This window comes from Lathyrus oleraceus, chromosome 6, assembly GCF_024323335.1.
Source record: "Lathyrus oleraceus cultivar Zhongwan6 chromosome 6, CAAS_Psat_ZW6_1.0, whole genome shotgun sequence".
In the NCBI taxonomy this organism is placed as follows: Eukaryota; Viridiplantae; Streptophyta; class Magnoliopsida; order Fabales; family Fabaceae; genus Lathyrus; species Lathyrus oleraceus.
In genome coordinates this window covers 142,202,189-142,274,277 of record NC_066584.1, presented here as the reverse complement: position 1 = coordinate 142,274,277, position 72,089 = coordinate 142,202,189, and the positions used below count along the sequence as shown (strand labels likewise).

General features: G+C 38.1%; 1 protein-coding gene and 1 long non-coding RNA gene across 7 annotated transcripts; both read right to left on the bottom strand.

Annotated features, from left to right (window-relative positions):
* Window positions 1–8,495: 8,495 nt before the first annotated feature.
* LOC127094454 (uncharacterized) lies at window positions 8,496–9,935 on the bottom strand. The gene is made up of 2 exons (XM_051033285.1): window positions 8,826–9,935; window positions 8,496–8,711 (listed from the first exon to the last, which is right to left on the bottom strand). Exons 1-2 carry the CDS (start codon window positions 9,933–9,935, stop codon window positions 8,496–8,498), a joined length of 1,326 nt encoding a protein of 441 aa, XP_050889242.1.
* A 25,097-nt stretch (window positions 9,936–35,032) lies between these two features.
* Window positions 35,033–51,471, bottom strand: LOC127097626 (uncharacterized). 6 transcript variants are annotated; one of them, XR_007793116.1, is made up of 8 exons: window positions 51,290–51,471; window positions 51,083–51,181; window positions 50,633–50,815; window positions 50,288–50,510; window positions 49,905–50,190; window positions 49,420–49,757; window positions 48,572–49,311; window positions 35,033–35,369 (listed from the first exon to the last, which is right to left on the bottom strand). It is a non-coding gene; the product is annotated as an uncharacterized LOC127097626 (long non-coding RNA). The 6 variants fall into 6 exon arrangements; XR_007793117.1 differs by lacking the exons at window positions 35,033–35,369; window positions 48,572–49,311; window positions 49,420–49,757; window positions 49,905–50,190; window positions 50,288–50,510 and adding exons at window positions 35,716–35,808; window positions 35,955–36,240; window positions 36,338–36,560; XR_007793115.1 differs by lacking the exons at window positions 35,033–35,369; window positions 48,572–49,311; window positions 49,420–49,757; ... (1 more) ...; window positions 50,288–50,510; window positions 50,633–50,815 and adding exons at window positions 35,716–35,808; window positions 35,955–36,240; window positions 36,338–36,560; window positions 36,683–36,865.
* Between the last annotated feature and the right edge of the window lie 20,618 nt (window positions 51,472–72,089).

Sequence of the window (72,089 nt, the reverse complement as noted above, 5' to 3'; positions counted from 1 at the left end):
GAATACCACTGTAAGGTAATAATATGCCCAAGGGATCTCATCTGATTGGGGCTTTCATATTAACCTAATAAGTATGAGACTTTTCAGGTAAATACTACATAACCACTGGATATAATGGGTTAAAAGGTCCCTAGAGTCATTGATCCAACTTGAGAATACTATCATCGTGACGAAGACTCGTCGGGCAATAATATCTCAAGAGAATCTCCTCTAGGTGGGGTCTTCATTTCTTCCCAACAAGGAAGACTCCTTGTGGGCGTCCACTATGCAACCACCAACTTAATCTTATGGGTTTTCTCAGACTCGGGTAGAGAGTCTATCTCACAAAGTACCACTAACAGAGAGCCCCAAATAAGACACAATCAATAATCCACAACACAATAATTACAACAGAATAGTAACAGAATAAAAATAACAAACAAACGAACAAGATTAACACACAAATACAAAAACTAAACTATATTAGGCTTCACTCTCTTTTGCTTGGAGCTAGTCCCCAGCAGAGTCATCATCTGTCGCATCTCGAAAAATACGATTCCTCGCGATGGTCGCAGAAAAATTAGTTCGAACAGAGTCGCCACCGAACTTTATTTATCCCAATGAAGGAATAGGAAAATATCGATAAAACCTTTAGGAAATGGAATAATGTTCGTCGCAACCATATTTAGGTTCGGGAGTGGATTACGCAAGAGGAAGATATTAGCACCCCTCGCGTCCATTGTACTCAACGGGAGCCTTTTAGTTCTTAATGTGCGTTTCGTGTGTTAATTCATGTTTGTTTGTTATCTTTGGGTTATAAAATATTAGAGATTAAAATGGATGAGAACCTCAAAAAGGGAAAGGGGAGGTTTTTTATTAGTGTGCTCACGAAGATACAGCAATCTCCTGCCTACGTATCCTTATGGTATAATAAGGAAATCAGAGCTCTCGTAGTTCGGGGAACTACGGTTGGTTGGTGTTTTTTAATGAACAATTGTTTAGATCGCATCCTAAAGGGTAAACGTTGGCTTGTCTACTCTCGGCGAAGGCTTAAGCGCTAGTTTGTTGTGCGCATTAGAAAGGATTAGCAATGTTCTTTCTGAAAAGAGTTTTTGGTCACACGGGGGCGACAAGTTGGATTAATATGTTGGATATTTTGTTTGACTGGTTGTGTTGAGATATTTTTGGTTGGATGACGATTACTCGGATATTCGAGTAAGACAACTCGTATCCTAATAGTCGAGGAGAGGAATTGAAGGCTCTAGACCATCTCCCTTTTCATCCTTAGTTGCAGAAAGGATTTGATAATAATTAAGGTGTTTTAAATGGATGACGAATACTCGGATAATCGAGTAAGACAACTCGTATCCTAGTAATCGGGAAAGGGAGTAGAAGACTCTAGACCGCTTTCTTTTTCATCTGAGTGATTACGAAAATAAGTTTGCATATGGTTGATGTATTTTAGCATGAACGACAAATATTCGAATGACTGAGTAAGATAACTCATATCCAAGAATTTGATAAGAGGAATTGAAAGCTCAAAACCATCTCCTTTTTCGTATAGTTTGTTAAGAAAATGATTTAATTAAGTTGTATATTTGGCGGAAAATGACAATTGTTCGACTGACCGAGTAAGAAAACTCGTATTCGTCCAATTGAGGAGTGAAGTTGAAAACTCAAAGTCAACTCCTTTTTCATTCAACTTATTATAGAAAAAGGTTTTGATTTAATCAGGGTATTTCAATTGAGTTTGAGAGAAAATACTCAACGTTGGATCGAGGTTTTAGATTTGTGTTTTGGATGAAGTGAATTTATTTAGTGCATTACTCTTCTACTCGATAAAAATCGAATAGGTCTCATTGTAAGAAAGCCCAAGAGTAAGCTATGTGAGGTTGATGGCGATGCTTTAAAAGCGATCGGCTTACAAGGGTGTTTTGAATTGATTTGGAAAAGGCGCACTCGATATTGACTGAGGTTTGTATTTACATGTGCATATGAATCAAATTATGACAATGGTCTCAAAATGAGATTACTTATAAATTTTAGTTTATGTAACGTGAATGCAAAATAACCAACAAGAAAATAAAGAGTATCATTGTAAGGTAGCCCAAGAGAAAGCCTTTTGTGTGCTAAAGTGACCTAAGCTAAACAAAAGATAATGGTCTTACAAACATGCATGTAAGTTAGAGAATCCAATTGTTTACAAAGTGTCACAAAGAGTAAAGGAAGGTTTCCAAGAAAAGGTCCTAAGATGAGATCCTCTAAGTCCAAGTTGCTTAAGAGTTGAGTGAATATTTTTGGTCTTATCATTTTATCATGTTTTTGTTGTTTTTAATGTTTGATGACAATAAAATAAATAACAAGTAAATAAACATGCATGATGAGTTTGTATAATGATGATGATAATGAGTACTTGAATGTAAATTAACAATAAAATAAATTGCAAGGAAGTAAAGTGCAATAATATAAATGTTAAAAGTTAGTAGTTAATGGTTAGTTGTTAGTGACAATAAAATAAATTGTAAGGAACTAAACTGCAATAATATAAATGTTAGGATTTAGTAGTTAGTAGAATAACAATAAGAAAATGGATTAGCAAGTTAATGTAGAGGATATGGTTTTATCTATGCATCAAATGACTCAAATATGGTTGGAATAGACGCAATCTATCAATGCCTCAAAGTATCATGAATGATCCATTGATCAACCATTAATAGGTTTGAGACATTGAAGATTTAATCAACTCTAAACAACCATGGTCATGATCTAATAGAACTCATCAATCAAAGAAATATAACAACAAGTCAACAATAAATATTAAATGATAACAAGAAACAAGGTTTAGGAAATGGCTTCATCTATGTATCAAATGACCCAAACATGGTTGAAATAGAGGCAACCTATCAATGCCTCAAAGTATCATGAAGGATCTATTGATCAATCATTAATAGGTTTGAAACATTGAAGGTTTTATCGACCCTAAACAACCATAGCCATGATCTAATAGATCTCATCAACCAAATAAACGTGAACAACAAGTCAACAATAAATAGCAAATGAAACAAAATACTAAGTTTGATTAAAGATAGTGGATAAAAGTAGCAAGAGCAAGAAATCCCAAAAAAAAGGGTGTAAACCAAAGTTAATCATTTTTACAATCTTGGGTCTAAAACCTCTCAAAAGATCAACCAAGAATGAACAAACATTTTCAACACAAAAACAGAACCAAAAGTTAACAAAGATTAAGTTAAAATCATTACCCAAAAATGTTGAAAAAGGGTAGGTTGAGCTGGTGTTGAGCTTGGATATAGAGCAAGGAGTTTGGGATGAAAGTGTTTATGGTGGAAGCACAGTGAAGGAGCTGAGTTATGAGTGTTAGAGAGTAAGAAGTTTTGAAGAATATGTGAAAGTGGACAAAAAAGTTGGTAGGGTGACTTTTCTAAGAGAGAAAGATTTTTTGTTTTGGCTTAGGTTTAGAGAGATGAGTAAATGGTACTTGGACAAAACTTTTGGAGGCTAGGAAGCATGAAAAATGAGGGGAAATAGTACCTTTATTTATAGGGAAAGTTGGTGGAAAAATGGGGTGATCCAAAAAGCACATTGTGTAAAAAATAGACCTATTACAGCTGCCTGCGCAGGTGTAATCGGTTACCCAAATTAGGGTAACCGGTTACACAGTAAAAAATGGCCAAAAACTCAATTTTGGGTCTGTGTAACCGGTTACGCTGATTAGGGTAACCGATTACCCAATTTTTTTTATTTTTTATTTAGAAATAATGAATGTATGTATGTGCAGTAGGGTCATGGATCAGATGAAAATTGTATCGGGGTAGGACAAAATTGGGGTATGACAGCTATACCATGAGTACATTTATGAGAAGTGTGAATTAGTGGTTGAAAGGAACATAGGTGTCTGCAAACAGTCCTACACCTCTATGAAAAACGAGAATGAACTTGGAGACTAAATGATTTGTCCATTTACTATTTCAAAAGTAATTTTACCACTTTGTTCAAACATGTGTTTTATTTTCTCCAATAGTTTTAAGAGTGATGTTTATCCAAAATAAAGGTGCTTTGCAAACAAATAGATAAAATATAAAAATGATTTGGACACAACTTTTGTTGAGAAGATTTCTCTTTTATTGATTTGACCCTTAAATGGGTGATTTGTACATAAAGATGCAATTCCTTAATGAGGTAATTGTTGTGCATAGAAATAAAATGGCAATGAAAATTGAGTTCTTATTGAGTTTCCACACTACTATGATCTTTATGTCTTTGATAGTCCAAGCACCTTGCTTTTGAAAAGTAAGGTAGATTGATTCTTTGTCTTCGAGGGATATTCTAGATACCTGAAAGTACAGCTCTTCGCCTTGGAATTAATCCCTAACTTTTGCCTGGACCGCCCTTTCAGGTTTTTGATCCACCGGGATACCCATTTTTGCCTGAATCGCCCTTTCGGGTTTTCAATTCAGCGGGTCAATTCTTTTATTTTTATCCCTAGTTTTTGCCTGGATCGCCCTTTCGGGTTTTCAATCCACCGGGATAGCCATTTTTTCCTAAATCGCCCTTTCAAGTTTTCGATTTAGAGACTTTTATTATTCCACTTTTTTAGGCAAAGTACTTTTTAACAACATCAGTATTGGTGGGAAGCGGCAAATCATCACCGTCCATAGTTGCTAGGATTAGAGCGCCTCCGGAAAATGCTCTAACCACCACAAATGGACCTTCATAATTTGGTGTTCATTTCCCTCTGGAGTCTTTGTGAATGGGCAAGATCTTCTTTAGCACCAAGTCTCCTTCTTGAAACACCCTGGGACGAACTTTCTTGTCGAATGCCTTTTTAAGACGCCTCTGATAGAGTTGACCGTGACCTAACACTTTCAAGCGTTTCTCCTCAATAAGGTTAAGCTTGTCGTACCTTGATTGAACCCATTCTGCCTCGTCTAGCTTAGCCTCCATCAAGACTCTCATCGAGGGGATCTCCACTTCTATAGGGAGAACTGCTTCCATACCGTATACCAAGGAATAAGGGGTTGCCCCTGTTGAAGTTCGTACCGACGTGCGATAGCCATGTAGCGCAAAAGGCAATATCTCATGCCAATCCTTGTACGTGACGACCATCTTTTGGATGATTTTCTTGATATTTTTATTCGCAGCTTCAACAGCCCCATTCATCTTAGGTTGATAGGGTGATGAGTTGTGATGCTCGATCTTGAACGTTGTGCAAAAACTCCTCCATGGTCTTGTTGTTGAGATTGGACCCATTATCGGTGATGATTTTGTTGGGAATCCCATATCGACATATGGTGTTCTTTTTTAAGAAACGGGCGACTACGTGCTTTGTGAGATTCGCATAAGATGCGGCTTCCACCCATTTGGTAAAGTAATCTATGGCCACCAATATAAATCCGGTCCATTAGATGCTTTGGGTTTTATAATTCCAATCATGTCGATGCCCCACATAGAGAAAGGCCAAGGTGATGCTATGACATTCGGTGGGGTAGGTGGTACATGTATTTTGTCAGCATAGATTTGGCATTTAGGATTTTCATCGTCAACCAGTAGTAACCTGCCCTTAGGATTTTCTTTGCCATGGCATGCCCTTTGGCGTGCGTACGGAAAGACCCTTTGTGTATGTCCTTCATAAGTTGATCAGCTTCGTGTTTGACCACACACCTCAACAAAACCATGTCGTAGTTTTGCTTATACAATACCTCTCCATTCAAGAGGAACTTTGCCAACCTCCGGAGGGTCCTTTTCTCAAGGCTAGAAGCCTCTGCCGGATATTCCCGCTTCTCCAGATACTGTTTGATATCAAAGAACCAGGGTTTACCATCTGGCTCTTCTGCTGTCGTCAGGCAATGAGCAGGTTTATCAAAACGCCTAATTTTAATGTGAGGCTGATGGTTGGGCCATATTAATTTGTACATGGAAGCCAAAGTTGCTAAGGCATCTACCATCTGATTCTCTTCTCGAGGAATATGAGAAAAAGTGATTTCGTCGAATTTTGGGAGTAGCTTCAGCACGTAATCCCAGTATGCAATTAGGTTAGTATGTCTTGTTTCCCAATCACCTCTAATCTGATGTATCACTCGAGCGGAATCCCCGAATACTTCTAGTATCTTGATCTTCAACTCAATAGCTTCTTCCAACCCTAGTATACAAGCTTCATACTCGGCCATGTTATTTGTGCAGGTAAAATAGAGCTTTGTGATGAACGGTAGATGGAAATTCTTGGGAGACATCAGCAATGCCTCAATTCCATGGCCTATTGCATTTGAGGCACCATCAAACATGAGCGTCTAGCCTGCTCTTGGCTCAAGACTTTCCTCTAGTTCGGAGTCCTCAACATCCTTAACAGCCATGATGTTCTCATATGGGAAGTCAAATTTCAAAGATTGGTAGTCTTCTAGTGGTTGGTGAGCAAGATGGTCTGCTAGTATGCTTCCTTTGATCGCTTTTTGCGCAACATATTGGATAACGTATTCTGACAACAACATCTGCCATCGGGCAATTCTACCAGTGAGAGTTGGTTTCTCGAATATGTACTTGATGGGATCCATTTTAGATACCAACCAAGTCGTGTGAGTTAGCATGTACTGCCTGAGACGCTTAGCAGCCCATGCGAGTGCACAATAAGTCTTATTAAGTAGTGAATATCTGGTCTCGCATTCATTAAACTTTTTGCTCAGATAATATATGGCATGCTCTTTTCTACCAGTCTCATCTTGTTGCCCCAATACACAACCCATGGATTCATCGAGCACGGTTAAATACATGATGAGAGGTCTCCCTTCTGCAGGGGGCATCAGAATCGGTGGCTCTTGCAAGTATTCTTTGATTTTGTCGAAGGTTATTTGGCAGTCATCGTTCCACTCCACGCCTTGATTCTTCCTCAGAAGCTTAAATATTGGTTTACATGTTGCAGTAAGGTGAGAGATAAACCTGGCGATGTAATTTAGTCTCCCCAAGAAACCACGAACCTCATTTTCAGTCCTCGGTGCAGGCATGTTTTGAATGGCTCGAACCTTGTCAGGATCTACTTCAATTCCTTTTTGGCTTACAATAAAGCCTAAGAGCTTCCTAGATCGAACCCCAAATGTGCATTTTTTAGGATTAAGTCTCAACCTAAACTTCCTCAAACGAGCAAACAGTTTCCCCAGGTTAGTGATATGTCCTTCTTCTGTCTGGGATTTGGCAATCATGTCATTGACATACACCTCAATCTCTTCACGAATCATGTCGTGAAAGAGAGTCACCATGACACGTTGATATGTTGCCCCAATGTTTTTTAATCCAAACGACATTACTTTGTAACAAAAGGTGCCCCAAGGGGTAATGAACGTGGTCTTCTCCATGTCCTCGGGATCCATTTTAATTTGGTTGTATCCATAGAAACTATCCATAAAGGAAAATACGGAGAACTGAGCTGTGTTATCTACCAATACATCAACGTGAGGTAATGGGAAATCGTCTTTGGGACTGGCTCTATTTAAGTCTCGGTAGTCTACACACATGCGGACTTTTCCATCTTTCTTTGGCAACCCATTGTGGGTACTTGGCAACTTTCAGGAAACCAGCGTCAAACTTCTTTTTCACCTCCTCTCTGATCTTGAGAGCCATATCAGGTCGAGTTCTTCTTAGCTTTTGTTTGACAGTAGAGCATTCTTCTTTAAGGGGAAGCTTGTGGGTCACGATATTAGTATCTCATCCGGGCATGTCTTGGTATGACCAAGCAAACAGGTCGTCATATTCGTGGAGGAGCTCTATCAGTCTTGTCTTCACTGCATCTTGAAGCGCGATGCCTACCCTTACTTCTCTCTTATCTTTTTCTGTTTCCAGATTGATAACTTTAACGTCCTCCTGGTGTGGTTGAATGACCTTCTCTTCTTGTCTAAGTAATCTGGCCAACTCTTCAGGGAGTTCGCAATCTTCCCCCACTTCGTCTTCAGCTTGGTAGATTGGACAATCAAAATCATATTAGACCTTAGCAGTGTCGTTATCAATGGTCCCGATGGTGTTTCTGCATGTTATGATTTATGCAGTTTATTTAGAAAGTGTGTGCATACAAATTGATGCCATTTTTGTAAAAATAAAAAACGAAAGGAAAGGAACAAAAATTTGGATGCAAATTGTCATTTCAATGATAAAAACTCTTGAAAAAGATAAAGGAGGCCCTACAACACACCACTGTGCCTTGGGCAGAGCACAGGGTTTTGTCTAAAATAATAAAATTACTTTTGAAATATTTGGGGAACTTCCACAACCTTCCAGTTTGTCAGTTCTTCATTAGGTGCGACTTGTCGCATCCAACTAGACACCCCCTCTTCGCGATCTTCTTCACTGATCATCGCCACCTATTTTCCAAAGATATGGCCAACACTAGTGAACGTTTTCTCTACAGAAGGAATATGTTCTTTGTTATGTTGGTAGCCGACTTTATTTGATGACGGGTCATAACACAGGTCAAACTTGTCTCGTTTCTCTTTCACTTCCACCACTTTGCCCCAGTCTTAAGCATTTTCACTTTCCATAACAGCCTTAGCTCCTTGCCACGAGGCCATGGATAGTCCTGATTTCGGGGTCTCCAATGTCTGTTGGATGACCATCATATTTACCACTTCCAAGGATTGGAATGGTGTTTCAGTTATCTCGCCATCCACCTCGATATATCGCAAAGATGTCAAGTGGCTAACCAAGATATCCTCCTCTCCTCCAATCACAATCATCTTGTCATTTGTAATGAATTTCAACTTTTGATGCAGAGTGGAGGTGACAGCGCCTGCGGAGTGAATCCAGGGTCTCCCGAGTAGGCAACTATAACTGGGATGTATGTCTATGACCTGGAACGTGATATTGAAAATAGTTGGACCTATCTTGATTGGTAAGTCAACCTCTCCTATCATTGCTCGCCTTGAGCCATCAAATGCCTTTACGATTAGGGTGTTGGGTTTCATACTTATCCCTTCTATTAGCAGCTTTATCAAAGTTGTCTTCAGCATGACATTCAGTGAGGAACCTGTGTCCACTAATACCCTTGATAGTATAATGTCTATGCATTTCAAGGAGATATTTAGGGCTTTGTTATGGTTCTTTCCCTCGATCGGCAGTTCATCATCATTAGAACCCCAAAAATTCCCAGTGGTCACACTAGTTATCACATCGTCAAACTGTTCTATCGTTATGTCCTTTGTGATATGTGCAATGCTTAATACTTTCAACAACGAGTTCATGTATGCTTCTGAGTTGAGCAATGGAGATAACATGGAGATCTTTGAAGGTGTTTGATTCAGTTGGTCCACCACCTTATAATTTCTCTTCTTGATTATCCTCAGAAATTCCTCAGCCTCTTCACGAGTGACTGCAGCTTTAGGAGACAAGTGCATGTCTTGCATTTCTTGATTAGGGACGGGGATCTGGACATCAACTTTCTTCCCTTTAGTCTTTGCAGAAGTATCATCAGTTCTTGGCGCGAACACTCGGCCACTACGTGTCATTCCTGCTGGCCCCATAATTGAAGTGACATTTGGTTCGTTGATCATCAAAGGTTGGTCTTCCTTCCCCTGCTTAAAAGCCTTGGGCTGATATATCCACGGGACTGCCTTCTCATATTTATATGCGAACGGTGCTGGAAACTCTATCACCAATGGGCTTATAGGTATTTCCACTTTAACCTCATCATAAGAGATGTCCACCAGGGCTATCTCTTCCTGGCGCTTGCTCTTGACACGACAATTTATCTGTAACTCGCCTCGATCCAACATTTGTTGTATAAAATTCCTCAATTTTTTATTGTTATCTTCAGCAACTAGCTCCTCCGGGATTAGTCCACTCTTCAGCAATTGCGCTCTTATCCTGGTGATAGGGGTTTGAATCTCTTCAACCTTGCGGATCAATTTGCCTTGATCACTCTCCTCAATGGCACTGACGGAAGCATCCTTATACGTTGGCATGGGATTGATGTTCACGTTCGGGCGTCTCGGAGTGAATGAGACGGCCTTTGCTTCGATCAAGTCTTGTACCCGATTTTGAAATGCAAAATAATTCTCCAAGGTATGACCAGGTGCTCCCAAGTGAAAACTGACAATAGACGTTAGCATCGTATCCGGGTGGATATGGAAAAATAGCCGGTTTAAACTCCCTCAATGTCAGAAGGCCCTCCCTCAAGTTTCCTTCTTGGAGGTCTTGGCTTGAATTGTCTTGGTGGTGCAGTATTTTGCTCATGATGATGTTAGTGGTGTTGTGGTTGATATACTTCTTGTTGTTGTATTGGCTATTGATACGGTATGGGTACCATGGCGGCCACTCGGCCATATGAAGCTTGTTGCTTCCCTTTATAGTTTCTAGATATGGCGTTTGTTTCACCTTCTCTTTTCTTTGGGAAACCTCTAGAATACTTTTTCGGTGCACTAGGGGCTGCCACAACTCCTGGAATCTTTCCATCCCTCAACCCCTTCTTTATGCGGTCTCCAATTATGACTAGATGTGCAAAGTCGGACGCTGCACTACTCACTAATCTGTCAAAGAATGGGTCCTTCAAGGTGTCCACAAATATTTCGGTCATTTCCTTTTCAAACAATGATGGCTCTTCCTGAGCAGCCAACTCTCTCCATCGTTGGGCGTATTCTTCAAATGACTCACTTTCTTTCATAGCCATCCCTTGCAACTGCATTTGGTCGGGTGCCATATCTAAGTTATATTTGTACTGACGGAGAAATGCATCAGCCAAATCCTCCCAGCTTTGAATCCGCCCCTACTATAAGCTCATGGACCATCTTAGAGATGTTCCCTTAGACTGTCTTGGAAATAATGTACAAGTAGTTTGTCATTTTCGGTATGAGCAGCCATTTTCCTGAAGTACATTACCAGGTGACTTCTTGGACAATGTTATCCTTTGTATTTCTCCAAATCAGGAGTTTTAAATTTAGCCGGGATGACTAAATTTATTACCAAACGCATGTTCATGGCAGAAGCGCTGAAGATATTATTCCCTTCTATGGCTTTGATCTTCTTTTCCAGGGTACGGAGCCTATCTACAGCAGGATCTGGAAGTATCTTAGGCCTCGGTTGATCAGGCACATAAAAAGCATTATACTGTTCATCTCCCATTTCAGATCCACGATGAGTAGATGTATCAGAAGGCTCTGCCTGATCCCCATCTCCTTTGTGTAAGACCCCAATTTTGTCCCTAAGATCCCTCATGGCATCACATCATATCATTGCATTGCCTCAAGGATCATTGGACACCTTGCTTCCTTCCCTATGGGTTGGTTATCTTTTTTAGAGTGGTTCTTGATCACCAAGCATTCCTTGCATTTGTATATCATTGCTTTTCTTTTAATCACTAACCAAAAGTTCAAAAATATGTCATCTAACCTTTGTCTTGCAGATGAATCAATCAACAGGTCAAGACAATCAAAGGCAGTCATTGAGCAATAGATGGTGGTCATTCTTGAGATTTGGATCCCACAATCATTCACAAGAGTTCATATGAACTATGATGTTATTTTGAAGCAAAATCCCAAGTGGTAGAGGCTTGAATCTCATCAGAATATTCTCAAGTCATTTGAAGACCCAGAAAGTCAACTACAAGGTCAACTGTGGATTTGGAGGTGGGAAGTGATTAGAAATACTTCATTCATGTTCAAACAAGTCTCATTTGACATTTCAAACATTCACATTGAAGAATTTAAAGTCAGGTCAAAACTTTCCAAAAATAGAAAGTGACCTATAATTTGAATTTGCTAAAAATGGAAAGGTTTTAGCTCAACTTCAACTTCATATTACATCATCAAGAAAGCTTCAAATGAAAATTTGTTGAACACGAAAGTTGTAGATCTTTCTCTCCCATTTCCAAAAAGTCCAAGATCATCAATTTCTCACGTGTGGTTAAGAAGATATGATCAAAACATGGCAAACTATGCATGGAACTTCAAATGGACATAACTTCTCAACCAAAGCTCCAAAATGGGTGGCTCTTTTTGAATTATTCTTCTCTTGACCTCTAATTTCCAAATCATGCATCACATTACATAAATTGTCATCACATGATCATTTGGTAATTCATTGGTTTTTGGAGGGAAATTTTAAAATTCAAATTTGGTGCATTATTTGAACATGTTGCTATTGCCATTGGCTCCAAAATTGGATTTTGAGTGAAATTAAAAGGATTTCGTGTACTGTTCATACATGCACTTCATGCATAAGGGTGAAAAACCAATTTGCACATACACCTCATTTTTGGTTAATTACACTTAGCTTTGGCTTAAGCATGATTAGAACATGATTAGCATGGCATATATAAACTAAAACCTAATTGTTTTTAGCATGAACAGGAAAATTCAGATCTAGATCCAAAAATTCTTGAAACATTTCTCTCAAATTTTTTTTTGTAATTTCTTCATACAAAACCATATTCCATTGTTTGATTCTGGATCCTGAGGTGTTGTTAAGCAAGATTGAACGTGGAATCAAGAGAATTGGAGCCACATTGAAGCATGCTCGAAGCTTTGGATATCCATGGTGATTTCAGATTCTGTTGAAAGCAAGCACAATTGAGGTTCAATCTTTCTTCCAATCATCTGTACAAGCATCATAGAGAAGTTTCTGATCATTTCAAGCCTCGAACCAAGCCAATTCCAGTTGTTGCTCTTCAAGAGGTTACAAATCAATCTCTCTAATTCTCAAAATTATTGTGATATTGTTGTAGATCTAGGTTTGCTGGTAACTCTGAGCTTTGAATCATGAAATTCCATGCACTTTTGAGTTAGTTAGGGTTGATTAAAGTTTCATGTATGAATGTTCTTGTGCTCGATTCTCTCTTAACATGTGGAATTAGGTTTAGTTGTTTATTGATTCATGATCTACATTGAATATGCTACATGATGATGGCTTTGATTTTGATTTCTGGAACATTTGTTCTTGATGCATGAAGATGTTGCTACTGTTCGTATGCATGCGCATTGAAGAAGATGAACTTCAATCTTTGGCCACGCTTTTGATCTGTTTGAGAACGTTTTTCTGGTCTGCATGTGTTAGAATAGGGCACGCTCATGTATTGGTCCACGTTTTGCACACACAACATTTCCATTGGTCCTCATTACTCTGACCAAGCCACGCAGGCTTTGACCGTGCCAACTGTATTAATGAAACGCCGCGTTTCATATTGGCGCTTCTTCTCATTTGAATTGTAACCTAGTTCGATCCTCCGTGCCAACCATTATTCAAATGCTTCATTCTATTTTTTCATTTCCCTCCACATTATTCCATGCTATGCTTCACATTTCATTTTAACTTTTCCTCATCTTTAAAAGTTCATATCAATTTGAAAATTCATCCAAAAATTACCAGGTTTTTTGCATTGTGATCCTTATTCTCTCTAGTTTTTTAACATCATGATTTCATAAGTTGTGCTTGGCTGGATATTTTTTGATGCTAGAATGTTTGAACATGTATGCTTATTTGACCTTTCCATGCTTATACCTTTGTGAAATGCTGGTCTTTGATCCAATGATTCTGAAATTTTGCATGATGAAACTAGACACATTGCTTGACATTTTGGTGTTAATTTAGTATTTTTATCAATTTTCATTTCTGTTTTATGATTTTTCTAAGTTGGTGTGACAATTGGTGTCACACCTTTGGATGTTCAACTTATGTGATGTGTTTGCCATGCCAATTGATCTCCAATGGTCCTGATTTTTTGTATGATGCATGTTATGAATGTTGTGATTGCTCATGAATTTTGTTGGAATTATTTGAAGCATTTCTGATTTAATTGAGATTTTTCATTCTGGTTGATCACATTTGAGCTTTTAAATTGCTTTGAACTTCAATTGATCATGAAATGCTTTTGGTTAATGATATTGATGTGATACCTTATAGAATGTTTCAAGATGTGTTTGAAGTTGATTCATGTTAAATTTCAGCTTCTGTTTTGAATTTTTTCTTCATCTTTGACACTAGGCTTTGACCTAGTGGTTTGTTGCTTACCTTTGAGCTTTGATTTCAGGTTTAACATCCAAATTCCATAGTTGTTGATGCTTCATCACTTGAGCATTGATGTTTGCCTTTGATTACTAATCTTTGTGTGTTTTGTAGGTTGAGGTTGACTCATTTGAGTTGGACTTTTGCCTTGCACATTTTTGTACATTGGGATTGTTGGTTGCTTATTGACTGTTGTTTGATTGTCTGAGTATTGTACTGATTTGTTTGATGTTTCCACAGGTACATAAGTTGCTTTATGTTCATTTTGAACTTTGCTTTGCTTGGTTGCTTAACCACTTAGGTATAATCTCTAATCTTCATGTAGTCTGGAAGACCTACTGTTATTGGTAGGCACCTATCTGAAGTCCTCCTTAAGAGGCAATGCTTGTGATTGTATATCTTTTGTACCAAGCAGGAAAAGTCCTCTTATGAGGCAATTGGCAGATAAAAGAGATGTGTAACCCATCTCCTGCTACTCAGTGTGTCATTCACCTTGCTCACACCATGTGTTGATGCATGGTGAATAATAACCCTAGATCTTATAGAGTCTATCATATGTGGAGAAGAGTTCCTACTTTCTGAACTCCCACACTTTCTATTGTTTAAAGCTCTCCCAGGCCAGGGATAAGAGCTATGAGGCATACCCCTCATCTCCATTTCATCTGCTTCACCCTAACTCTCAATGTTAGGGTTAAGAGCACAAACTACCCCATTCCAGTTGGCTGTAAAGCCTAACCTTGCTTGAGCCTAATTGATTGTACATAGTGTGTGCTAACTGATTTGTTTGTTTGCTTACTTGATTCATCTGTGCATATTTGCTTGAGTGTGCCTTTGTGCATTTATCATCATCATTTGTATATCATTTCATAACTTTGCTTTGTAACATTTGGTTTTGTCCATGGAGGAGACAAGCATAAGTCCATTACTTGGCAGTTGTTCCTATGATATGGTAGGAGACTAGTATAAATCCATTGATTGGAATCTGGTATCCATGTTTTGTTTTAGGAGATTGGTATAAGTCCATTGATTGGCATCCGATATCCATTTTGTTTTGCGAGACTAGTATAAGTCCATTGATTGGCATCTGGTATCATTTTTATTTTGTTTTGTGAGACTAGTATAAGTCCATTGATTGGCATCTGGTATCATTGTTCATTTTGTTTTAGGAGATCGGAATAAGTCCATTGATTGGCATCCGGTATCCATTTATGTTGCTTATCTATTATTTGCATTGTTGCCTATTCCAAAGGAATCACTTGGATCATCTACATATGATTTCAAGAGGTGAACATCTAAGAAGTTTTACTTCCTCACCCTCCCACCTTCTGTTTCTCTAAACCTCCATTTGCATATTAACCCAAAACAAGAAAAATATTGTGCAAACATTTTCATCTGTTTTCAAATTAGAAACCTAGGCCTTAAGCCTTTGATTTTCAAACTTCATTTTCATAATACTTCTTTTGAATTGAATTCTAATCATACCTTGACCACTTTTGTGAATAATCCTAATTGGTTAATTTCACTCACTCAATTGTTTTGTGGCTTTGTCCATTCTTGATAAGTTTTCATACATTAGTCATAGGTTTGATTTATCCTAGTTGGTTGATGTTAATCTCACCTTTTGTCCTTAGTGATTGAATTGTAAGACTTCCTTGCTTATTATAGAGTTAACCCCTCACTAGCAAGTTGAAGCTTTTCTCACATGGTGGACTTGTTGTTTGTATAAGGTTGAGTTTTCTCCCGTGGATAACGAAAGACCTTAGGGCTTTTGTTTTAAAATAAATCCACTCATGTTTTGGAAATCTTTTAGCCGAACTACGGCGTTTTGATCCTTACCTTCCATGGAAAGGTACGTAGGCAACGGGTTCATCCGTTCAAACACAAAAATAATAACTTGTATATTCTTTTCTCATCCCTTCAATCCATGTTTGCACAATAAATATTTCATAAACAAATAACATTTCGTACAACAAGTGTGAAAAGGGCTCCCTAGGAGTACCTAGGACGTTTTGGGTGCCTAACACCTTCCCATTGCGTAATTAACCCCTTACCCAGATCTCTGATCTTTTCATTAGTTTTCTATGTGTAAAACTTCTTAGGCTTTTGTTCGCTTTTTAGCCATTCCTTTGGATAAATAAAAGTGCGGTGGCGACTCGATTCTTTGTATGCTTTGCTTTTGATTTAATTAATAAATCATAAAGTGACGAATACACCGCTACACTTTGCCTCCTACCGGTATCTGAACCAGCCTCTTCTTGATGGGGACGTAACTCTTATCTTGGGGGTTCAAACCTGGTGTGCCATCATTCCTTTTTTCCCTAGCTTCTTCCTCCTCAATCCTCTCTCTTTGAGCAATTGCGAGCATTATTTCCAAAAGTTGATCCATTTTCTCTTGGATCGTATTGATGTTTGTCCTCATGGTAATTTGGTTAGCCTCAACTTGCTCTAACGTCATCTTGTAGTTGCTTCGCGTCTCGTATCGGGGTTGATTAGTCAGGGTGGCTGGATAAAGGGTAAAAAGGTTGGGTAAGTTTTTTAAATTTTTGTGAAGCGTGATGCATAATGAAGATGCGAATGTTATGCGTATTTTATTTTCAGGGAATCATTCGAGTTTCATTAGTTGTTAGTAATTCGAAGAAACAAAAAATACTTAGAATAGCAATAATGGAGTAATTTTTAAACGTCATTCATTCAAGTACATAACATAGGGGTCCAAAAAGGCCATAGTTTAAATATACATTTGTTAATGGAACAAAATATAAGACATAAGAAAATTAAACTGCTGGCTTTCTGGCTTGAAGCTCTTCTAGTTCCTCCTTGAATCTCTTTAGCAACCCTTTACAGAGCAGAATGAAACTGATTATGGTTGGAGGAGTGCTATCTTCCTTCAATTCTTCGATTGCCTCTCTTAACTTCCATGGTAATTCTTTAGCCGCCCAATTACAAAACCTTACTAGCCCATCGAGCTTTGCACGAAACTTATCCGTATCTCCTTGCAAGAAGTCTATGGTCTTCTTAAAGGTTTCATAATCTTCAATCACATAGTCTCGCTGCTTCAACCATATAGAGTTGTCTTGGTGTAATGACTCTAGCTGGTTCTTCCAATAGCTGACAGACTCTTTTGCATCTCTTACTTCTCGACACTTCTCCTCCCATATCATGGGTGAAACCCTAGAAGCTTTGGTGGCTATGTTCTTGAGTCGGCATTCCTGATCTACTTCAGCCTTTGCATGACGAATAAAATTAGTGAGTTCTTTAATCTGAGCCCCAAGTGTATCTCTTATCGTCTTGTTTTCCTTCGTGGCTAGATGCCACCAACGCTCATTGTCTTGACATTCTTTCTGAGCTCGTCGTAGTTGACCCTTAAGAGTATCTAGACAATGGTCAACTTGTTCTAATCCCACTTTAATCTTTTTCCTCTTATGCTCCTCCTTGTTGAACTTTTCCATATGTGCTTAAAGTTGTGCATCCTTTCTCTCAAGCTCCCACTTCATGGTGTTTTTCTCATTGATGGTTTGTTGGAGTTTTATTTGCAACTCTTTATTCTCTTTTTCTAGCTTTGCCATAGTGGTCTTGAGTTCCTCCACTTCTTCAATAGGGACATGGGTGAGATTAGCTTCAGGAAGAGGTACAGGTACCCGAATGACGAATGGCATTTTGATCATCTCCACCCTTTCCTTTACCCACTGAAAATATGGTTCTTTTGTAATTCCATTTGCTCACCCTAAATCAACTTTCCCTTTTTGATTGACATTCTTCCAAGCCTCTTTGATTCGTTGGAACAAGCTAGGATTTCAACCCCAAAATCAAGTAATAAGAAAGCTTCCAAAGACCTCGCCTATGGAGGGCCTTCCATTGGGTAGCCAAGTTGTCTGAGTGATAGAACCGGATTAGCATTCACACATCCTTGAGTTCCAATAAGTGGTAAAATAGGGAACTCCCCACAGCTGAATATGATGTCCATGTTGATGTATTCTTTGAAATACCAAGAAAGATCTTCAGATCGGAGTGATCCCAATCTCTGAGGCCAACTAACATCTGTCTGTTCAACCCAAGCACCTGTCTTTGGAAGATGTTCTAGAAACCACTGATATAATAAAGGAGCACAACAAGCGATCATTCCTTTCTTCTTAGTGTACCTATGACTTATGTAATAGTAAACATCAGCTAACAAAGTGGGTACTGGGTTCCCAGTAAGGAAAACACAAATGGCAGCCATGTCTACGAAACCATCCATATTCGGGAACAAGACGACGCTATAGATGGCCAATGCAATAGCAGAGTAACAAGCATCTCAACTTTATGATTTTAGTAGGGTATGCACTCTCTCCAAGAGAAAACCTAGCTAAAATCCTTTGGTATTCCCTTTGGTCTCTAGGTTAGCCTTTGCTTCCTTTTCATCCATGTGAAGCATGCTAACAATGATTTCAAGGGACAAAGATTCATCTATCCCTTCAAATAGTGGCTTGTTCTTCATAGGAATCCTAACAAGACGCTCGAATTCTTCCAACGTTGGTGCTAGCTGGAAGTCTTGGAATGTGAAGCATCTTGAAGGTAGGCCATAGAATTGGGCCAAAGTGATTAAAGCTGTTTAGTCTACTTGTTGGTTGAGGATGCTGAGCAGATTGCCATAATTCTTCCCAAAGTTGATGTTGTATTTCGGGTGCATCTGAGAGACCAAGTCACGTAAGCTCCTTAGGTCGGGATCTTTGAACTTGAAAGAGTAAATGTTTCTTTTGCTTGATTCCATGTTTCTTGAATTCCCGCAACTCATGATACTCAGATTCCTTGGAAATAAAATAATATGAATGTTATGTTATGAATGATGTTATGCATGCCATAGGTAAGTCAACATATAGACCGTGAGAGTGGGTATTCTTGGTTACTAAACAAAACCCTTTTAGGAGGATGCTAAAGTTAAAAGGTTCCCAAAGTCTTCAATCACTATTTAGGCAAATTATTGTCATGACGAAAACTCATCTGCCAATAACATCTCCAAACAGAGTCTCGTTTGGGTGAGGCATTCGTATGGTCCCAAAGAGGAAAACTCCTAGTGGGTCCATACTACACAACTCTTGAGTCCAAGGTTCTAATAAGGTTCTCAGAGTCATAGATCGAGGTTGGGAATATTACTGTAAGGTAGTAATACGCCCAAGGGATCTCATCTGATTGGGGCTTTCGTATTAACCCAATAAGTCTGGGACTTTTCAGGTAGATACTACATAACCATAGGATATAATGGGTTAAAAGGTCCCTAGAGTCATTGATCCAACTTGAGAATACCATCGTTGTGATGAAAACTCGTCGGGCAATAATATCTCAAGAGAATCTCCTCTAGGTGGGGTCTTCGTATCTTCCCAACAAGGAAGACTCCTTGTGGGCTCCCACTACGTAACCACCAACTTAAACTTATGGTTTTTCTCAGACTCGGGTGGAGAGCCTATCTCACAAAGTACCACCAACCAGAGAACCCCAATAATACATAGCCACTAAAATATCATACAATAATTATGACAACATAATAATAACATAATAAATAATAAACAGATAAACAAAATTAACACACAATACATCAATTGAACTAAATTAGGCTTCACTCTCTTTTACTTGGAGCTAGTCCCTAACAGAGTCGCCATCTGTCGCATCTCGAACATACGATTCCTCGCGATGGTCGCGGAAAAATTTAGTTCGAACAGAGTCGCCACCGAACTTTATTTATCCCAATGAAAGAATATGGAAATATCGATAAAACCTTTAGGAAATAGAATAATGGTCGTCGCAACCACATTCGGGTTCAGGAGTGGATTACGTAAGGGGAAGGTATTACCCCTTACGTCCGTTGTACTCAACGGGATCCTTTTAGTTCTAATGTGTGTTTCGAGTGTTAATTTATGTTTGTTTGTTATCTTTGGGTTATAAAATTATTTTTAAAAATTAGAAATGGATGAGGATCTCAAAAGGGAAAGGGGAGTTTTTTTATTAGTGTGCTCGCGAAGATACAACAATTTCCTGCCTACGTATCCTTAAATAAGAAAATCAGAGCATTCGTAGTTCGGGGAACTACGGTTGGTTGGTGACTTTTAGTGAACAACTGTTTAGATCGCGTTCCAAAGGCTAAACGTTGACTTGTCTACTCTCGACGGAGGCTTAAGCGTTGGTTTGTTATGCGCATTAGAAAGGGTTAAAGAGTGTTCTTTCTGAAAATAGTTTAGGTCACATGGGGGTGACAAGTTGGATTAATATGTGGGATATTTTGATTGGTTGAGATGTTTTTGGTTAGATGACGATTACTCGGATAGTCGAGTAAGACAACTCGTATCCTAGCAGTCGGGAAAGGGAGTGGAAGACTCCAGACCATTTTATTTTTCATCCTTAATTATAGAAAGGATTTGATAATAGTTAAGGTGTTTTGAATGGATGACGAATACTCGGATAATCGAGTAAGACAACTCATATCCTAATAATCGGGAAAAGGAATAGAAGACTCTAAACCATTTTCTGTTTCATCTGAATATTTATGAAAATAAGGTTGTATATGGTTGACGTATTTTAGAATGAACGACAAGTACTTGAATGACTGAGTAAGACAACTCATATCCAAGCATTTGAGAAGAGGAGTTGAAAGCTCAAAACCATCTCCTTTTTCGTATAGTTTGTTAAGAAAATGATTTGATTAAGTTGTATGTTTGCGGAAAAATGACAATTATTCGACTGACCGAGTAACAGAACTCGTATTCGACCAATTGAGGAGTGAAGTTGAAAACTCAAAGTCAACTCCCTTTTCACTTAGCTTACTGTGAAAATATTTTGATTTAATCGGGTTTGGAAGTTTGTAGAGAAATGACAATTATTTGACTAACCAAGTAAGAGAACTTGTATTCAAATAGTCGTGGAGAAAAAATTGAAGACTCAAAGTTATCTCCCTTTTGGTTACTTATTGTAAAAGAATTTGATGTATTTGTGCTTAGGTGGATTGGAAATGACGATTGTTCGATTAATCGAGTAGAAGAGTTCGTGTTTAAATAATCGAGGAGAGGAGTCTAAAACTCAAAACCATCTCCTTTTTATTCCTAAATGAAATAGTATTTAATTGTGATTAGGTATTTTAATTTAACTTTTATAAAGAATATTCGATGTCGGATCGAGGTTTAAAATTTGTATTTTGTGAATGAATTGAATTTATTTAGTGAATAATTCATCTAATCGATTAATTAAAACCGAATAGGTCTCATTGTAAGAAGGCCCAAGAGTAAGCCATGTGAGGTTGATGGCGATGCTTTTACAAGCGATCGACTTACAAAGGTGTTTTGAAAACGGACTCAACTTTGAATCGAGAAATATGTGATTTACTTTTGAAATTAGTTCGAATGATTTTAAATTGGTGAAAACGACATAATCTTGTCACAATTGTAACACACCATACATATGCATTCAAGACTTGGCACAAATAAGTGGGTACAAAATCATAATCCACATACATTCCACAAAAATGAGTTATTATTTATATTACAAATGATAGTAACAATATTATTATTAATTAATTAAATAATTAATGGATTATTTGGTTAAATAATATAAGTAATTAAATAGTAATGATATAACTAATTAAATAACTATCATTAAGGATTAATAACAATAATATATATATATATATAATATATATATATATATATATATATATATATATATATATATATATATATATATATATATATATATATATATATATATATATATATATATATATATATATATATATATATATATATATATAATTTTGAAGAAAGTAAATAAAATAAATGAAATGAAAGTAAATAAAATATTTAAATATTGTAAAATAATTAAATAATTATCACTAGGAATTAATAACTATCTAATATATATATTTATAAGTTTATATGAAAAATATAACAAAAAAAAAGAACAAGTCAAAAAATATAGAAAATGGGCTGCATCAAGTTAGGGCCCAAATGTGGGCGCTGTTGGATAATAAAAGGGGGTTTTAAATAGCAAAAAAAGGTTTTAAGCCCAATCTAAGGGCCCAAAACGCAGGGAGAGAAGGCTGAGCCTGGTCAACCTGTTGACTTCCATTGGAATTCATGACCGTCAGATCCACTGATATGACTTGGTCAAACTAAAGGGTGGCACTTGATTGCAACGCACGGTAAAGAGACATGGGGGTGCTCACACTGGATCACCTGGTTGACCAAAGTCAACCCAGACGTGGCCTCTCCACACGGTGCCACTTGGCACCCATGCATCTACCCTCAACACCATTTAAAAACCAAAAAGAGAGAGAAATCCTCATTCTCTTATTTTCTTTCGCTCTTTTCACCCACGCTCTGAACCCCTCTCTCTTCTTTCTGTCACACTCACGGCCAACCGTGGCGGCGCCGCCTTCTTCTCCGGCGACCCTCAACCCTAAACCTAAAAGTCCAAACACATACCCCACCCCTTTTTTGCTTCTGAATCCAAATTCGGCCTTGTTTTTTTAAAAATCTTTCTTAAATGGCCGGATCGAGCCCCCCCCCCCCCCCCCAAACGGAGATTTCAAATTTCCGTCTGTTTCTCAACGTTAAGCAAGCGTAGCAACCACTAATGAGTTCGACACGGCGCGGTAAGAAAGCTTTCAAGAAAAACCCTAACCCTAATTTTATTTTAAAACCAACAGTTACTTATAATTTTGAGAAATTAAAAGAAAGGTTTTGTATTTTATTTACAGTAAGATGTGAATTTCAAGCGAAGAAAGGAAAGAAGAGGCTACTTGGTTTGCGTTGCCGGCGATGATAAGCTCTTCCACCGTGCTTCAGATAAGTCTATTTCTTCCTCTTAATGCTCTTCGTCTCCCTCTATTTCTTTGCCTTTGGATGTTGTTGTTGTTCTTTTGAGTGTTGTGTTTAAATGTTAAAAATATCTTTTTGATTTCTTTTCTTTTGATTCCAAAAAAAACCGTCCTCTGTTAATGTGTTCTGGGTCCTTATATGATGAATTTTAGATCTTAAGATAACTTGTTAAGTTATCTCTTCCAGATTTTATGGGAAGATTGTTCTGTGGATTTAAGGTTGTTTGGATTAATCTTCATTATAGGCTCTCGTGCAAAGCTTTAATCTTGAATTTTATTAATTATCTTTCAGCTTTCCATAAGCGCTTATTTGATAAGCCTTTTTGATCTCTGAGTTGGTTTTGCAGGTTTGTAAAAAGGTGAAGAGATGTTGATTGAAAGGGAAGTTATGCGCCTGCTTTGGAGGTTGGAATTGGGGGCGCTGTGAGTTTCAAAAGGGGTTTTTGGCAATGTCTTTGAAGAGTTTGTACTCAACATGCTGGATTTACAGCAGTTTCTACTTTTTCAAATTTCTTCTGATGTACTTAGAATTATTTGGATAATGTATAAGTGGATTATGTATTGGTTGTTTGTAACATGTGTACAATTTTAATTTAAAACCCTTTTTGGATAATTATGTAACTATTTTGGATTATTATGTGAACTTAGAATTATTTGTAACATTTTGGATTAAAAATTCCATTATGCCATTAATCTCTTTTTTAACATTTTAAGATATCTCCATATTTTATTTGTGTTAATCACTTAAAATGTTTAAACTATATCTCAAACTGAAAATGGATTGGGCCATAATGCAATTTAATTGGACTTTCAACTTGGTCAACTTTAGCACATTAATATTAACCAAAATAAAATGTGACAAAAGGTCTAAAATAAAAACATGCCACAAACATTACAAAATTTAACCTTAATCACAAAAAACTAACACATACACATACATGTGGTGACTTGATTTAAACCAACACATGCATACTTAAAAAATGCAATTTTAGTTTAAGGATTTATGAACGGTTTAGAAATTTGGCACATATATTTGAGATGTGAAAATGCGCTTAATAACAAGTGATCATAAAAATAATCATGTCTCTTAATACTTATTGATAATCAAATGGACTTTGGATTAATGATGTAAAAAGATTTGAACCACACTTTGCAATATTAATTATGGACATGTTTATGTGAATGGGCCTTTTGAAACAAAGAGGTCTCATGGATAAAGCAAAATGGGCCTTGTTAACCAAAAATGCACATATCATCCCATGCTTCAGTAATAGTAGTAAGAGACAAAAGCAGCAGATGTCTTCTTAAGGATCTCAACAGATGAAAATGTCATTGAAGATTTGATGTCACCAAGGGATGAGAAACCCTAAGATAGAACTTATGCCTTAAGATAGAGTTCATGCCTTATGACATCTGGTAGTGAATGCCGGTGAAAGATTTTTCCTTACCCGGACAAAATTGGGGTATGACAATAGTGAATGAATCACTAGTTGTAATACCATATCAGTATCAATACAAATGATAAGCAAATCTTTAGGAGTCATCTTTGACGCGATCTTACCATTGTACGCTTTCGGAATAAACCTTTCTTCAATTAGGTCTTTTGAGGGTTGTAATGTGTCCTGGTTCACAGTTTCAGAAAGAAAAGACATAAGCATTAAAGCCTATTCTAACCCACTCGTTCTACGTGATGTTCTTCAGTCCTACATTCAGTTAGCTTGAAATGTTCTTCTTTTAGAAAAGGATTTTGAATAGTCACAATGATGGTTATGGAACCCAATGAGAGTCTGGAGTGACAGTCACTCATCTTCTTCTTTTGTTTGCAGTCACACATAGTTGCTCTTGCTGAGGAGTTTGTTATTGATCCTCTTGTTATTTTATTTTACTTTGGCTTTCCCTTATTTTTTCCTGGACTGATCCTTTGGGTATGCAGTCCACTAGGATGCCCTAATTTTTGCCTAAGTCACTCTTGTTTTCAAGCTTTAGACTTAACGGGATTTTGATTTGCTTTTGATTTTTCATTTCTCATCTCTTTTTATTTTTGTATTGGAACAAATCAAGTGACATTTGCTTGCTTGATTTGTTACTAGGGTCGTGACTGTCTCACTCCTTTTGTTGGTAAGGGATAACTATTGTGAATTTATGATTCAATCCTCTTGAGATGGATATAATATGATTGATCATCTGATGGGACATTCTCCTTCTGAATTTTGAACGCAAGGTCAAACTAACTGAAGACTACCCTGCCCCTAGTTAAAATAGAGGGTTTTGTATGTAAAGAAATAAAATCCTACTTCAAGGATCAAAGGGTTTGACTAGGGATTATCTTCCTTATATCTCTGGTGTTTAGGGATTTAAAACAATGCCTTACATCATCAGCACAGTTTTATTCAAAAGCATATAGATAGTGATCTTGCGCATTTTGATTGCATCATTCTCTTTTGATTTTCCTTGAGAAAAAGTATGATACTGATAAATAAAATATGAGTGAACACGAATGGATTTAATCAAAACATGCAAGTTTATTTCATTATCATTATCATCTAAAAACTAGACAAGTTTTACAAATGAACAAACACTTAACAAACAATAGAAAGATTACAAATGAGACATGATTGAACAATATGATATTACTGACATGACTAAACTTGACATTCATCCATGGAGGTAACCGAATATGAGAAATCTCCACCAATAACTACATCTACCACTTGTCCATTATGATCTGGAAACGGGTTAGTTCTGACATTAGGCCCTACCTCAGAGAAGGACAAGATCTTCTGATCGATCAACTCTTGTACCATGGCTTTGAAAACATAACAATCCTCTATAGAATGTCCTATGTATTCGGCGTGGATCATGCAAAACACATTAGGGTTATGCCTTTGATGGTAAGGAGAAGCAGTAGGCGGAATCTCTTTTGGCACAATTGGCCCTTGCTGAACAAGTTATGGTAGCAACTGAGCATAAGATACAGCGATCGAGTCATGTTGAGGACGCTTTTTATCATTACGCTTTCTCTACCTCTGATTCTGGTTTCTGTTGTCTTGCGGAGGTCGCTAATTCTGAGGAACCCGGGTATGTGGAGGCTGTTGATACTGAGGTTGGTACGCAGGTTGCTGATATTGGGCAGCGACAATATACGGATAAGGGTAGTATGGCAAGAAGCCATAGGAGCTTGAACTTAAGGGTAGACATTTTCTATCATAGCACTTGCCTCATCCTCCTTCTTCTTAGCAAAACCCTGAGATTCTTTGGCCACTGTTTGATTATCAATGCTAACAATCCTCCCTATTTTCAGCCCGTTCTCAATGCGTTTTCCAATGGTTACTATGTCAGCAAAGTTGGACGACGAGCTACCGACTATCTTCTCGTAGTACATACCTTGGATATTGCTCATGAAAACATCAACCAGTTTGGCGTCAGTCAGTGCAGGTCTAACTCGGGAAGCCATTACACGCAACCTCTGAGCATATTCTTTGATTGTTTCGCTGCTCTTGCAGGCTTGATTTTACAGCTGTAACCTGGTGGGAGCCATATCCAGGTTATACTTAATTTGCTTCAGAAAGGCTTTAGACAAGTCCTTCCATGATCGGATTTTACTGCGCTCCAAGCTCATGTACCAATATAAGGATGCCCCATATAGGTTGTCCTGAAAGCAATGGATAAGAAGCTCATCATTGTCAATGTAGGATGTCATCTTCCTATAGTATATAATAACATGGCTTCTGGGACAGCTTAAACCATTGCACTTCGGTAAGTCTGGAATTTTTCACTTCTAGGGAAGCACCACATTAGGAACTAAGCATAAATCCTTAGCATCCATACTGAAAGCGGAGAAACCTTCAATGACTTTTATCCTTTCATCTAATAACCAATAGTCTACATGTCTGTTATGATATGTACCAAAATTAATCTGATTGGCATTCTGAAGGCTAGTTTGATGATTGGGGAGTTGAACACCCTGAGAAGTTTCCTGAGCAAGGATTTGAGGATAAGCAAACTAGGGATACCCCTTAGGATACATCACTCCCGGATTAACTATCTAACCAACAATTTGACCATATTGACCCTAATATGGAGCATATGGTACCCCGAGATAAACAAGTGGAGGTGGAACAGGAAAGATGCCCCAGGATAAGGAGGAGGTATCTAAACACCTTGATTTAAATTCTGGACAGTAGGTTGAGTATCCTGAGGAGGAACGTGAAAATGAAGGCAATGACCTTTGTATTCATCTTCGTTACCATTTGGAGTTTCAATAGTAACTGGCTTAGAAGTCGGAAGATCCTGTTCTGGGTTGATCTCATGGTTGTCAGCACCAACCATATGAGGAGAGTGAATGGTCATGCCCTAAGGATAGGCAACAACGTTCCCATTGGTTGGATGTACCACAAAAGGTTGATATGGCATATAAGCATTCCCATTAGCAACTTAGGGAGTAAAGTTTGGAGGCAGCCCCCAAGGATGGGCAACAACATGCCTATTAGGACCCGGCTGACAGATGGGATGGCTTCCTATGGGTTGGATCATAGTATTAACAACAGTATCAGCGGTAGCAGTGACAACAACAATAACATCAGTAACCACAACAGTAGCAGGATTGGCAGAAGTGGTAGAGGTAGTAGCCTTCTGAGCTTGAAGGTACTCCATTATAGTGTTCATATTACCTTGGAAGATATCCATCTTTCCTTGGAACTGAGCCAAGATTTCCCTATATGTAGCATTCTCTTGTTCCATATCTTCTATAATTCTTAATTTTTTAGCTCTCGTGAAGTACTGGTGTCTAAGAGTCTTCGTCTTTTTGGCTGAGAAAAGGACAAGGTGGGCTCTTTCTGGTTGATATGCATGAGATACAAATGGATGAATGCATATGTTAGGGATGCAATGAAAATAATTATGCAACATCCACAGATTCAAATCATTGATGGTATAACAACTCAGGTTTAAAATTCCAGCATATATACAACAATGCAAAAAAATGATATGCAATAATATATGTTAACATCACAACATAATCCGAATAATCTGCGTATACTTCCTGATGCAGGACCAAAGGTCCGACATATCCATGAGAATAAAGGTATTTAGAGTATATGGTTTCCTGAAAAAAACCCATATCCCCCTCACAGTTAGGTTCTAGTATTCAAAAGGTAGTCCCTAGAAGGTCTCCTAGATTCATTGATCCAAAATGAAAATACCCTATCGTAGCGAATTCTCGCAGGACAAAAGTATTTCCAAGTGAATATAGTCTGGGTGTGGTTCTCGTACCAACCTAACGTGTGAAACGCAGGTTAACACGACTATCCACAAGTATATCATGTGGATGTACTCAGCTCGGGTATAGAGCTTCTCTCATGTAGCATCATCCCAACCCGGCAACAACAAATATCGATATCCATAATAATAGAGCGTGCAAATGCAAAACAGTAAAGAAAATGATAAATAAAGTGAGTAACGCAAAAGGATAAACACCTAAATCGATCTAAGAAAGTAATCAAAACTAGGCTCGACTCCTACCTTCCAAAGCAAGGACTCCCCATCAGAGTCGCCAGCTGAAGCTAGCCTTCTGAAGCCAGCCTGCTGGGAGTCTCAACAAGCTAACCAGCAAGTTATCCCTGCTGTAAGTTATCCCGAGCAAAGTCACCAACTGAAGCTATCAGAAATATACCCGAATGTATCGCACACTCGAACATACAACAGATTCATCATTGAAATTTATGTATTCCCGAAGGAAACGGAAATGGGTAAGGAAGTTGGTTATTCAAGGGGGGGGTATTAATACCCCTCACATCTGTAGTAGTCAACGAGAACCATTTTTATTGTTCTTGCTCGAATGGGTGTTATATCTAAAGGTTACTCGCAAAAGAATAAACGGAAAAATAATGGAATAGATAAAGTGATCGATGAGGATTATGGCTCTCATGTCTACGTATCGATATAGTGCAATAAGGAATTCAGAGCTCCGTAGTTCATAGAACCAATGGTGGGAGATCAAGGAAGAGTGATAAAAAAATATGGTTTGAACCAAATGATAATGTTATTTGACTCTAACAAGGGATGAAATCTGAGCCAAAGAGGAAAAGTAGCATGAACCAATATATGGGGAGCCTAAGGCATGTAACCACTATATATGGTATGGCTAAAAATAAGGAATTAAGTGTTTCGCATCAAGGAAAACATCTCTTGGTACAAAAGTGGACAATTGTCCTAAAACGGTATATATGGAATTCCAAAGAAATATGTTATTTGATTCCAAAGAAAGGCAGTGTATCACTGGGATAAATGGTTATGATTGAAGATAGCTGATGAATCATGAAAGATATGGATGGTGATCTAAGGCAGAAAAAAGAATAATTATGAGCATGCTCCCCAAGGGTTCTAAGCCTTGTACCTATGTATTCTCATCGTGCAATGAGAAAGTAAGAGCTCCACAGTTCGTGGAACTACGAAAACAAAGAAACGAAGATATTTGAGTATGAAGAGTATACCTTGCACCAAAAGGCAATGGTAACATGAGGACCCCTAAAGGTAAATGAACTTTGTACCAAAGATTAAAAGTGGCGTGAACCGATATGTGGTATGGCCGAAGCATGAACCACTATATGAATTAAGTGTTTGGCATCAAGACAAACATCTCTTGATTCACAAGGTGGGTACTGATAAATTACCCTAAAAGAATATGTATGGGACCCAAAGGAAAATGATGTTTGGTACAAGGAAATATTATATCACTGTAGGGAACCAGCACTCTAAAACCAAAAGAGAATAGTATATTCAATCCATGGAGGAATAAACTCTGAACCAGAGAGTAAACAGGCATAAACCAATAAGTTGGGGGCCTAAGGCATGGTACCACTGTATTGGAATGGCAAAAAGCAAAGAGAATTAAGTGTTCGTCGATGAGACAAACAACTTTTGGTTAAAAGGTAGGCATTGGTTATTGGCCCAAAGGTATACATGGAATCCAAAGGGATAAGGTATTTGGTTCCAAAGAGAAGGCAACTTTATACTACTGACGCATGGTAATGATCAATGAATAGGAAAGAATAAATAAATGTGCTCGCCAAGTGTTCGATGCCTTGTGCCTACGTATTCTCATCGCACAATGAGAAAGTCAGAGCTCTGTAGTTCAACCTATGACGGAACAAAGACCAGATATTTGATTGGATTTCCAAGAGGCAAAGAAAATTTCTTAAAAAGCAAGAGTGTGGCATTAACCAATGATGGTAATCGACCATAGTGACAAATGAACAAGTGTTGTTGGATTTGTGAAGGCATGGTCTGAACCAAAGATTTTACCAAATTTTGTGACTTTACAAGGTAGGAAAAGACGTTTTCTAGGGTTTCCAACCCCACAAGGAAGAATGAGAGATAGCCAGAGTCTGTAACTCCATAGGGCGAAATAGATGAATGCCAGAGTCCGTAACTCCATAGGGCACAGGAAAAGTAGCCAGAGCCTGTAACTCCACAAGGAAAAAGCGCAAAGATGTGCCATAGTTTGTAACTATATAAGAGCAAGAAATAGATTTCCAAAGTTTGTAACTCTAAATGGAAATATACATATGTGCGCCATAGTCTGTAACTATGCAAGGCAAAAGGAACTGAATTCCAGAGTTTATAACTCTATAAGGGGAAAAAGCAGGGTTGTCAGAGTCTGTAATTCCATAGGGAAAAAGCGAGCTTGCCACAGTTTGTAACTCTGTAGGGAAAGAATGCCATAGTTTGTAACTTACATTGAAATGCCTGTTTGTCAAAGTCTGTAACTGGGTAGGCAAAATGCAATGATACGTGCCATAGTCTATAACTATATAAGGCAGACAAAAGTGATTTCCAGAGTTTATGACTCTATAAGGATAAAGATAAATGATTTCAAAGTCTGTAACTATATAGACACTAAAAGAGATAGCCAGAGTATGTAACCCTATGGGCATAAAGAATGAATGCTAAAGTCTGTAACTTTATATGCAGAAAGAAATTGAGATTTTCCAAAGTTTGTAACTGTATAGGCAAAAATCAAGGTTTCCATAGTCCGTAACTCCATCTGGAAAAAGATAGCTTGCTATAGTCTGTAACTCTGTAGGGAAGGAATGCCAAAGTCTGTAACTGTATAGGCAAGGAATAAAGGATGCCAAAGTCTGTAACTCTATAGGCAATAAAAGAGGCAACCAGAGTTTGTAACCCTATGGGCATAAAGAATGAATGCTTAAGTATGTAACTTTATAGGAAGAAAGAAATGGAGATTTGCCAAAGTCTATAACTGTATAGAAAAAAAGTAAGGTTTCCAGAGTCTGTAACTCCATAGGGAAAAATATAGCTTTCCACAGTCTATAACTCTGTAGGGCAGGAATGTCAAAGTTTATAACTGTATAGGCAATAAAAGAGGTAGCCAGAGTATGTAACTTGTCATACCCTCAAATTTTACCTACCCATAACATCTTCTTAATCATTATACCATAAGCATACATCCCATACATATCATCTCATATGAATATTTATTTAATTTCCACAATAATCTACAAGCTCAAGGCATGGGATTCATCTACAAAGGCATAAGATCCTTTGATCATGTTGAGGTGTGCCCAAGCCACCTTAACCCTAATCTAATACTCAAACATCCCGCAAAGCTTGAAGGATCATCCAAGACATCTCACTAATTACCCAATTCCAATTTGGATGGTGAGTCCCCTTTGAGAAGCTTCAAGATTCATCTGATCACCCAAGGACCAAACCCTAGCTTATGACCCTCCTCTTGGCTTGTGCAAGTATTGATGCACCATGGATCTTGAACATGCCATTAAGGACCCCTCAAATCCAAAGTTTATTCATGCCACATACCCTTTAAACATCTCAATTTGGCCCTTACATCTCAAACCCTAATTCATCTGACCATGGTTCTTGATGAAAATTGTGGCTCAAGAAACCCTAATTTGGGGACCTTTTGACCTTTGAGCTGGATCATTTTTGGCCATCCAATCACACTAACACTCTTTCAACGTCATTTAATATCCATTTCAATCAAAATCAACCATTTAAACATCCATTTAATCCATGTTACAAGTAGTTGGTTCACACTTGATTTTTCAACTTTCCATGCCTTGACCCACCTACCAATTTAACCTAAAATCATTCCACAAAGGTCCAAACTTCATTTCCCATAATGATATGATCATTTTAGGTCAAAACATCCATCATTATGCCTTGGAAAGCAAGAAATCACAAAATCACCAAATTAGGTCATGTTGGTTGGTCACATTTTTGCAAGAATGGCCTACAGGACGTTCCAAAGGCCATAACTCTCTCATTTTTCAAGATTTTTAAATTCCACTTATAGAAAATGACTTAAATAACCTCCTATCCAACTTTGTTTCAAGGTCCAAGACCTAATTAATTTAGGAAGGGGCTAAATTTTGTTATTGGCCAAGGTGGTCCAATATGCCTATCATGCCCTAAAATCAACTTATGACCACTACTTTGACATTTTGCCATTTCCAAACCACAAACCCTTTTGATATGGTTCTTTTTATATTCAATCAAGTTCATATCAAGGAACAAATGGCCCAAAATTGAGACAAAATTAACAAGCCAAATTCTTTTGGCCTTGGTCCAAACATGAGTGTTCATCCTGATCAGCACACCAGACCAAGTAAAGACAGATTTTGCAATTGGGCATACCAAGTCTCCAAACTCATTAATTCTGATCCCAATGCTCCACCAACACATTACAAATGATATTGTGATGGGATTAGAATTCAACTTGCACATGGAAATCCCCTCAAACAGCAAACCTGACCCCATGTGCAAAATTCAGCTTTTGCCCAAAATGGTAAAAAGCATATTTTACTGCAGGGCATCTCATTACTTTTGGTTGCTCCAAAACCATGCTAGGGACCAAAAAAAACTTGCATGCAGTGAAAACGGCCACATAAGCTAGCTATTTCAGTGTTCCCCGAGTCAACACCAAACCATGTTTCAACTCCCATGTCAATTCTGCTCAAACCCTTTCAAGTTCCCCCCAAAACCATCCAGACATCTTCCCTATAAATAGGTGAAGGATTCCCATTGCAAATCCACGCTGAAAAAGGCCCCAAACACCATTTGCACATTTGTATTGAACCACCATTAACATAGCTTCGAGTTTTCAGTTCCAAAGTTTTTCAACCTCAAACCACCATCCAGAAACACTCACCACACATTACTCAAGCTTCCAAAACACTTAACCACCCTTCCCTAACCCTAATTTGACCTAAGACCAACCGTCAGAAAACTCCCATGAGCAACTTCTAATCATGTAGTTTTACTCACCCTCATCTCTGAAACAAGTTATCACTTGATTCGAAATTCATTTCTGATCATTAACCCTAACATTGTAGTTTTGATTATTCCATTTCCACCATTTAATTTTTAAATTAGGTCAAGTTCATTATTTTAATTTTTGAGAAAAAACTCCACACTCAGAGGCAATCAATGGCTCATGAGTGTGGAGGATGTTTTGTTTTTGATTATGTAATAAGGTTCCTTGGAAAACTCTGGTTGAAAACATGTATTTCCAAGTTTTGATTTCTGAGTCTGGCTCGAGGAAGAAGATGATTGTTGTGTGCGTTTGATTTCAAAAATATTTGTTGTCTTCTTTTGATTGGTTAAAACGCGCGCGCATTCCATTTATTAATTGTGTTTATTATTTATTCACTTCGGTTCGTTTCATATCACAACCGGGCCTTTGGCCTAGTGTAGCACCTCAAATTTGCCCCCTCATTCATGCATTCATTTTAGGTCATTTAACATTTCATATTGCATTTCATCATGCCAATCAGAATTAGCTCCAAGAGTTTGTCTTCCAAGAAGCTTGGATATCATCCAAGTCACTTGGTTTCATTTTCAGAGGTTTTCTTCAAAAGATCAAGCTTAACAGGCTCAGTACAGTTCAAAATTCAACTGTGAAATCGAAAGTTAACTATTGGTCAACAGAAGGTCAAATGGCCAGGGAATGACTTGAGTTACTTCCAACATGTTCAAATGGGGTCTATCCATCATTCAAAACGTTAATCTTGAAGGAGCAAAAGTTTGTTCATGAGCTGTCATGCTCGCTAGGCGAGCAGAATGGTTCGCCTAGCGAGTCCCAAGAAAGGCCACCAAAAGTCACCTGCGCCCAGAAGAACTTCCTGAGTTGTCTTGCTCGCTAGGCGAGAAAATTCTTTGCTAGGCGAAGCCCACGCGTTTTGAAAATAAAAAATATAACAGAAAAATCATGGGCTTGAATTGCCTTCATTCTGAGCCCACCAAGCCACGAAAATCAGGATATAAATTCTAAAATTCATTTGAGAAAAACGCTAGAACTAATTCATACACACTGAAAAACACTTTCACTCTCACACCTTTCACTCTGACTCACACACTTTTCACTTCCATCTCACACAAACCCTAACATTGCTTTGCAAACCCAACCGTGCAATTCAATTTCAATCGATCTCACCAATCAGGTTTTCCCTATTTCCACTACTTTATGCTTTCAATTTTAAATTTCTGAATGTATGAGGTATTATGGTTGAATTTGGAAGAGTGGGTATCGTTAGGTTTTGCATGTGGGTTTAGATGTGCATGAATGTTGTCATACCCCGATTTTGCTCCTGAATTTTTTATGTTTGTTTGGCATGCTTGGCCTAACCTAACTTTGATTTTACATGAGGATTGGTTTTGATCCAAAGTCATGGTGTTGTGATTGTGGATACCTCTATGGTCTGGGTCATCTGAACAACCAAGTTTCTTGTGTTTCTAGCCACTTGCCAGTCATGTTGTTGGTTCATGGATACTATGTCAAAACCCTAACCTTATGGTCTTATTTCATGGTTTTGTTCATACACATTATCAGTCAAGTTATTTTCTTTTCAAGAGTCAAACATTCAAGTTATGATTAAACCAATTGTGAAAACCAACTTCAAACCATTTTATTAATCCATTTCAATTTTATTTCATTACATTTGATTCCATACAAAAAAATACACAAAAATTGACACTTTGACCGATTGTTGACTTTGGTCAACAGTTGACTTTTTGGTCAACTTTGACCAAAGTCAACCCAAAATCCACAAACCCAAAAGTTCACCCTAACCAATAATTCATTTTTCATTTACAAAGAAAATACAAAAAAAATGCATTTTTGACCATTTGTTGACTTTAGTCAACGGTTGACTTTTTGGTCAACTTTGGCCAAAGTCAACCCTCACTTGCTCTTGACTATCCAAACTTGGCCTGGCCCTTTGTTTCATTGTGTCATCCAATCTTCATGTTTGTTGATGATTTTTCTTGTTTACTTCATTTGCAAGTAAGTCCCATTGAACAAACCAATTCAAAACTCCAAAACCATGAATTTTCAATGGTCATTCCTAACCTGTACCATTTTACAACAAAAAATCTGTTACCACATGATCCTAACACCAGTTGCTACTCCACATAGCCACCAAATAATAAACTGCAGCAGCACCACAGGAATGTGCTCATGGAAAGTGCAACCAAGTTCCCTACTCACAGTACACCACATCACCTAGCCAAAGCCTCCAACCTGCCATCAAACAACAAACTGCATCAAGCAATGCAACCAATACATATCTAGCAAGGCATCAAAACAGCTCATGCCACACATAGAAATCTAAGTCAGAAATCAACATAGAACCTGCAGCAACAACATGCCAAGTTAAATCGATATCCCCGCTGTTCCAACCCAAAGTCACTGCAAGCAAATACCGGCGGTGTGTATGGAAAGTGAAAGTTTCGACCAAAATCAAGAGGGAAACAAGACAAGGTTCACCTGGGAAGCTTAACCAGAAGTATGAAACAAAAGCACGAGAACAGTTCCATAGCAGTTTGATCATAAGTGAAAACAGTTGTTCCTAGCAACTCACAAAACAGTTCACACACCGGCAAAGCATCCCAAGCAAAAATCCAAAGCATCTCATGTAGCACATATAGATGATGCACGCCGTCAAAACCAACAGTTGTTCCTACAGTAATGCACACAAAAAAAGGGCAGGTTAAGTGCAAATGAAATAAAACACATTGTCATCGAATTCAGGTTGCAATCTACACCAGCATCAGGAAAATGGCAGTGTAAGGTTTTGGCGCTCAAGCGGAATACTTTGGTCATTACCTATCAAAACAGAAGCGGAATGGTGAAGTAAAAGTTGAAGTTAGCCGCCAACTTGTGTTAACATAACAACACCCTGCAAAATACCAAAGACATTCAATAAATTTCCCAAACTTGGACCTAATCCCATGCTACTTTGCCTTAATTCATCATCCAACAACCATGTTGGTTGTGTTTTCCCTTGTTTCTTCATTTCCAAGTAACTTAGCTCATTTTCATATTCATGACCATTATACCATGACTTGGATCCTTTGCCTTGACAACCAATCTTTACCTTGCTGAACTGGTCCTGCATTCATCAATAACCAAATACCCTAATCACATGATCAAATACGGTACATACATGATTGATTTGGCAAATCAATGCACATGGATTCTGAACTCACCTTGACACACCTTGTACTAGCATCCTGTCATCATGGTCCCGCAGCTGCCAAATCAAAACTTGAATTCCATAAGGTCATGGCGTGATGACTGAACTTAGAGCAAATGATTTGAAGCAATTCCATTTGAACAAACTTGTACCACCAAAGCAATGCAACAACCATGAACCGCGATACCCATAAAGCAAAGAAATGGACATTGGAACTAGCCGGTAGAAATTTGATCCTGCAGATGGGAATGGAAACCAATTCATGCGACTAAGAGTTTTTAGTACATGTTATCCAAAGATGCATCAGTCCTTACACAGGAGAAAACTCAACATTAAATAGAAGAAGGCCAATGTAAACCTGGAGCAAGTATCATGTTGCAAAATCAAGTTGCAGAGGCAAGTTGAGCAGGGTCGAACCTACTGAACAAAAACATCAGCAGACCCTGTTTCCACTACTATATTACAATGGTCTTATTTTGAATCCTTATTGCCATGCATCATGAAGAAATACTGCAAGTATACCTAGTCCAAATCCACTAGCCTGCAGCATGAAACATCAATAATGTCAAAGATCAAACCACCACAAAACTCAAACCTTCAACCATGTCCACAACCCACCAAACATGAATAAGATTGCAGCAAACCAAGCTCACCATTTTTTTTTACTGCGGTAAAAAAGGGACACATCAATCAGTCAAATTGCAAAATCCAAAGTGCAAAATCATTAACCAACAGTCAGAGGGCAAAATCCAAAGATATCCCAAATTGGTATAAGGTCAAAGCAGAGAAGAAAGTTTGTGAAGGATACCTTTTCTTGAATCTAACATGGAAAAGGTCAATCCAATTTCTGAGCATCCAAAGTGCTTTGCAGAGTTACTTTTGAACACAAGGGCACCAATTTGTAACCCTAATTCACAGAATATAAAGAGGAGAGGCAAATCAGTGAAAAGGGGAGACAACGAAAATCAGAGGCGGAACAATTGACAAACCCTAATCACCAAATCAAAGACAAACCTGTGAGCTTCATCGTTGCCGTTGTCACCGCCGAAGGTTAGTTTTTGTTCAGCCATTGCTTTATTACTTGATTGAGTTCGAGATTTTGAGAGAGATTCATCGAGGGTGACGAGGGTTAAGATTGACGAGGTCGTGAGAGGTGAGTGAATGAGAGGTTGTGAGAGGTGAGAAAAGGTTGAGGACGATGAGGGTTGAGAGAGAGAGATTTTCTGAGTTTGACAGAGAACTCGTAAGATGCGAGAGAGAGGGGGGAAGACGAACTCCTCTGTGTTCTCTTCCCCGTTCCCATTTCTTTTTCTGTTTTCTTTTTTTAATTAATTTCTTTTTTTATTATTTATTTTTTTAATTTAATTTGTTTTTTTTCCAGAGATAATACAAAACCATAAAAATGTTTGTTTTGTTTTTTTTATTTTAAATCTTTAGCCCGGTTCATATATTTAGGGTAGTATCTCAATAGCAGATAGTATTGAGTGGCCTAGTGGAGAGAGTTTAGTTGCATAATATTAGGGGGAGAGGGTTCGATACTCATGTGAGGTACTTTTTGCTTATTATTTGATTTTATCTTCCTTTAGCATTTTTTATCCTCTTAGTATTTTGTTAATATCTTCTTTTTACGTTTATTATACTTATAATTTCATTTGTTAATAATGCATAGTTATTGTATTTGAATTTAGTTCAAAAACCATTTTTTCAAACTATAAAAATCATACTTTTCTCGGTTTAATATCGAGCCCATTTTTTACACCCTTGTAAGTCGATTGCTTTTTAAGCATCGCCATCAACCTCACATAGCTTACTCTTGGGCTTTCTTACAATGAGCCGGTTCCCTTACACTTACACTCATACATTGTTTATTGTTTCATTATTTCATTCTTTGATTATTTGATTTGATTATATACTTGTTTATATCTTACTTGTTTGATTAACTGTTGCCTACTTGTGTGATGTATGAGGCATATATTTATATTGTTTGATTGCCATGTCAACCCCCATTCATAACAAATGTATCCCTCTCCCATGAAATGTATAATATTTATTCTTTCATTCTTTATTCATCTGTTAATACAAGAATTAAAATGAACATTCGATAACCATTTCAAAGCAAGATCAAAACCTCGATCCAACGTCGAGTAATCGTTTTTCAAAACCTAACAGAACCAGCACGTATTCATCCACCCTTTTGTAAGTCGATTGCTTTATGCATCGCCATCAACCTTGTAAGTCGATTGCTTTATGCATCGCCATCAACCTTGTAAGTCAATTGCTTCGTGCATCGCCATCTACCTTTATCCCTAACACTTCTCCTTGCTCCATTCGTCGATTCTTGTTCCGATTAGGTAGCACCCATTAGATAGAACCCTTTGTATGATAACATAGGTAGGATTCCCATATTCTTTGCATGCTAACATTAGGTAGATATTCCCATTTGTAAATCCTAAACACTTAAGTACACATTGCATGACAACTTTAGGGCAGAGCTTCCCCCACTTCTAGACCTTTCCGAGCGTCTCCGATCCTGTGGCATGTAGTCCGTCCTATTGCAAAGAGGTAACTGCCTAAGACTCGATTCAGCGAGCTGTGACACCTACTGCTAGGGCGTGAACAGATTGCCCACTCTCTTTTGACACAACTGGTGTCCTCCTTTTCTAAGTCCATATTCAGATGGCACCCCCCTATGAAGGGGAACTACATCGCCCTGATCCTTGTTCCAGACGAGGTATGTAGGCAGGTGGTCGTGCGAGACCACTCCGGGCACCTTTCTTTTTCTTTTTGTGTGTGTTTTGGTTCGGATGCTGATGTAAGTCCAGTGATTGGCAGTCGGGCTCCATGTTTGCCACCTTTTTGTGTGTAGGTGTCTTGTTTTGTTTGGCGTGCGTGAGCCGAACTACGACAACTCTGATTCTCATGTTCAGATGAGATACGTAGGCACAAGATGCGAGGTCTTGCCGAGTTTGACTAACAACTAACAACTAATCCTTGTTTGCTTTCGCCCTCGTTGCGATCCTTTCTCTCGCCCTCGTTGCGATCGAGACATTCCCTTCCTCTTTCCCTAGTTGCAATCGAGACCCTTATTCCCGTAGTTAGTTTGAACTACGTTTTGCTCTGATTCTCATTCCCGATGAGATACGTAGGCATAAGACGCGATGTCTTAGCGAGCACACATCTCTTTCACCCATAGGTAGCCGAGCTACGAAGACTCTGATTCTCATTTCAGATGAGATACGTATGCAGTGGATGCGACATCCGTGCGAGTCATTTTCTTTGACCCTTTTCTTTTAGTAAATAGTACATTAGATAAACACACACCCTTTAGACAAGAAACAACAAGAGTGGATCCCGTAGAGTACTACGGATGCGTAGGGGTGCTAATACCTTCCCTTCGCATAATCGACTCCCGAACCCGAGATTTGGTTGCGAGACCTTGTCTTTTCCTTTCCTCTCTTCAGGTTTACTTCGAGCGTTTCCTTTCCCTCCTTTGGGATAAATAACGCACGGTGGCGACTCTTCTGTCATTTCTTTCTTCGCCGGTTGTTTTTTCGCATACTGTATTTTTCGGGTTGCGACAGCTGGCGACTCTGCTGGGGAAGTGGTTTCCCTAAACGAGTCCCTCCTAGCTTTTGTAGGTTTCTTGTTTATTGGGTGTTTATTCTTTTGTACAGTTATTTATTTTCAGCATTTACCTGCTTTACCTTATTGCATTCATGTACATATGTTTGCTGTATCTGCTGCCGTTTATCTGTTTGTTGGGGTGGGGTGTTCTATGAGAGGTAAGTCCATTACCCAGGCTTGAGTGTACACACAGATTTTAGAGTGGATGTTCATGAGGCTTGCGTGGCATGTTGCTACGTTAAGTCGTTCGTGAAGAACCACACCCAGACGAGGTTTCTCTTGGATATATTATGTCCTACGGATGTTCCGTAACGACATGATGTTCCTCTAGAAATTGTCGACTCTGGTGACCATTTTCCGAGAACTCAGTCGAGGCCTCTCCTCCGAGACGTGATTATGTTAGCTCTGGTGGGCGCATTCTCGCTGCTCAATCCGAGGACCCCGAGACTGGGAACTTGCTTTAGGATATCCTGTTGAGGGGAGTCAGCAGAGGTCTTTTATCCCGTAATAATGCTAAACCTTCAGTGGTAAACGTATTATTCTCGACTGAAGGGCTGAAGCTGACAAACTTCTGTTCTTAGAACCTACCAGTGAGGGGAGGGTTTGATCTCTACAGATACGGTTTCTGCCAGTGGTGCTGTGATGGTGACTTTGGTTCAGCCAAATTTATGGACGTTTATTTCTGGGACGCCGGAGTTATGTCCGTGGTTTATCAGCGGGTTCCGTTTATTTCGGATCCCTGGGATGAATCTGTGGGTGCTCACTCAGATGGTGACTCAGTTCTCCAGACATGGGTTCAGATGCCAGTTGATCAGATTGACTTTGGGTTTCAGATGGTTGTGATCAGAGTTCAAGCCGAAGCTTCGGATCCTGTGTGCCGAGATGCACAGCCTGCCAGTCTTGGCTCCATCATTTGCATCATAGCATGTTTATTTTCCAAAAAAATAATAATGCATGAAAAAAGTTAACTCGCATGTGCATATCCTTTTCAGGATCATTCATGATAAAATAGCATCTGCATCATATGCATATCATGCACATATCATCCTTGCATTGCAGACATGCTTGGGAGAGACTTCTCACTCTGGGATTTGACTGAGACTGGATTGTTGATCATCGTCCGCACCGCAACCAGATTGAATCATCAGAGGAGTATGGATCAAGTCCAAGCTGAGTTGGCTGAGATGAGGGCAAACATGGCCCAGTTCATGACCATGATGCAAGGAGTTGTTCATGGGAAAGAGGAGCTGCGTGCCTTAGCCCAGAGACAGGAAGCTGTGATTCTGCCGCCCAGTCGTGCTTCACCAGAGGGGGTCCTTGTCAATGATCAAATTACTGCTGTCACTATTCCCGTCAACAACTATGTTGTGGGTGAAGATTTGAGGGGTATTATAATCAGTGAACAGCCTCTTGCTGCAGAGATTGTTAATGTCAGAGCAACCCGCGCTCCGGTTCGCCATCCTGGCTCTTCAAGTTCTTCCGATTCTAAGAAGCCATCCTCTAGGGCACCCAAAAGGGGAGAAAGTGAAACAAATGCTGTGCACCGTCGAAGGAGTGCAAACAGAGGACCACATCGTCAGGCTGCTGCTGTGACTATTCCAGCAACTCAACCTTAACAACAGCAGAGAAGGCCAACTCAGCAGTATCAACATCAGCAACATCGTCCGCAACGGCAGGCTTACCAGCCTCCCAATGATAATCAAGCTAGTATGAGTAATGAGAGGAAGAGGATCATTTTTGACCCGATCCCTACGTCGTACTCAGAGTTGTATCCCTCTTTGATAGAGCGGAACTTGATTACTCCCAGAGACCCGCCGGCCGTACCCGTCAACCCTCGGTGGTGGTATAGGCCTGAGCAGCATTGTGTGTATCATTCGGGTGCTCCTGGGCACGATGTGGAAAGCTGCTTTCAGTTGAAGAGTAAGGTGCAGGACCTTGTCAGATCAGGTATTCTGAGCTTTGAGGATTTGGGTCCCAATGTTAATCGAGCTTGAAGATAGCAAGTCCCGAGCTGGCGTCGACTTGTCTTCTGAGATCTTCAGCAAAGAGGGTTGTTCAAAAGCAGAAGCTGCTGATGCAAAGGATACTGACAGTTGTCATCCCCGGTGGGATCTATCACAATTGGGTCACTGTCGGCTTTCCTACAGCGTTCATAAGTCAGAGTAATAATCACTTTGTTTAAAAACCCTTCTCCCATGCCAAAAGGAGAAGTGATGACATTGTTGGCAACATTTTGTGCAATGATATTTTCATTCAAATAAATCCATGTTAAACATTTGTTTTTCCATTTGTTTTCCCTTTTCGCTTTTTGCATGAAATTGGTGATCACAAAAAACCCTAAAAAACAAAAATAAAAGCAATCTTTTCATCTGCATAACGATTGTCTTGTTTGTTTTTCAAAAAGCTTTTCATCTCTAAATCATTATGCAGGTTGTTTCTTAAACCCATTAAACATAATGATCGGACGTCATCTCCCAATTTTGAATTCCCTGTATTCGAAGCGGACGAAGATGATGTTGAAGGGATTCCTGACGGTATTTCCCGACTTCTTGAGCAAGAAAAGAAGATCACTCAGCTGCATCTCGAGAATCAGCAGAACAGCCAACTGGGGCATCAAAAAAAAAAGAAAAAAAAAGAAAGAAAAAGAAAGAAAGAAACAAAAGAAAAATTAGCACCCTCAAAGTCCCAAGTTGACTGATGCTGAATTCGATCGAAAAGAAGAGATCAACTGCCATGTGTCATGGTCAGTCATATCAGCAGAGAGTGAAGAAAGCATTCGACAAGAAGGTCAAGCCTCGTGTGTTCCGAGAAGGTGACCCTGTGCTCAAGAAAGTCTTGTCTTTCGTGCCCGATTCCAGGGGCAAGTGAACCCCCAAGCTATGAATGTCCATATGTGGTCAAGAAAGCCTTTTCAGGCGGTGCTCTGACACTTACAACAATGGATGGAGAAGTTCACTCGTCTTGGGAACTCCGATGCAGTCAAGAAATACTTCGCCTAAAAGAAAAAAGCAAAACAGCTCGCTAAGTCGAACACCCCAAAGGGCGACTTAGGCAAAAAGGAGCGTCTCGGTGGATTGAAAACCCGAAAGGGCGATCCAGGCAAAAGTTAGAGACATTGAAAAAAGAATTTGCATCCCGCTAGATTGAACACCTCACACTAGGGCAATCTAGGCAAAAATTAGGGATTTGGCAAGTAACTGCATCTTGACAAGACTGTGCTCTATATCTGTCATCCGTCAGGGATTCTCGATTCGTCGTCGACTGAAGCTCCGAATACATCGAAAATTCGGAATGGTAGAGGAAAGGTCATTATGTTCAATGTAGCCCTCTCCAATATATATCACCGATTTCAAACTTGTACAGATCTATGGAGTCTCGCCCTTTGCAGACTACCATTCCATCACATCAATTTGAGCTTTTATCCAATTATTTGCACTCTTATTTGTTTTAACTCAACAAATGTTTTGCATGTTTTAAGTGATAAAGTATCATCGTTTTCAAAATAAACAAATTTTTCACAAAAAAATTGTTCTTAAACAAAGTGAACATTCACGATGATGGAAGGATACTTAGGAGATCCGCAGTGCTCTCCTGAGGGTGGTATGATTACCAACAGGTAAGACATTTGTTCGTATCTCGAGCATAACTGTATCTTTCTCCTGTCGAACCTCTTTTGGTTTCTCCTCAGCAAGGTTGCTCAGTGCAGTGTTGGTTGAAGTTGTTTATCTTCATGTTCCCAGCAGAGCAGTCTTCCTCCCTCCCCCAGCATGGGTGCTCTTCTTGGAAGATTCAGTATTTGGTGGATTGACATCCAGTACTCCATCATGTCCTCAGATAGATCCCCAGCGGAGTTGTTAGCATGAGGAGCTTTATTAATGCCTATCTATCTTCATCAGAGATCTGGTTGCTTCTGAGTATCTCTGATTTCCAGCACGAGTTGTTGTGGCGCGTCCGCCAGTATGTTGAACTCTTTTCTCCGGTTATGACTGACGATCCCTCCGGAAACCTCTGGTGGCCTTCCTCCCCAGCAGGATGGTGTTGCTCCCTGATATCCCAGTCTCTAGTGGATTTTCTTGGCTCTCTGGTGACTTTGGTTTTCCCTCCGGAAGAGTGGTACCGGATGGTTGATTTCCGGACCTGTGTGTTGAGCACGCCTGTTTGTCAGCATTCATCATACATTTTTAGGTATCATGCATACATGCATAATCATAGCATTCGGATACTCATGTTGCAGCTGTTGCCGTGTATCTGTTGATGGTTGCCTCCTGCTATTTGGTGATACAGATCTCTCCAGTAGATTTCCCTAGCAGAGTTGGGTGTGTCTGATCTCTCCATGTAGAGCTAACCCCTTAAGCAGAAAGTGTATATCCTTTCTTGCCATTTCCCCACTGAGATACATCCTCGTGGATGACGGTTGTTTCCGTTCCCTCCCTACACGGGATGGGTTTTCCCTATTGAGTTCTTTCCTCATTAGGATGAGTCCTGATTCAGTCTGCCTTTTTGGATCGATCCTAAACTGGCTTCCTGTTGGCTGTCTCCCGTGCTTCCCTGGGGCATAAATGAATAGTCGCTCACTAATCGGCACTCATTCATCTCATCCTCAGCAGAATTTGTGGCTTCTACCTACAAACCGGTAGTTGTAAGTCCTATCTTTGTGGTTTTCTACCTATTAACTGGTAGCTGTAAAATCCCACTTTCATCCCCTAGTAGAGTTAACCCTTTGTGCTCATCCTGGTCGATGACTGGTTACTTTTCTGTGGTTTTCTGCCTACAAACCGGTAGATGTAATCCCCTCTTTGTGGTATGGATAGTCTTGTCCCCTTTGGATACTTGCCTTGATCAAGTAGTATTGTCCCCAGTGGGTCTTCCCCTTTCTTTTGGGTATTTGCTCCGAGTTAGCAACTTTATCCTCTTTTGATTGGTCATCTTTTGCATGCCTAGTCCTGGTACCCTGATGCCTTTCTTTTCGGTCGATTATTCATTTAACAACCTACAACCCGGTTATGGATAATCTTCCATGCGAGTGTATTATCTACATTTTGACGGCTACAGATAATATATCTCATGCACTCTTTGGTCAATCTTTCGATTGTTATCCCCAGCATGGGTCTTTGGCATGCGTGTCGGCTCACGTATCACTGTTTTGTTATCTTCGCTGATGCTGATAGACATGAAGTTTTTTCCGGTATTCAGACCGAAGTGGCATTCAGGCCAGTTTCCGGTATCCAGACCGAAGTGGCATTCAGGCCAGTTTCCGGTATTCAGACCGAAGTGGCGTTCAGGCCAATTTCCGATTTTCAGATCGAAGAAGTTTCCGACGATCAGGTCGATGTACTTATGGCATTCAGGCCAATTTTCCGGTGTTCAGACCGAGGCGGTATTCAGATCGAAGTGGCGTTCAGGCCAATTTCCGATTTTCAGATCGAAGAATTTTCCGACGATCAGGTCGATGTACTTATGGCATTCAGGCCAATTTTCCGGTATCCAGACCGAAGTGGCATTCAGGCCAGTTTCCGATTTCCAGATCGAAGAAGTTCTCAACAATCAGGACGAAGAACTTATGGTATTCAGACCAGTTTTCCGGTATTCAGACCGAGGTGGTATTCAGACCAGTATTCCGGTGTTCAGACCGAGGCGGTATTCAGACCGAAGTGGCATTCAGGCCAATTTTCCGGTATCCAGACCGAAGTGGCATTCAGGCCAGTTTCCGATTTCCAGATCGAAGAAGTTCTCAACAATCAGAACAAAGAACTTATGGTATTCAGACCAGTTTTCCGGTATTCAGACCGAGGTGGTATTCAGACCAGTATTCCGGTATTCAGACCGAGGTGGTGTTCAGACCGAGGCGGTAGTCAGACCAATGCGGCATTCCGGCCAGTTTCTGATTTTCAGATCGAAGAAGTTTCCGACGATCAGGTCGAGGTACTTATGGCATTCAGGCCAATTTTCCGGTGTTCAGACCGAGGCGGTATTCAGACCGAAGTGGCGTTCAGGCCAATTTCCGATTTTCAGATCGAAGAATTTTCCGACGATCAGGTCGATGTACTTATGGCATTCAGGCCAATTTTCCGGTATCCAGACCGAAGTGGCATTCAGGCCAGTTTCCGATTTCCAGATCGAAGAAGTTCTCAACAATCAGGACGAAGAACTTATGGTATTCAGACCAGTTTTCCGGTATTCAGACCGAGGTGGTATTCAGACCAGTATTCCGGTGTTCAGACCGAGGCGGTATTCAGACCGAAGTGGCATTCAGGCCAATTTTCCGGTATCCAGACCGAACTGGCATTCAGGCCAGTTTCCGATTTCCAGATCGAAGAAGTTCTCAACAATCAGGACGAAGAACTTATGGTATTCAGACCAGTTTTCTGGTATTCAGACCGAGGTGGTATTCAGACCAGTATTCCGGTATTCAGACCGAGGTGGTGTTCAGACCGAGGCGGTAGTCAGACCAATGCGGCATTCCGGCCAGTTTCCGATTTTCAGATCGAAGAAGTTTCCGACAATCAGGTTGAAGAACTTATGGCATTCAGGCCAATTTTCCGATGTTCAGACCGAGACGGTATTCAGACCAAAGTGGCATTCAGGCCAGTTTTCCCGGTATCCAGACCGAAGTGGCATTCAGGCCAGTCTTTCCCGATTTTCAGATCGAAGAAGTTTCCGGTATCCAGACCGAAGTGGCATTCAGGCCAGTTTTCCCGGTATCCATACCGAAGTGGCGTTCAGGCCAGTTCCCGGTATCCAGACCGAAGTGGCATTCAGGCCAGTTTTCCCGGTATCCAAACCGAAGTGGCATTCAGGCCAGTTTTCCTGGTATCCAGACCGAAGTGACATTCAGGCCAGTTTTCCCGGTATCCAGACCGAAGTGGCATTCAGGCCAGTCTTTCCCGATTTTCAGATCGAAGAAGTTTCCGGTATCCAGACCGAAGTGGCATTCAGGCCAGTTTTCCCGGTATCCAGACCGAAGTGGCATTCAAGCCAGTCTTCCCCGATTTTCAGATCGAAGAAGTTCCCGGTATCCAGACCGAAGTGACGTTCAGGCCAGTTTTCCCGGTATCCAGACCGATGTGGCGTTCAGGCCAGTTTTCCCGGTATTCAGACCGAAGTGGCATTCAGGCCAGTTCCCGGTATCCAGACCGAAGTGGCATTCAGGCCAGTTTTCCGGGTATTCAGACCGAAGTGGCATTCAGGCCAGTTTTCCCGGTATCCAGACCGAAGTGGCTTTCAAGCCAGTCTTTCCCGATTTTCAGATCGAAGAAGTTTCCGACGATCAAGTCGAAGTACTTGTGGCATTCAGGCCAGTTTTCCGATTTCCAGATCGAAGTGGTGTTCAGACCAGATTTCCGGGGATCAGACCAACATTGATACTCTCATATTCCAATGCTTAGTGTTCGGACTAATGTGTGGCGTTCAGGTCATGGGTATTCTTGTGTTACCATTTATTTTGGTATCCAGGTCAACTTTCTGTTTCGACACTCAGGCCGATTTTTCACCGTACCAGACAGACTCTTCTTTCGAGATTGCTTCTTTGCCGATTCTGACAGACATTGTTAATTATTTTCATACGGATTCAGGATCAAAATCCGGGTCTTCTTTGCTTCTTTGCTTCTTTGATCATATGAAGAATACCCCGCTTCATATTCTCTAGTTGAAGACGCTTAAATAGGGGCAGCTGTCATACCCCGATTTTGCTCCTGAATTTTTTATGTTTGTTTGGCATGCTTGGCCTAACCTAACTTTGATTTTACATGAGGATTGGTTTTGATCCAAAGTCATGGTGTTGTGATTATGGATACCTCTATGGTCTGGGTCATCTGAACAACCAAGTTTCTTGTGTTTCTAGCCACTTGCCAGTCATGTTGTTGGTTCATGGATACTATGTCAAAACCCTAACCTTATGGTCTTATTTCATGGTTTTGTTCATACACATTATCAGTCAAGTTATTTTCTTTTCAAGAGTCAAACATTCAAGTTATGATTAAACCAATTGTGAAAACCAACTTCAAACCATTTTATTAATCCATTTCAATTTTATTTCATTACATTTGATTCCATACAAAAAAATACACAAAAATTGACACTTTGACCGATTGTTGACTTTGGTCAACAGTTGACTTTTTGGTCAACTTTGACCAAAGTCAACCCAAAATCCACAAACCCAAAAGTTCACCCTAACCAATAATTCATTTTTCATTTACAAAGAAAATACAAAAAAAATGCATTTTTGACCATTTGTTGACTTTGGTCAACGGTTGACTTTTTGGTCAACTTTGACCAAAGTCAACCCTCACTTGCTCTTGACTATCCAAACTTGGCCTGGCCCTTTGTTTCATTGTGTCATCCAATCTTCATGTTTGTTGATGATTTTTCTTGTTTACTTCATTTGCAAGTAAGTCCCATTGAACAAACCAATTCAAAACTCCAAAACCATGAATTTTCAATGGTCATTCCTAACCTGTACCATTTTACAACAAAAAATCTGTTACCACATGATCCTAACACTAGTTGCTACTCCACATAGCCACCAAATAATAAACTGCAGCAGCACCACAGGAATGTGCTCATGGAAAGTGCAACCAAGTTCCCTACTCACAGTACACCACATCACCTAGCCAAAGCCTTCAACCTGCCATCAAACAACAAACTGCAGCAAGCAATGCAACCAATACATATCTAGCAAGGCATCAAAACAGCTCATGCCACACATAGAAATCTAAGTCAGAAATCAACATAGAACCTGCAGCAACAACATGCCAAGTTAAATCGATATCCCCGCTGTTCCAACCCAAAGTCACTGCAAGCAAATACCGGCGGTGTGTATGGAAAGTGAAAGTTTCGACCAAAATCAAGAGGGAAACAAGACAAGGTTCACCTGGGAAGCTTAACCAGAACGATGAAACAAAAGCACGAGAACAGTTCCATAGCAGTTTGATCATAAGTGAAACAATGAATAAATAAAAGCAAGGTTATAATGTGAAGCATATTTTACAGGATGCTATGCAGTCTCAAGTTCACAATCAAGGGCAGCAGCATCCTATTCCTTTGCCCAATCAGCCGCAGCCACGCCAACAGCTTCTATCTCAAAACATTCAAAATAATATTGCATCTCAGCCCAACCTTCCACCTGTATCTGGTCTAGCCCAGGCTCCCATCCCGAATGTTGGCCAGAATTCAAACATTCAAATTTCCAACATTCAAAATATGTTTAATGCTTCCCAGAGACAAATGCAAGGGAGGCAGCAAGTTGTTCCTCAACAACAGCAGCAACAGTCACAGAATCCACAACAGTATCTGTACAACCAACAGCTTTTGAGACATAAGCTTCAGATGCAATCTCAACAACAGCAACAAAAGCAACACGGAAACCTGCATTTTCACAACAGAAGCAAAAGTCAACGGCAGATCGTGGCATCTAAACCAATGCATCATCATAGCTACTAACATATCTGTTGCATAGAGGAAATAAAGCAAAACCTGCAGTGAAACCCACAAGGTAACCTATGCGGTTCCTGGAAAACCCAAATCAAAAGCTATACAACACAATGAGGTAGCCCAAAGGCAGCGGTACTTGCGATACTAATTCAGTAGCCGTAATGGCGCTTGACTAACCAATCTACAATAGATTGGCAATGTGAAACGAATAGTGTAATTGCCAAAATGCTGTAAAAAAATACCCCTGCCATACTAAACCTAAACCGCTGCTAGCAGCTCACAAAACAGTTCACACACCGGCAAAGCATCCCAAGCAAAAATCCAAAGCATCTCATGTAGCACATATAGATGATGCACACCGTCAAAACCAACAGTTGTTCCTACAGTAATGCACACAAAAAAAAGGGCAGGTTAAGTGCAAATGAAATAAAACACATTGTCATCGAATTCAGGCTGCAATCTACACCAGCATCAGGAAAATGGCAGTGTAAGGTTTTGGCGCTCAAGCGGAATACTTTGGTCATTACCTATCAAAACAGAAGCGGAATGGTGAAGTAAAAGTTGAAGTTAGCCGCCAACTTGTGTTAACATAACAACACCCTGCAAAATACCAAAGACATTCAATAAATTTCCCAAACTTGGACCTAATCCCATGCTACTTTGCCTTAATTCATCATCCAACAACCATGTTGGTTGTGTTTTCCCTTGTTTCTTCATTTCCAAGTAACTTAGCTCATTTTCATATTCATGACCATTATACCATGACTTGGATCCTTTGCCTTGACAACCAATCTTTACCTTGCTGAACTGGTCCTGCATTCATCAATAACCAAATACCCTAATCACATGATCAAATACGGTACATACATGATTGATTTGGCAAATCAATGCACATGGATTCTGAACTCACCTTGACATACCTTGTACTAGCATCCTGTCATCATGGTCCCGCAGCTGCCAAATCAAAACTTGAATTCCATAAGGTCATGGCGTGATGACTGAACTTAGAGCAAATGATTTGAAGCAATTCCATTTGAACAAACTTGTACCACCAAAGCAATGCAACAACCATGAACCGCGATACCCATAAAGCAAAGAAATGGACATTGGAACTAGCCGGTAGAAATTTGATCCTGCAGATGGGAATGGAAACCAATTCATGCGACTAAGAGTTTTTAGTACATGTTATCCAAAGATGCATCAGTCCTTACACAGGAGAAAACTCAACATTAAATAGAAGAAGGCCAATGTAAACCTGGAGCAAGTATCATGTTGCAAAATCAAGTTGCAGAGGCAAGTTGAGCAGGGTCGAACCTACTGAACAAAAACATCAGCAGACCCTGTTTCCACTACTATATTACAATGGTCTTATTTTGAATCCTTATTGCCATGCATCATGAAGAAATACTGCAAGTATACCTAGTCCAAATCCACTAGCCTGCAGCATGAAACATCAATAATGTCAAAGATCAAACCACCACAAAACTCAAACCTTCAACCATGTCCACAACCCACCAAACATGAATAAGATTGCAGCAAACCAAGCTCACCATTTTTTTTTACTGCGGTAAAAAAGGGACACATCAATCAGTCAAATTGCAAAATCCAAAGTGCAAAATCATTAACCAACAGTCAGAGGGCAAAATCCAAAGATATCCCAAATTGGTATAAGGTCAAAGCAGAGAAGAAAGTTTGTGAAGGATACCTTTTCTTGAATCTAACATGGAAAAGGTAAATCCAATTTCTGAGCATCCAAAGTGCTTTGCAGAGTTACTTTTGAACACAAGGGCACCAATTTGTAACCCTAATTCACAGAATATAAAGAGGAGAGGCAAATCAGTGAAAAGGGGGAGACAACGAAAATCAGAGGCGGAACAATTGACAAACCCTAATCACCAAATCAAAGACAAACCTGTGAGCTTCATCGTTGCCGTTGTCACCGCCGAAGGTTAGTTTTTGTTCAGCCATTGCTTTATTACTTGATTGAGTTCGAGATTTTGAGAGACATTCATCGAGGGTGACGAGGGTTAAGATTGACGAGGTCGTGAGAGGTGAGTGAATGAGAGGTTGTGAGAGGTGAGAAAAGGTTGAGGACGATGAGGGTCGAGAGAGAGAGATTTTCTGAGTTTGACAGAGAACTCGTAAGATGCGAGAGAGAGGGGGGAAGACGAACTCCTCTGTGTTCTCTTCCCCGTTCCCATTTCTTTTTCTGTTTTCTTTTTTTAATTAATTTCTTTTTTTATTATTTATTTTTTTAATTTAATTTGTTTTTTTCCAGAGATAATACAAAACCATAAAAATGTTTGTTTTGTTTTTTTTATTTTAAATCTTTAGCCCGGTTCATATATTTAGGGTAGTATCTCAATAGCAGATAGTATTGAGTGGCCTAGTGGAGAGAGTTTAGTTGCATAATATTAGGGGGAGAGGGTTCGATACTCATGTGAGGTACTTTTTGCTTATTATTTGATTTTATCTTCCTTTAGCATTTTTTATCCTCTTAGTATTTTGTTAATATCTTCTTTTTACGTTTATTATACTTATAATTTCATTTGTTAATAATGCATAGTTATTGTATTTGAATTTAGTTCAAAAACCATTTTTTCAAACTATAAAAATCATACTTTTCTCGGTTTAATATCGAGCCCATTTTTTACACCCTTGTAAGTCGATTGCTTTTTAAGCATCGCCATCAACCTCACATAGCTTACTCTTGGGCTTTCTTACAATGAGCCGGTTCCCTTACACTTACACTCATACATTGTTTATTGTTTCATTATTTCATTCTTTGATTATTTGATTTGATTATATACTTGTTTATATCTTACTTGTTTGATTAACTGTTGCCTACTTGTGTGATGTATGAGGCATATATTTATATTGTTTGATTGCCATGTCAACCCCCATTCATAACAAATGTATCCCTCTCCCATGAAATGTATAATATTTATTCTTTCATTCTTTATTCATCTGTTAATACAAGAATTAAAATGAACATTCGATAACCATTTCAAAGCAAGATCAAAACCTCGATCCAACGTCGAGTAATCGTTTTTCAAAACCTAACAGAACCAGCACGTATTCATCCACCCTTTTGTAAGTCGATTGCTTTATGCATCGCCATCAACCTTGTAAGTCGATTGCTTTATGCATCGCCATCAACCTTGTAAGTCGATTGCTTCGTGCATCGCCATCTACCTTTATCCCTAACACTTCCCCTTGCTCCATTCGTCGATTCTTGTTCCGATTAGGTAGCACCCATTAGATAGAACCCTTTGTATGATAACATAGGTAGGATTCCCATATTCTTTGCATGCTAACATTAGGTAGATATTCCCATTTGTAAATCCTAAACACTTAAGTACACATTGCATGACAACTTTAGGGCAGAGCTTCCCCCACTTCTAGACCTTTCCGAGCGTCTCCGATCCTGTGGCATGTAGTCCGTCCTATTGCAAAGAGGTAACTGCCTAAGACTCGATTCAGCGAGCTGCGACACCTACTGCTAGGGCGTGAACACATTGCCCACTCTCTTTTGACACAACTGGTGTCCTCCTTTTCTAAGTCCATATTCAGATGGCACCCCCCTATGAAGGGGAACTACATCGCCCTGATCCTTGTTCCAGACGAGGTATGTAGGCAGGTGGTCGTGCGAGACCACTCCGGGCACCTTTCTTTTTCTTTTTGTGTGTGTTTTGGTTCGGATGCTGATGTAAGTCCAGTGATTGGCAGTCGGGCTCCATGTTTGCCACCTTTTTGTGTGTAGGTGTCTTGTTTTGTTTGGCGTGCGTGAGCCGAACTACGACAACTCTGATTCTCATGTTCAGATGAGATACGTAGGCACAAGATGCGAGGTCTTGCCGAGTTTGACTAACAACTAACAACTAATCCTTGTTTGCTTTCGCCCTCGTTGCGATCCTTTCTCTCGCCCTCGTTGCGATCGAGACATTCCCTTCCTCTTGCCCTAGTTGCAATCGAGACCCTTATTCCCGTAGTTAGTTTGAACTACGTTTTGCTCTGATTCTCATTCCCGATGAGATACGTAGGCATAAGACGCGATGTCTTAGCGAGCACACATCTCTTTCACCCATAGGTAGCCGAGCTACGAAGACTCTGATTCTCATTTCAGATGAGATACGTATGCAGTGGATGCGACATCCGTGCGAGTCATTTTCTTTGACCCTTTTCTTTTAGTAAATAGTACATTAGATAAACACACACCCTTTAGACAAGAAACAACAAGAGTGGATCCCGTAGAGTACTACGGATGCGTAGGGGTGCTAATACCTTCCCTTCGCATAATCGACTCCCGAACCCGAGATTTGATTGCGAGACCTTGTCTTTTCCTTTCCTCTCTTCAGGTTTACTTCGAGCGTTTCCTTTCCCTCCTTTGGGATAAATAACGCACGGTGGCGACTCTTCTGTCATTTCTTTCTTCGCCGGTTGTTTTTTCGCATACTGTATTTTTCGGGTTGCGACAAATGTGTAGAATAATACCTTGAATGTTTGATCACTTAGTTTCCGAAATAGGTACCATAGGATTTAGGGGTTTCAGAAATCATAATGTTATTAAAGAAGAACCCAGAACCCGCAAGCATTCGCTAGCACCTCGCTAGGCGAGCCTGCAGCGAAGCTTCGCTAAGCCTTCGCTAAGCGAAGCAGTAGCGATCATGACAGTAGTTGATTTTTTTGTTCGCTCTCTAATCTGTTTCTTGTTTGTTATGACATGTTTTCTATTGCATCCGTGCACTATTTACCTGACACTGTTGTTGCTATGATTCTTCTGTTTGGTGCAACTCTTGATTACACCCCATCTTGTCATTCTAACATGTTTGTTGAGTTTTTGTGAGGGCTCACATGACTCTTGAAGAGATAGCTTGCTTGGTATTCCACTTTATTTGTGGGATACAATTTGGAGATTTATTCTAATTGCTTTGCTGACTTGTTTTCTTTGATGGTGCTAGCCTGAGAGATCTCCGGGTTTCTTAATTCTTTAGTTGCTGTTACATCGGATCTTTATCCGTGTGGTAGATCTCTTGATCCCTTTTACATCTTTCCCGCATTTTACCGCTTTCTTAGCTGGAAGACCTCGATAGGAGGCAATGTTTTCGTGTGTTTACTTTTGTGCCCAAAGACCTCCAAGAAGAGGCACCAGTGCTAAAGACCTCCATGAAGAGGCAATTGACGGATAAAAGGGATCAGTAGTCAATCCCCCGTTATTCAGTGTGTCGTTCTTTATGCTCGCACTACGCGTCGATGCTTCAGAACAAAAGCCCAAGATCTTTCGTCCGGTCAGTCAGTGGAGAGGGTTCCATCTTTCAGAATCCCCACGCTTTTTCATGAGCTCACCCTGTCCAGGGTTAAGAGCTATGAGGTCTTATCCTCATTACCCTTTTGATCTGCTCACCCTGACGTTCAATGTCAATGGTTAAGAGCCCATTTGATTACCTTTCCATGGCTTGTTTGTCGAGGTTGATATGACCCCTCTTGACTAAAGCCTTACCCATGTATGTTTGAGCCCCCTTGTTGGTGTGTTTACTTTATGCTATATGTTTTTGTGTGGTGTGATCGTCTCCCCCATAGGATTGCTAGGCTTTGTATAGTCTCTCGTTTGCATGTCAATTAAGGTAGCACGGTTCCTTCGTCTAGGACTTCCTTTTTGCATGAGCATTCCTAAAACACAAACAAACTCATTGATTTTTCTTCTCCTAAGAACACGCTAACTCCTTCTACTACAGGCGAGTAAGTCTCCAAAGGTCGAGCATCCGGTAGATTGCGTAGTAACGTCGTTCATCTAAAAAACACAAAACAAACAAAAATAGGTTAGCCGAGCTATGGTGCTCTGATTCTCAATCCTTCTTGAGATACGTATGCAGCAGGGTAGGGCCTGTGCGAGCAATAATTCTTTCTTTTCCCTACTTTGATTTTCTCCCTTTCGCATCGCATATAGGACTTTTTATACACACACTTTAGACATAAATAGCAAGCGTGGATCCTGTGGAGTACCACAGACGTGAAGGGGTGCGATAACCTTCCCTTCACGTAACCGCCCCCCTTACTCAGTTTTCTTTGGTTCGAGACTTTGTTTTATCCGTTACCTCTTGGTTATGCAGTACTACCTTTCCCTCCTCTTGGGATAAAAGTACATAGCTGGCGACTCTATTCCTTTTTTCTTCGCCAGCTCTTTTCGCGTTTGTACTTGGATTCGGGAAATCCGAGGAGCGACACCTAGTAGGTGAGGGGGTCAATCCCCTCACAACCCCAAGGTTTGGGGTTCGACTCCTAGCATGTTCACCTTGACCATTTATTTTCCATTTGTGTCATTTTTATTTCTTTATTTTTCCATTTTATTTTCCAGTTTGATTTATTTTTTAACCCTTCCATTTTTATTATTTCGCAATTTTGTTGAACACAAACTCCTATTATGTTTTCCTCTAAAATTTAATGGTGACTTGTTTTATTTCATTTGGATTATTTTTATGGACTTTTGGGGTCTTGAAGTTAAGGACTAATGAAAACCATTTAAGTCATGATATGTTTGGATTAAGGTTGGTTAAAACCTTCCATGCTCTAAACCTACTATTGGATGATTATGTGTTCATCCATGGTACTTTGAGATATGGATAGGTTTCCCCTATTTCAAATAGCTTGGTCATTCTACTTGTGGATTAAGTTCCATTTTGTTAACTTGGATTCATTTGATACATTTACATTTATTTTGTTTATATTAACCCACTAACACCTTATACTCTTTTGTTTATACACTAACCCCTTTACTAACTTATTACTATTATATCTTGTTCATATATTTGGTTAAAATTATGCCTTTGTTCATATAACTTGTTCAATATAACTTGTTAAACAACTAAAATCAATCTTTCAATTTTGAGTTGTATAGTCTTCTTTTTGTCAATCTATTGATTGATGGACTTGAGGTTGAACAACTTTTATTGTTGCAAATCTAGGGTTAGTTGATCCATTGATCACCTTCCTTACTTTGCATTAGTGATAAGTTATCCCTCGATGCGCCATATTTTGAATCTATTTACCTAAAGATAGATAATCCTCAAAAGTTGTCTACTTGTTCATAACCATAACTTTAACTTTGCTAACTTTGATTATTACTAACCTTTTGTTATTGTTATTATTCATTATTATTTATTTATTATGTCATTTACATTTAAGTATCCATTATCATCACCATTGTGCAAACTCATCATACACACTTTACTATTGTCATCATAAAATCAACCAAAACATGATAAAATAATAAGACCGAAAACAATCCATTGAACTTAATCAACTTGGACTGAGAGGATTCCATTTAGGACCTTTGCTTTGAGCCTTTTCCATTTCCCTTGTGACACTCTATAAGCCTTTGATTTTCATCTATAACTTGCATACATGTTGTAAGAATGACATCATGACACCACCTTAGGGGGACATGTTTGTAAGACCATTATCCTTTGTTTAGCTTAGGTCACACTTTTGCTCAAAATATTTACCCTCGCCTCTCCGATGGAGGCTCACAAATAAAATCCGGTGGCGACTTTTCTGATTTAGTTCAAAATATGGAGCATTAGAAGGCCATCATAAGGATTTTCGGCTATCTTCTAAAAACCATAAATCTTGGCCTTCATTATGGCCTTCATTAGGGATCATAAATCCACAACTGATTGGATGCTTACACTAACTGGAAGTGCAATTTCTTGGAAAATCAAAAAACGAACATGAATTACTCTTTCAACTATGAACTCATGGTTCATGCCTCTTCGTTCTGTTGGTTAAGAAGTTGAATGGTTAAGGGACCTTTTATTGGAAGGTCCATTGGCAAAAGGCAATGTTTCAAAGTTGTTAATACATTATAATAGTCAAGCCAATTTTGATAGAGTATTTTGCGAAGTGTATAATGGAAAGTATAAACACATAGGACATAGACATTCTTTCGTGAGAAAATTGATTAAGGATAAAATCATCTCACTCACATATGTATGATCGAGCTATAACTTGGTTGATCCATTTACTAAGCCATTGACCAAAGATTTAGTAAAGACTGCCTAGAACGGTATGGGATTGAAACTCCTTGAATAAGAGTTCAAAAAGCAGTGGCATCCCAATTTAACGTTAACAGAACATTAACCTTCAAATTTTCAATGGGTAATAACAAGTTATTGATTTGGATGTTTGTGCGATATTTTATAATAATATTGACTATTGCATAGTGAGGGTTAAGTTTTCAAAACTCTTAATGAAGTTCAATATTAGGAATATGTATCTCAAGAAAATAGATACAATATGAACTTTACCTAAGTGAATTTCGAGATGGTGTCATATCAAAGTGAGAAATGGAGTTTCTCTCACAAAAATTCACGAAACAGGAAAATCACACGATCATAAATGGTGTTGAGCGAGAGATGTAGGTAAAGAACCATTAAAGAGCGTGTATAAGATAACGTCGGTATAATCACAAGGATTAATAGATTCAAAGTATTGCTACGTAAAACTCCGATTATATTTTGTGTTGTCCTTACTAAGGTTAAGTTCAAATCGAAAGATACTTAACTGTATTAACATTCTCTGTTTCCCTCTTTCTGGAATTGGTCTTGTCATTGTTAGAACAAGTGGAGGATTATTGTAATTATTGAATAATAAATATCCATTGGTGTGTTCCAAAAATAACAAGGAAAATTTGCAAGTGAGTAAATAACAACAAATGCATGGGAAGTAGTCCTGCATAGAAAGTGGTACTCACATAGAAATCCTTTATAATGAGTTATATTTATTAACTCAACAAAAGATGTAAAAAGGATAAAGTGTCACATGGAAAAATATGGTGGTCCAAAGCCTTATGCCACTAGTCTCCTCCATACACCCCTCGTTGGTATCGTCGCTCTGAGATCGGGTCTGAGGGCATGGGCGTAAAGGCCCTAATGACATCTTGTAGGCGGAACTTGAGCACTTAGGCACGATGCGTCAGAGCAATTCGACTACTCGTAGTGCCGGTGACGCTCTGGCGGCAGACCATCGCCCGACATGTGACGGCAAGCCTGTCACACATGGCGATGGACATTGCTCTTATTTTTTATGGCCATTGTTTAAGTTTGAATTTTGAATTCGGGAAAAGACAACATTTCGTGAAGTGTTGCAGAATGCAAATAGCCAACGATTGAAAAATGATGTTGTATGCAAAACAGTACAACATTTGAAAAGTGTTGTTGTAGGTGAAACAATGCAATATTTAAAAATGTTACTGAAAGTGTGTGTTTAATAAAGTGTCACAACCTTTTGAAACAACGTCACTTTGATCTATAATTGAGCATTCCAAGTTCAAAAAAACACATTACTAAACTACATTCTCTTCATACAAAATTCTAGATTTTTTCTTCTATACATTCGAGTTTTCGTCAATCTTGTGCAAACTCGAGTATAGATTGAATTATCCTAAATATTTCTGGGTGTAGACTCTAAGACATTTTTAGAGTATTTGAAATACTATTAAAAAGGTGATTTTGTTCATGATTTAAGACTGAATCCATTCGATTTTTAAAATTTATCTAGTAGAGAAATTTTATTTTAGCTTTGTGAGTTGGTAATGTTTGGGTAGAGAACACTAACAAGGAGCGTGATAAGATTCTTAGGTATTTTAGCAATAAGTTTTTCTTTTGATAGGATGGTGAGAAATTCCATTTTGGCTCTGCGAGTTGGTAGTGCTGTAAATATTGATGATATTTTTTTCTTTTATCTCGTTCAATTGTTTTGGATCGTTCCGTGTTTCTTTTTTAAACCGGATAACTCTATTTTGGTCCACAAAGAAAGTTAAAACTACATTAGAAAAACAAATCGAAAATCACCCATAATTTAAAGTAAAAACAAAACAAACCTATGGTGGTGGCTTCAACCTTTTTCACATAGAGTAAAAAATGAAAAAAGTAACAAGAGAGAAACGCATTACGAAATTAAACCCTACTTTGTCCACCACAGATTATATTAATTCATCTTTCTAAAAGCCATATAAGCGACAAATTCTATACTTATGCTTAAGGGTTTCAAATAAAGTAGAGAAGATAATGATCTTTTAGTGATTCTAAAGTTCTAACAACTTTAAGGTTTTAAAGATGAGATGCTTATCTATCTTTTTTCTAATTATTCATATAATCTCTAAATATTTTTATATATTTTAAACCCATAAACCGCAACCTTTTCTTGCTTTCCAAAGATGAGAGAATGTTGGGTAATACGAAAATCAAAGGAGGAAAAGTTATTCTTTTGCAAAATGCATAACACAAAGCATAAAAAGTTGTGCTCTTTTGATATATCTTAGTGAAGATCTCACTTTTAGATTTCCAAATTAAAAAAAGTTGCTTCTACTTTGCACAACTCTTATGCTACGGATGGTTCTGTCAATTACATGTCTATCTGAATCCAAATATTGATAAATCGTTATATATAATATGTTGCATTGAGAGATTAGTTTTAACCATTATTCATACCAAATTTGGATAAATTTCATAAATAACAAAGTGCACTTACCAACAATAATAGATTAATCCAAATGATAGAAATTGTGTTAGCCATATGGCTTCATGCATAGTATATTTGAGAAAAAAATTGAGTTTGAAATTTTTGTGTGATCATTATCATAGTTTTAAAATATTTGAAAAAAACTTTATATAATTAAGCAGCAAGAATTTAAATTGCAGAAGATAAAGAGTTAAGGGATAAAGAAATAACACCAAAGTTTATAAAGATTCGGTCAAAAAGAAAAAGGCATAATCTTCTCCACAAAATTTATTTTTGAGAGTATCTACTCGACTTAGAAGTTTTTAGTAGGTTGAACTCTTGAACCCCCTTATACAAGGAAAATGAAGTTTTTGACTAACTTTCAACCAAATAGCAAACAAGAAGTGAAGCAGTCACTACTACGGAAAACTCATTTCACAGCGATTCGAAAAGAGATACCATCACGGTTGACCAACCATTGTGAGGTTGGGTGTGGTTGTAAATATGATGTTTTCCACCACGGACGTGTGACCATTAAGATAAACTAGGTAGCGCATGATATATCACAACAGTTAGAATAAACAACTATATATATATATATATATATATATATATATATATATATATATATATATATATATATATATATATATATATATATAAAGGTCATGGGTTTGACACCTAGTGATCATATATTTAGAAACATCAAATACAAAGTCAAACATTAACACTCTTTTCCTTTACAAGTAGCGCATTGAAAATAAAAATCCAACGTTTATGGATGTCGTGTAAGTCATCGATGGAGAAAGGTGTTCTGTCGTTAAACGTCTATAAAAAAGTACGAAGAAAACTTAATATCACATGATTTAAAATATAATAGCAAACTTAAGGTAAAAGCATGTTATTGTAAATATTTCATGATGTAATATATATATATATATATATATATATATATATATATATATATATATATATATATATATATATATATATATATATATATATATATATATATATATATATATCTGTGTGTGTGTGTGTGTGCGCGCGTCTGTGCGTGGGTGTGTGTGCGCGTGGGTGTGTGTGCGTGCGTGTGTGTGTGTGTGTGTGTGCGCGTGCGTGCGTGCGTAAAGTCGACAGACAGGGTGTTTAACATGTCTTTCATTACATAATATTCACGCTCGTATCCCTCTACTTATCTCATCGTCTATAAATTTACATTTTTCATGATATATAACCACACATGCATATATATATATATATATATATATATATATATATATATATATATATATATATATATATATATATATATATATGAATTTCACAAGTAATCAACTTACCTTGGCCTACAAAATGTGATTTTTCTAGAATTGTTCATAATAAAGTGTCGCTCCACAACCCTACATATTGAAAATGATTTAAAAAATTTACACGCTAAACTAATTACAAAATCAAAGAAAATATTACTAAAAGTATCATAAACATAAAGTTATCTAGAAACTAATTACAAATTCAAATAAAATATTACTAAAAGTATCATAAACATAAAGTTATCACGGACACAACCATGATGCTCATTTGTTCCTATTGCTTCTACTAATATGTCATATTGTTGTTCAGGAACAAAGGAGCCTTCATGGGCCGACACAACCAAAGAATCCTACACAACATGATAAGATATATATTATTAATTACCAAAGTAATTTAATAACACATAACACATGCACATCAAATCCAACTTATAATATTCTCAACGACTGCTCTTGAGGAATCTAAGTGTACTCTCCATTTGGTCTTTGTCGAGCCATCTTCTACTTATCATATCGTGATGGTGAAGATGGGATCCGATCACGACTCTTGGAGTCCTCATCTCCTAGTTGTTGTATTTTTTCAGCAATCATTATTTTTCTCAAGTTTTTTGTATCCCCTACGAGACAATGTATGAGGGTATTTATTTATTTTTTTGTTCAGCTGTGCTTCTTCACTTTTAACCTATTTTAAACATAGTAAAAATATTAACTTACATGGTTCTATATATAAAGCATGAGCATAAAATTACCATAAAATACAATTTGTATTAACTATGAACTCGTCATAACTACGAGACTTGACAAATATTTTCCACGCCTTCTTGTCAAGAAAATTATATCTCAGAGAAGCTCAAGATTAAGTTAAGGTTTCCTAATACAGGCGCTTGTGAGTCCTGACTTGAAGCCCCTCCGAGACGTACCAACATAAGAAATCCATTTTTTTTTAAACTTAGGATCATCGGAAAACTCAAACGTCAACTACATAATTACATCAATAAGTATGTATTAGTGATTATATAAAGTAATATCGAATCGATGAAAATTAAAATTAATACCTCAACGTCTGTCCATATGCTATCTTTCACCTTTTCTAGTACTGTTTTCCAATCATTTATCAATATGCTGACTTTGCTACGTCTAAAGAACGCAACATAACTCTTAAAAAGAGTAGTATGAGGGCCATCAAATATCATATAAACAAGACTAAACTCGACCGGATATTTGACACCTGACTTATGGACTTTTTCTAATTATGTCATCATTGTAACACCTCTTTGTTTTTTTTTTCTGTTTCTCGGCAATAGATTGAGAAACGTTTGTACAAGTTTCATTTGTATAAGTAGTTTTGTCACTACTAGATGAAGAAGAGGTCATCTATCAAAGACATAAAACAATCAACAACAATGGCATCATCAACAACAATTACATCATCAACGCAATGGTATTAACAACAACAAATACATAAATAATAATGACATCATCAATACAATAGCATTATCAACATAATGGTGTCATCAACAAAAAATGCATCATCAGTAACAATGGCCTTATTAACATAATGGCATCAACAACACAATACATAATGGCATCAACAACACAATAACATCAACAACAAAAATGACATCATCAATACAAGGCATCATTAACACAATGGTATATCAAAAACAATGGCATCATCAACAACAATGATATCATCAACACAATGAAATTAACAACAACAAATACATGGAGTGATCAATACAATGGCATCATCAACATAATTGTAGCATCAACAACAAATGCATCATCAACAACACTGGAATCATCAACACAATGGCATCAACAACATTGGTATATCAACAACAAATGCATCATCAACAACAATGGCATCATCAATACAAACACAAACACAACGAAAAATGAAGTTTACTGTAGATACAACCATGCACGAGGAAAAAAGTTTATCTACCGAAAACGTGATGAATAAGTAAAAAGAAAAATTGTCAGAATCTTTGCTTCCTCCTCGACTGTACATAAGCCTAGAACGACGAAGTTGGTGTCGTCTTCCTCCTTGACGGTATGTAAGCCTATAACGACGAAGTTGGATGAAAATTTTAGTTGAAAATGGCACTATTTCGTTATGGTTGAATATTGTGTTGTTTCGTTACGACTGAAAATGGTGTTGTTACTTTAGGGTTGAAAATGGAGTTGTTTCGTCAGGGTTGAAAAATGACTTTGTTTTGCTAGGGTTGGAAATGAACAAATGCAATTGAAGAGACAAGTTAGCTAGCTAATTGTGTTTCCTTTAGGTGAATAAGTGATTCCACCAGGTTGTTTAAAACAACCATTGTAATATATGGCTAACTTAATGTGATTTTATAAAATAAAAAAGCGTCAGGTTTTAAACATTTTAAAAATTTTAAAAAATTTAAAAAATATATCACAACGATTAGTTTAAACAACTGTGGTGATATATGGTTTACGTTATGTAATTATATAAAAAAGCGTCAAGTTTTATATATTTAAAAATTAAAAAAACTATATTAAAAAAATATCACAAAGGTTAGAGTAAACAACCATAGTGATATCACTTTGATTTTTCATCTAAAAATATATAAAAATGAAAGGCATAGCTAAAATAATGAAGAAATCACGTGTCTAATGATGCTGAAAATCGAACCCATGAAAGGTGTATGATATCACCGCAGTAGTTCTAAACAATCGTGGTAATTAGTTTACAATTTTTAATTAAAAAAATTAATTTATGGGTGCATGGGTTTATAGATATCACCACGGTCCTTCAAAGGACCGTAGTGACATTGGTGTTGTTGTATATATTTTTTGTAGTAGTGAGCGAGTCTTCCTTCCAAACGATGGATTGAAGCGGTTAGTCTTCTTTCCAAACAAAAACTTGGAGTGTTTAATCTTCAAGCTTTAAAACCAAGATTTTAACACGGGTTGATCTCGAACCTTGGTGAGTTTTTATCACGGACTGAACTCGAACCAAATCGGGGTTTTCACTGGTTAATAACAAATATATGAGATTTTATCACAGGATGATCTCCAACCTTAGTAAGCTTTTGATCGATCTTAGCTTACGAACCAAAAATAAGTTTTATATGGGATAATCACCAACCAACTTGAGATTTTATATCGGGTTGATCTCGAACCTATGAAGGCTTTTGACGGGCTAAACCTTCGAATTTAAATGGAGCCATAATCTCAAAATCCCCAAACCAAAGCTTTTAATGGATTTAACTTCAAAGTAAAAACTACCTAACTGGATAAACTATTTAACCAAGGTAGAAACAAATGTTCCTTGGTGAATTTAAAATCCTACCCTTCTAGAACTACACAATTGTCTCACTCGCAAAAGACCTTTCTCGAAAGCATTACAATTATTTTTCTAAGTCGCAGAAAGTGTGGAAATATTTTAGAAGAAATGAGAGCTCAAATTTTGTGGATGTCAAAATATGTGGTAACGGTCGTCTATTTATAGGTTAGAGGTTGACACAAAAAATAAAAAAATTTAAGGTCAAAATTAATTAGTCGATCAAATGGCTTAAGGTCCAATCGATTGGTGGGCACAAAATTAACCGATTAGCAAGTTTTAAAAGGCAAGAAGAGATATCTAGATGTTACCATTCATTAAGGTAATGTCCTAAATGATTAAGGCGTATTTTTATAATGATTAAATCGATTGGATATAAGTGACAATCTATTAGTTAGCAGAAAACATTTCTCATAGCATTTCTGATAACTCCCATTTCATCTGGCACGACTTCGAGAAAGTTTTAGAAGCATTTCTGATCAATATTAATTTTTAAAATGGTTGATGTTTTTTTCAATTTATTATTGAATTGGTGTGTTTGTGTGTATGTGTGTGTGTGGGGGGGGACTAGCACCTGTTTGACTATGTGTGTGTGTGTGTATTTATCTTAATTTTACATAATAATAAATATAATTAAAATTAAATATGAAACTTGCTACAATTGTTGAAAAGGCATCAGAGGTACATAGGAATTAAAAGAACAAAAATAACCAAACATAACAAAAACTATGCCCGCTAAAACTAACCAGGATACTGGAAACATAAATTATCTAAAGAAAACTAGAACACAAATCTAAAAAACCATTAAAATCATTATCCTGAGCATGGAACAGCTCACCTTTTTGGCGATATGGGCTTAGATAGAGAAATGGCTCTTCCATCCACTCATGAAAAGTGCAAGAATAGCCAAAAGTCCTACCAATGTATAATTTCAAAAAAGAGAATATGGTCATATTCACCAGCTTCTCCGGAGTAATTGACATGCTCAACAAGATAAGATCATTTTCAGGATTTCTAAATGCCCCGCACTACAAAGTTTCAAACCAAGGTCAAGCTAACTCTAATCTTAGACATAGTTCCTAAGGATATGGGAAACTCAAACAACAAATAGAGTTGGAAAGAAAGAACCAATTATCACCTTAAGTGCCTATATATCTTATACCTCGAACAAGTCATCTCCCCAAAACTAACAAAGACAATCGAAATGGACTATATGGGTTTCAAAAAGATGTCAAAGGATCAAGGGTCAAGATTATGGGTTTGAAGAAGAAGAAAGCGGAAGATTCACTTACTAAGGGAATTGCATAAGAACGGGGAAAAGGATTTTAAGAACAATTGAAGGCTAAAACATTAATGGGTTATTAGGTGCTTGAGCTTAGGTAAGAAGGTAATATTTGGAAAATATTGCACCAAACAATTTGTGTTAAAATTTGCTACAAGTAAAAAATTCAAGTGTCTTTGGTATTATTACTAGATTAATACGATAGCGAAGGGCATTTTTACCATACCAGTTTAAAGTTGTGTTTGTTATCTGCTTACTATTTATACCTTTATTTTTGTAATCTTGTGTCGCATCTCAAAAAATATGGCATCGCGAAGCGCATCGGACACTCGTGGATGACTAATAGAGTTGTCATTGTTCTGTATTTATTCCTAAGGAAAGGGAAAATGACGATAAAATCCTAAGGGAAGAAAAAGGGATAAGATGGTCGTCGCAACCAAATTTAAGGTTCAGGAGTCGGCTATGTGAGGGGGAGATAGTAGCACCCATCGCATTCGTTGTACTCAACAGGAACTTCTTAAAGTTCGAAGGTTGATTGTTTGTTAATGACACATTTTTTTTATTTTATTCGTTTATATCTATTATTAAAGTATTAAAAAAGGATAAATATTTACGAAGAGAGAAAAAAGTTTATTTTTATTAGTGTGCCTGTCAAGGTTTCAAAACCTTGTGCCTCCGTATTCTCATAGTGCCATGAAAAATCAGAGTACCATAGTTCATTAGAAAATAAGTATGTGTTGGTTGATTTTAGTTGTGTCGTGTGAGGGCAGAAAAAGAATAAACCTTAAGAAAGGTTTCAACGCACGGGGGCAGAAAAGATATTTTTTGTTATTTTTTTATTTAAGTGTACAACGGAGTTATTTGTTGTTTTCTTTTAATTAGATGAATTAAGATGCATTTTGTATTTTCATGATACTTACTAATTGCATTGTATTCTTCTAATGATAAATAAATTAAGATTAACTAAGACAAAAGAACTAATAAGTTGAGAAAGATAAAATCAAACTCGTAGGGTGGGCAAGCATACTTTGAGAGGTGGGGAAAAAATGAAAGGGGAACCCAATGATCTAGACCCATAACATCATCAAAATACTAAATAAACTCAACAAAATAATAAAGGAAAAATAGTACAATAAACTTAAAAGGGGGTAGCAAGAATTGTAGCCCAAGACCCACCTCATCAACTCAAACCCTAAAATTTCTAACTTAAAATAATAAAAAGAAAAGAAAATTTATTTATTTATTTAAAAAAGCAAAGAAAGGAGACAAATGGCGTCGTCCCATTTCAACTTTTGATTCATAATATTGATTTTTATAATAATAACAAACATTAGAAAGATATATTACGGATGGCTTTTCAAACTTTTAAGAAGCACCAATAATAGTGTGACATTTGGAAAATTAAATTAAATAAATACAAAAAGAGATATAAAAAATAAACCAAAAAACAAAACCAACCTCAGAATACTTTTCTCATTTCCACGACTTTCTATGCAACTTTCCTTCTTTTTCCGAAAATTAAATTCCCTCTTTCCGAATAAAGCATTAACATACTAGTGTAAGCTACAAGAAAGAGAGTTATATCGAGGAAGAGGAGAACGTGGTGTGATGGTGTGGTCGTCTGTGATGGGTCATTCACAAACAGAGATTGGTGAGAGGGCGGCGAAGGAAAGGGACGGTGAGGGCGGCCGGAAACGGAATTATGTTGGTTTTCGGCGGTGGTCGTCGTGATCAACTTCATGTATGTCACCGGCGATGAAGCAATCGGAAATGGTAGTTGTCGATCGATGAAGGGAGGCGCGACTTCCACTTCTTCTTCTGTTTTGAGCCTAAAATGTTTGTTTGGATTATGTTCATGTTGTGATTTTATTTCATGTGACTCATGCTATGGTATTGTGATTGGTTATTGTTAAATGGGTATTGTTCTTGTTTGTTTGATGATGGAGCTACAAATGGTGATGAGGTGTTTTTTTTTGCATCAACGTTCATGGTTTGCGTGTTATTTTAGACTCAATTCTTTCCTCACGATTTTTCTCTCCTAATGTGTAAAGTTGTCCCCTCTATGTGATTTTCTTGGTCTCAATTTATAGTGGCTGAGCATTGAAATATGAGATTAAAACCATGATTTTGTCCATTATTATTTGGGATTATTTTGAATGAACGGATTTTGAGTATGAATGGTGATGTGATTTATTTTGATTATTTTAGAAGAAAATTGATGATGGAAAATGTGTTATCTTTTTCTATTTAACAATAGAGACAATAATAAAACCTATTTTTCTCTAATAACCATAACGTAATAAAATAATTAACACAAGATTTTTTTCTTTTTCTTAATAATAATAATAGCTAATAAAAATTCAACAATTATAATAATAATAATAATAATAATAATAATAATAATAATAATAATAATAATAATAATAAAATAAAGCTAATAAATAATAATAAAAAGAAAGTAAATAAAATAAGAAACACAAGATTTTTGTTTTTTTCTTGATAATAATAACTAATATTAAATAAAAATTCAACAATAATAATTATAATAATAATAAAAGTAAATATAATAAAAAACGAAAAAAATTTAAAAATGAAAGAAAGTAACGCAAAAGATTTTGGTAGAATTTGAACTTGGGACCTCATGTCTAACACAACCACTACACTACTAACTGGGTTATCTCATTGATTCAAACTGAAAGGATCTTTAAAACTATACAAACAAAATCGGTCAAAATTTAGGGTACGACGGTTGTTCGTATTTAATTACCTTTAACCCGAGAGCATGAGTGACGATAAGTCCTCATGTGATCGTGGAGGGAGATAATTAAATACGAGAGCACCAAAAAAAAATTCCGCTGGAAACTGCTATGTAAGTGGTCAGGCCTATACGAAGTCCTAACTGTGTTGGGGATATGAGAATTTAGTACTGATTTAAGAGCGAGGACTTAATTATGGTAATTCATAATGATCAATTGTCATCGATGTAAGAATCGATGTCAACACAAAACTGTCATTGATGTAAGAATCGATGCTAAAACTCAATTGTCATCAATGTAAGAATCGATGCCAAGATTAAACATCATCGATGCAAAAGCTTAACTGTTATTGATGTAAGAATCGATGCCAAGACTCAATTGTCATCGATGTAAGAATCGATGCTAAATAAACTTCCAACGGGCTAATAACTGAAAATAGTAGTGGTGTACGAACCAGAATAAAAGAGCAGTGGTGTACGAATCGACATGAAACAATAGTGTTGCTTAAAACCCAAAGTAAAATTTGTACTGACATGGAACCCGAAATGAAAATTTCATTGAAATGGGACCCCTAATGAAAAAACTGTTTTGAACTTAAAATAAAAACTGACATGGGACCCAAAATAAAAACTCGTATGGGACTCAAGATAAAAATCATGATAACATGGGACTTGTGTGGGGTTCAAAATCAAACTCTCATTATCATGATACTCGTGTGGGACTCAAAATTAAACTCTCACTATCATGGGACTCGTGTGGGACTCAAAATCAAACTCTCATTATCATGGGACTCATGTGGGACTCAAAATAGAACTCTCTATCATGGGACTTGTGTGTGACTCAAAATCAAACTCTCTATCATGGGGCTCATGTGGGACTCAAAATCAAACTCTTTATCATGGGACCCGTGTGGGACTCAAAACCGAACTCTTTATCATGGGACTTGTATGGGACCTGAAATAAATCTCATCGAAATAAAACCAGTAATAAGACTTGTGTCGGTGTAAGGGTCGATAAGCCTATGTCAAGATGAAACTCGTAATAAAACCTTCATTAGTGTAAGAACCTAGAAACCTACATCAATATGAAACCCATAAAAACCTTTCTCGGTGTAAGAACCGAGATAAACTTGGAGATAATAATGTCCTGGTGTAAGAACTGAATCTGCTCTCGGCCGCTGACAAATCTTAACCACTTGGGAATTCTACTAAAACGACATGTAGGAGGTATGATGTGACCATAGGATTTTCATAGATGGGATCAGAGAATATCATGGATAGTACTCAAGAAAAATTTATGTTGGGGAGTTCTCTGAGCAGAATAGAGTAAAAGGGATAGGATGAAGAACATGATGTCTTCACTGAGGGTGGATGTTGTCATATGAGACGACTTGCCTATTAGGGAATACGTTTACAGGCGAGGTTCCCTAAGGAGCGTGAATACCATGGAAAGTTTAAGAAATCCCACAAGGATCTGCTGAGGGAATTGTATACCCTAAAGGCATACTTGGGATAGTGTTGCTAAGTATTCCCCACCTGGGGAGCAAGTTCCAAGGATACTTGTTGGGAACTGTCTTTAAGACCGACTCATCACGAAAAAAGTGTTGGAGATAATCTTGGGTGGATAGCTATTACCGACTTAGCTACGAATTAATTTGTCCTTTTGTGAGGAGTCTTGAGTCTTTAGCCTATGATATATATCTATTTTATGTATGCATGTTATGCTATGTGATATATACATGTTATGATATGTTGTGTATGCATGTTCGAGGTGTACGACGTAATTCTCCATTTTTGTGGATATGTTACGCGTGATATGATGCATGAATGTGATGTTTGATTGCCATACAAAAAAATGGACTTGAAAATGGTTCGCCATATGGGGACTAAGCTTTGAAATGGAGACCGTTTGACGGGTACTAGACTTTGAGATGATTTTCCAAAGGGGATTTCGGCCTTTGAAAATGATTTTCCAGATGGGAATTGGGCTTTGAAATTATTTTCCATATGGAACTAGGCTTTGAAATGATTTTTCAGACGAGAACTGGGCATTGGAATGATTTTCCAGACGGGAACTAGGCTTTGAAAATGATTTGACAGACAATATTAGGCTTTGAAATGATTCACTATACTAGAACTGGGCTCTGAAATTATTTTCCATATGGGAACTGGACTTTGAAATTTACATGGTAGTGCCAGTGACATACGTTCTTTAGGAATGAGGGTGAGTGCCCCACATGACTCGTGATATGCATGATGATTAAGACTTGTTTTATGCATGAAGTAGGATGATTGATTATGTGATATGTTTTAGAAATGCATGAAGTGTGATGAGTAAAGTTTATCAATGAAGATTGGGTCTGAGGGTAAGCGTCGATTGGGGCCGGTCTTTTGTAAGGTGCCAAGAAAGGTTGGGATTTTTGTAAGGTTGGGCTTTTGAGCGGTGCCAGATGAGGACGGGCTTTGGGCCTTTGAGGCGTCGAGTGAGGTCGAACTCTTTGATTATAAACGTTGGGTGCTAAGAAAGATTTGGCTTTTTGTAAGGTATTGAGGGCCAATCAAGGTGGGGTTTTTGTAAGTTACCAAGTAAGATTGGGAATTTGTGATGTGCCAAGTAAGATTGGGCCTTTTGTAAGGGCCAAGTAAGATTGGGCTTTTTGTGAGAGGCCAAGTAAGATTATGCTTTTTGGGATAAATTCCAAGTGAGGTTGGGATTTTTGGGATAAATTCCAAGTGAGGTTAGGAATTTTGGGAGGTGCCAATTAAAATTGGGATTTTTTGTGTTAGGCCAAGTAAGATTGGGTTTTTCTACTTTTCGTGCTTCTTGCTATAAGAGTATGCAAGATGAATGAGATGATATGCATGACTAATACTAGAGTGAAGTATCATGATCGATGCATGATGATGATTTATGCGTTGACTTGAATGTTTCAGCGAGTTCCCCTAGGTGGGTCGTAGGCGGTTACGGCTTATAGGGGTTGTTAATGTAAAAAGGCTATTTGTCAAAAGGTGATAGGGTGTTGTTCTACCATGACCTCTCAACACTCATATTGAACTCAATGGTTACTAATGTAAGGAAAAGTTTCAGCTTGAAACTATGGAGAGGACTTGCCCCTCTATAACTTATCTTGACCCAATGAGTCGGGTCTTTGAGGAAATTCTTCTCAATATGAGTTTTGAAGCAGTCTTTCCATATGGGGACCCTGAGACGACTTTCCCTCATGTTTTTATTCTTGAAGCTCTATGCCCTTGATTAATCGATTCTTGGAACAAATTACCTCAAATTGATCGATCTTTGAGGGGTTAGATTTATCGTGATTTTAAGGTAGCTTTCCCTAACATGGTCTTGAAGAGATTTGTCCTCGACTAACCGACTCTTGGAATGCCTTATTTTGTTTGAACCTTGGGCATTATGCCCTAGTATTTGACTGGGCTTTGAAGGGATTTTCCCCTGATCAACAGTGTCTTCAGACAATTTGCCTCTGGTTGTAGGACCTTTTGAAGAAGTTGTCTGAAAAGGAATTTGGATCCCACCATGTTGTGATATGATCTTGA

What these genes read in the sequence shown, in the direction of transcription:
- LOC127094454 (XM_051033285.1), bottom strand. Translation starts at nt 9,935, where the DNA reads ATGCCAACGTATAAGGATGCTTCCGTCAGTGCCATTGAGGAGAGTGAT. An exon ending in TTTTCAATATCACGTTCCAG is followed by an intron (nt 8,712 to 8,825) that starts GTCATAGACATA and finishes ACAAATGACAAG; the next exon opens with ATGATTGTGATTGGAGGAGA.